Genomic DNA, 56,297 nt, shown 5'->3' with positions numbered 1-56,297 from the left:
AACAAAATTTAAAGTTTAACGATCCAATTTCAATGTTCACTTAAAAGAGTTGCATTTATATCATTTATTCCATAAAACAAGATTCCATTGATTCAAAACATATTTAAGAGGTGATTGTGTGGTTCGGTTTGGTGCCGCCACATAGAATTAAACTAAGCAAGCACACCAAAATCATATCATTCAAAGCCACCCCATATGTTTCAACTACGTATGGTAGTACCCAGGTCCACTAAGTTAAGAACATGTTAGGAAATAATTCCCAGCTATATATAAACTAATTTGTCGAAATTTATCGACGACAATTCAACGCACGGTCAAAGTTTTCTTGCTAATTTTCTCACCGGGGGGAAAGTCAAAAAAGAGAGAACTAATTTTCATGGCTTACCACCCACCTTATAATGTGCCCGCCCAGAAGTACGACTGGGTAAATTTGTCAACGTTTGAGCATTTCCAGATCCATATATTTATTACAAAAACATACAAAAAATTAGTGCCCACAAAGTGCTCCCATCCATACGCGCATCCCATAGACCACATACAATATTTGAGATTGAAAGAATACGGATACGTGATAAAAATACTTGATGAATGTAGTACATGAAATTTTAAATTCGAAGTTTAATTACTTTATATTTTTTGCTAAAGTTTATTCTATAAATTCTAATAGCATTGTTTGATTTATAAGAAATTAGTGCATAAAAGTTGGTATATTTAACATTTTTCAATTTTAATATAGTAATAAATGTTTAGGAGTACGGTGTGTAGTGCACGGTGCACCGGGTGCATGAAATAATTATTGCTAATTAATAGCAATATTTGTTTCCTTGCCAAGAAGGACATGTACATGATCAACGTAGACTTTTTCATGTTTGATTCTCTCCATTCACTTCTCCCACCATATCCCCTCTCCATGAAAAAGCTTATTACTCCTCCAACTTCCACCAGCTTCTTTATCTTCTCATCTCTATTCCACAACTTTTTTTCCTCAACCAAGAGCATCAAACATTATTGACCACTAGAATATGCATATAGGGCCATAAGCGTTTTTTATATCTTCGAATCCAAGAGTTTGTAGATCAAACTCTTCCTGGGTCTCCTTGGATAATAAACCCTACTTCTTGATCATCTTAATTGGTTTCAACTTTTTCTCAAAAGTTTTATCGAGTTCTATTCATCTCTTCAAACTAGTTTTATCAAGATATATATAATAACTAGATAGTAATTACTAATAAATACCATTAATGGCCGAAGTAGAAGTTCCACCATATTTCCTCTGTCCAATATCACTACAAATCATGAGAGACCCAGTAACGCTTTCGACGGGGATCACCTACGATCGCGAGAGCATCGAGCGGTGGATATTCAGCGAGAAGCACGACGTGTGTCCGGTCACCAAGCAACCGTTGTGCCCGGTCGACCTCGAGCTCACACCGAACCACACTCTCCGCAGGCTTACCCAATCATGGTGCGCCGCCAACGCCTCGTCAGGCATCGAGCGGTTCCCCACCCCCCGCCAACCGGTCAACCGAGCCCAGGTTGTGCGGCTTCTCGAGGAAGCCAAGCTCCCTCACTCCCAAATAAGTACTTTTCGCAAGCTTAAATCTATAGTTGCAGAGAGTGATCGCAACAAAAGGTGTGTTGAAGCTGCTGGTGCAGTAGATTTCTTAGTATCCGTGATTATGAATGCTACCAACTACTTAATAAGAGAACAACAAGAAGGAGGAGGAGGAGAAGAGTTATGGGAAAGGTTGGAGCCCTCCACAAGAGCTTGTGACGAAGCACTTTTGATTCTACACTCTCTCCAAATCTCCGAACAAAGCCGTGCCACGGTTATCCAAAAGAATGCGGGATTCATCGACACGTTAGCGGCTATCATGTCGCGATCAAACTATCGATCGCGAGCTCACGCCGTACAAATTCTCAAGTCCTTACTCTCTGTAATGACTCCGACCCAAAAGATCAACACGAGCAAGCAACTGATCGAAGAGGTCGTCGACGTTGTAGAGGACCGCGTCTCGTACCCCGCCGTGAAGGCCGCGCTTCAAATCCTTGCGATGATTTGTACGTCGGATCGAAGGAATAAGGTTACGGCCGTCGAAGCCGGAGCTGTGCCGGCCATGATCGAGTTACTTTTGGATGAAACGGAGAAGAGGGTTTGCGAGATGGCGCTGATGGCATTGGATCAGCTGTGCGGCTGCGCGGAGGGGAGGGCGGCGCTGGCGGACCACGCGGCAGGGATGGCGGTGGTGTCGAAGAAGATACTTAGGGTTTCGGAGGTGGCGAGCGAGATGGCGGTGAGGGTGTTGCATTCGTTGGCCAAGTATTCGGCGACGAAGGCCGTGGCGGATGAGATGTTGCAGGTGGGAGTGGTTTCTAAGATGTTTCTGGTGCTAAGCCAGGTGAGCTGTGGGTTGAAGACCAAGGAGAAGGCGAGGGAGATTGTTAAGTTGCATGCTAGGGTTTGGAGGGAATCCCCTTGCTTAGGGCACTTCAAGCATTACTATTCTAGCTCATGAGTAAAGGTATAATAATTAAGTAGTGCATGCATGACAAATTTTAAACAAAATAGTAGATATGGACTATCGATAGCATTTATGTGAATTTCGTATAAAATATGAGTGTTGTCTCCATTGTCATACAAGACGCGTGCATCTTACTAATTTTCTGTTTGGACAGCTGATTTTAATTGTTTTTTTTTTCTTTTCTTTTTTTGAGATTTTAGCTAACATCTATGCACTGATGTTGCTTGATAACTTGGCATGTAAATATGACAAAAATGATTCAATTTGTTGATTGATTTGTTTCCAAAGATTTCAGATGTTGTGTTCTGTGACTACATCAGTAGATACCATTATTTTTTTTTCTTTTAATTGAACTCTAGTTCTTATTGTAGAGACTTACTGTGTTTTTAATCGACAAGTTAACGCCAACTAATACTTCCAATGTTGCAGTTTACAGGCTAACAACTTTTGAATGAGTGAATACTATTTGAGTAGAACTGCTCGAAAAGTATTTTCGATAGAAATAAAAGTTCTAACTTCTTTTTTGAATCCAGAAACTAATTATGTGTAACTCTCACACCGAAAGCTTTTCGGGAAAACATCTTCCACAAGCTTTAAGGCAATAGAAGATGTGCTGTTGTAATAGCTCAATAAATCTCACAATGAAACTAGCAAGAATGTATTGATTGCAATTTCATATATATACCCGAGAGGGTAAAAGGAAAATTACATAATAATGAATCAATCAAATAGCAAAATTTTCATGAAAGCAAGAATTTTAGTTTCTATTTTGAGAGATCAGAAATTATGCGTACTGTTTTGGACAACCTGATTGCAATGCTTAACCCTTTTGTTTTTGAGAGAGAGAGATAGATATATAGCACGCTACCCGTTTCGTTTATTTTATTTAGAAATAAACTTAGCTGGAAATGTGAATCAACTAGAATTCGAACTTGGGGTCTCGGATACCAATCACCAACTCCTTTGCCACTTACTTTAGGGACAGTCGGTCAATGTTTAACCTTACGTTCCAAAATTATTTTCAAGGATGCAGATTCTCGACCCTTCTCGCAGAACCAAGTCATTTATTTTTTTTCATATATCATTTTTTTTTAAAAAAAATTTCTTATATGAATCTTCATAACGAATGTAATAATCGGTTAAAAGTGACCTTCGACTCTGATGGCTTTCCAACCAGGTATTATTAAATGCAAGAATATAATTCAATTTCTAGAAACGTTCAGATAAGGCCTTCACAGCTACTGCCAGTGTCAAAAAACTGCGGAAGAGATTGTCAAAAACACACGCCTTATTTGATCAACTGTTTATTTGCAATATACATCATCAAACTTCTAGATCACAAAAAAAAAAAAAAAGTTTTAGATGCCGTGGAGTTACATAAAATGACATGAGCAAAATTGAATAGGAAAGGACCAAGTTCTGACGCCGGCAGTTAGGAATCAGTCTGCTTAATCAAACTCATCCTTTTTTCCTCCCGACTGAAGGGCCGTCTCGATCATTTCAAGCTTTACCGAAAGTAGCCCTCAATCCTTAGTTTAAAGAGCAATAAATCACAGTTTTTTGCATAATAATGATTTGAAACTTTGAATATTATGTGCAAACCCTTCCACACTTGATATATGTAAAATCATCTCCGATGTTGTTACCCTCGTGCATATGAATCTGAATTTACGAGAATTCATTAGAAAGATAAGATAGCATAGAAAACACTGACATACTGCAGCAAAGTTTGGAGGAGGAATTAAGATACTCGGCCAATCTAAAAAAGTTGAAAAGCCAACAGTTGTTGTCGTTGCAGTTCAGTTGGGTTCATCAGGGTGTCAGTCTCCAGAAGGGTGTCAAAAATCGCCACCCATAGGTTTTACCAACTACCCAAGACATTTCAACATAATCAGACAACAATCAAATCTTTTTGTGAAAAGAAATATCAGCAATCAAAATACCCTGCAGCTAATGACATACCATTCAAACATCAAACAAGTTACGCGCCGGAGGCTGAATTGAGAATTCAGACGCAGAAGGGTCATCTCAAGTCGCAAACCCGAAAAGACATTCAGCCATTCGCTGATCTCATCGCAAGTCGCGAACCAGAAAAGACATTCAGCCATTCACTGATTTTACTTCTACATCAAGCTGTACAAGCACATAAAAGTTCAACTGGTGCTCTGCAAAGCATGAAAGGTGTTATATCACCTAAAAATCAGAGTTGTAGACAAGAGAAAAACAACGAATCACACTATTCCAAGCAAAACATCTGTCAAGAATCTGCAGATGCTTCATGACCAAGCCAATGAAGGATATTCCAACTGTTGGCTTTAACCATGATAAAATACTGAAAATGTGGTATAGTCCTGCCCTACCGATTAGATCACTGTGACCAACTAATGCAGCCTTCTAAGTAGTTTAATCTGCGTCATGAGATATAAGTTGGTCCACAACTCATGCTCCGATACAAAATCACAAAACCAATCACACACAAGACAAGAAGCAGAGGTGCATATATCTACTTTTGGCAATTCTGTAAAGCAGAGAGCAGGATTGTACCATCCAGAAGACCTAATTACATGAATGCACATAAGGCATAGCATATATCTTCAACAAAAAAAATAACGATAACTTCTTCAAATTAGTTTCCCACTGCTTTACAAATGTTTACAATGAACAGTATTGTAATGTTCTATTCACATGACACACTCAATGATATTATTCACAGAGGAAAGAAGAGGGGGGGAGATAAAACACCCTCGAAAGCTGAAAGCACAGCCAGCATGTGATGCACAAGAACATGTTCTTCAAACCACTCACACAAACAAATGTGATGAGAACAACCAATCAAAGGGAGATGATAAAAAGGTCGGTGCACATAATATGCTAAGATTTGTCTGAGCCCCAGGCTTCGTCACGCATTGTTTGCCGAGCAACTATTCGGTTCTTTCGCGCTTCCTCCTGCTTCTTCAGTTCAGCAGAGCCAAAATTTGAGGTAGGTCTTATTCCCATCACTTGGGCTATCAATCTCTGGGCAGTTCTTGCTGACGTCTTTGGTCTTGGATAAGGTGGTTCCAGATCTGCAACAACTCATCTTTAGAAGAAGAAGAAGGAAAGAAAAAAAAACAAACTAAACAAGGGAATGATCAAAATATACGCATGAAAATTTCTATGTTGGATGCACCAAAAAACATAAGGATTAAATTGCAGGAGATGCATGATAGGAGAAAACAACGAAATTAAAGAGAAGAAAGGGAAGAAAGGACCTTTGATGTCAAGCTTAGGGAAAAGATCATCGTCCTCATCTAGTAAGCGTAATTTGTATCGGGACGACACACTGTTTAGAGCCTCATATGCTAGAAAGGCAATAGTCGCCGCATTCAATACACAACAAAAAAAAGGAAATATTAAACTAAATAGTAAACACGAAAAGATATTGACAAACCAATCTCGTAAAAATGAAATATATTTAGTCACATTGTAGTGGCATGAAACATTTTTTTTGCAACATTATATATCAAGAGATTTAACATGTTCATATAGAAGTGTCAACCTAAATATTGAATGGAGAACAGAGGAAAGAAAATAGAGTTCTAACAAAATGTCAAAGATGAAGCTAGCTGATAAAACATAGCAGCAAGTTTGCCCATTATAACACATTTCAAAGACGAGAGAGAATACAGCAGTCACAGAGTAAAGGTGTCAACTTTTCAAAAGGCACCAACAATATACAAAGCCATCAAGATACCGCGTATGCGCTAGCTGGATGCATATGCACCCAATTCTACAATTCAATTGGAAGAATAAAGCTTCCATATGTACAAGCATAGTTATAAATTTGTGTGTAGATGCAGTACTTGAATCCTCGAATATATGTGCACCCATATGTGTGTGCATACATGTACTAAAGTATATATGCATGCATATATGTGTATACATATGCATATAAATTGCAATGTTGCCAATGTATTTTGACCTTATCAAGAAAATTTTATAAATCAAGGTATTGTCCACTTCTCCAGTCCAGTGGCTTGGCCTTTTCTTCAGTCTAGTCAGTACTTCACAAATACTGATGTAAATTCTACGGAGATAGATTGTGGAGACATTGCTATTAACTCAAATGGACTGCTTACACTTCAGAGCCAAATTTGAAAAGAAATGAATAAGATAGTCATATTTCCGTTAAAATTAAATGAAGTTAATCGATGCCTACCGAATTGTAACAACCTGAAGAATAAAGGAGTAGAGTAGTTAAAGGAGAAGCAGTAAAAAAATGGCAACTTTACAAAATATAGGAGAGATAAGCGGCATCAGCGAGTGGAGAAGGGCGAGCTCGGTGGAAAGGTTCGGCGAGAGAGAGTGCTTGGACGGGACTCCAGCAGGACGACGGGCTAGGGCATCTGGGAAGCTCGGAGAAGATGAAGAGTCGAGGAGGTAGAAGAAGGTCCGCCTTGAGGGCAGAAAAGAGGGAACTTGCGGATCGAAGCTCCAGAAAATCGGAGCGGATGCAAAAGGCGGACCCACGACCCGCCTTCCGCAGAGCGGACTAGAGGAGCGACCCGGGATCCACTACCGAACCGCAACAATACTTAATGGGTCGAAGCTGCAGTCTTTCGGATCGGGGACAAATGGCGGACCTAATACTCGCAGGGTAGGGGGTCTAGAGGAGGAGGCGCCCGCTAACCCGCATCCATTCACTAGAGTGCCTTGGACCTGCCAAGCCCAAACCGCGGCCCACATTACACCGTTGAGCCGACTGGCCCGAGGGCCCGGGGCTCCGGGCCAGTCCCTTATAAAGCCCGCCGACTACTTTCAATTAGAATTCGCTTTCCTTCATTTCAAAAAATGAAAACCACTCGTGCACCCCCTCCACCGCCAAGCAGCAGGAAAAATAGAAAGGTACCTCCGCCGCCCTCTCCCTCCACCGCTGCTCGGCGGGGCCCGAAAGAAAAACCCCCCCGTCTGTTCGAAAAAGAAATGTACCTCCGCCGCCGCCACCTCTGCCTCCACCGCCCCAGCCGCCGCCCCCCGCTCCGCCGGCGAGCAGCGGCGGCAGCAAGAGAAAAAGAGACGTAAGAAAGATAAAGATCGTACCTCAGCACCCGCCGCCTCTGCCGCCTCCTCCGCCACCGCCGCCGCCCCTACTATGGGGATCGCAACGACGACGGAGCAGCGGGACCCTACGTCGATCCTCTACCTCCGCCGCCCCCACTTCGCCGGCGAGCAGCGGAGGCAGAAAGAGGAAAACCCCTCCGCCGGTGAGCAGCGAGAGCGGGCGGAGGTACAATCTTTATCTTTCTTACGTCTCTTTTCCTCTTTCTGCAGCGGGACCCTACGTCGATCCTCTACGCCGCCCCCACTCCGCTGGGGGTAGCGGCAGCAGAAAGAGGAAAACCCCTCCGCTGCCGAGGGGTGGCGGCAGAAAGAGGAAAAGAGACGTAAGAAAGATAAAGATCGTACCTCCGCCCGCCCCCGCTGCTCGCCGGCGGAGGTGTTTTCCTCTTTCTACCACTCCTGCTCGCCAGCAGAGTAGGGGCGGCGGAGGTAGAGGATCGACGTAGGGTCCCGCTGCTCCGCCGTCGTTGCGATCCCGATAGTAGGGGCGGCGGCGGCGGCGGCGGAGGCGGCGGGTGCTGAGGTACGATCTTTATCTATTTTACGTCTCTTTTTCTCTTGCTGCCGCCGCTGCTCGCCGGCAGAGCGAGGGGCGGCGGAGGCAGTGGCGGAGGTACATTTCTTTTTCGAACAGACGGGGGGTTTTCTTTCGGGCCCCGCCGAGCAGCGGTGGAGGGGGGCGGCGGCGGCAACGGAGGTGGCGGCGGTATCTTTCTTTTTTTCCCGCTGCTCGGCGGCGGAGGGGGTGCGCGAGTGGTTTTCATTTTTTGAAATGAAGGAAAGCAAATTCTAATTGAAAGTAGTCGGTGGGCCTCGGGCCAGTCGGCTCAACGATGTAATGTGGGCCGCAGTTTGGGCTTGGCACTCTAGTGAATGGATATGGGTTAGTTGGCGCCTCCTCCTCTAGACCCTCTACCCTGCGGGTATTGGGTCTGCCATTTGTCCCCGATCCGAAAGACTGCAGCTTTGACCCGTTAAGTATTGTTGCGGTTCGGTAGTGGATCCCAGGTCGCTCCTCTAGTCCGCTCCGCGGAAGGTGGGTCGTGGGTCCGCCTTTTGCATCCGCTCCGATTTTCTGGAGCTTCAATCCGCAAGTTCCCTCTTTTCCGCCCTCGGACCTTCTCCTACCTCCTCGACTCTTCTTCATCTTCTCCGAGCTCCCCAGTCGCCCTTCCTCCACTCGCTAATGCCGCTTATCTCTCCTATATTTTGTAAAGTTGCCATTTTTTTACTGCTTCTCCCTTAACTACTCTACTCCTTTATTCTTCATGTTGTTACACGAATGTCCACCACATACTTCTTTGGTCAATTAATTATGCACATCTCATATATTCTTAACATTTGTTGAAACCTTTGGAACATCCCGACCTAGACCCAAGATTTACTTAAACCTTGTCGAATTCCATGACGAAATGTGTTTCCATTAGCATGTCATCCATCAAAATATTTGCTACTAGAAGTTTTTTGATGATCCTTCTAGCTTTTCCCTACGAGAAAACCATCCTTTCAGCCTTTATAATTTTACGGCGGTTATCAAAATTTAAAATTAGTATCAAATTCTGAACCAGGCATCAGAAATTGCATGGACCTAAAAATAAAAGTCTTTTTTGATAGTCTAAGCAGAGAACCAAGATAAGTAAACTCACCGACTGATGGTGTTCGAAACACTGCAAGTGCCACAGTATCATTAACCCATCGAATGGCCACTCCACGATCCCTAAAGTCTTCGAAGATCTTTTCTAACTCTGTTGTGCGAGTACTAGGTGGAAAATCGTACACAACAAGAACATGGCTAGTCCCAAATCTCACTGCAATGATGAAAGCCGCAATCTTTATAATTCACGATGAATTAAAGAAATGAAGAACAAAAGCCAAAACCTGAAACTCACCGCTTCTATTTCCGGAAGCTTTATCGGCATCCTGATATTCGTGAGCCTCTGGCTTGTCCTTGGCCTCTGCTTTGTCCTCCAGAGTCGTATGCTCACCATGATGATCACTATATAACACACTCTTGTCGTAAAGAAACGAACCCCTTCCCCTTCTCTTGGGAGTCGCAGACACCACCGGCTCTTCCACGACAGTGCTTTTTGAAGAAGCAGCATCAGTTTCCAGCTTCAAGGAGTCCTCTATCGCTCCGCGATCCACAATGGCCTCCCAATCTGCTCATTCTCAACCAGAAAACCTTTATTCAATCAAAAAATCGTTCAAATGTGCGTAATGTGTCGAGAAAGATACCATCCTCATCGTCCTGTTCCTCTTCCTGGTTTTTCTTAGTCTCTTCCGAAACCCTAACGTCCTCTTTCGCCGGAGTCTTCTTCTCCTCCGCCGGGTCAGAGCCCCTTCATCCACGACAAAAACCGAATCAAGCACGCAATATCCCAAACCATAACCCTAATCCCGAGAGGCAGATCGAGACGTCGGTGGGGAACTAACCCTAGATTGGGGGAAGGGGTCCGATCGGCGCGGGCGCGGAGGGCGAGGGCGCGGGAGCGGAGCTCGTCGGCCTTGAGGGAGAAGCCGCGGGAGGCGTGGAGCTCGGCGAGGTCGCCGAGGGCGGCGGCGAGGCCGAGGTCGCCGGGACACGGCAGCGGCGGCGGCGGCGGCGGTGTTGCGGAGGAGGAGGAGGGCACCTCCTCGGCCTCGAGCCTCGCGACCACAGCTTCGAGGACGGATATGGCGCCATCGACGTCGCCGCGGTCCACGAGATCCTCTACCTCGTCGGTCCACGCAACGCCGCCGCCACCGTCCATGGCTACTCCTCCGGAGATATAAGAGAGAGAGAGAGAGAGAGAGAGAGAGGATGGACTAATCCGAGTAATAAATGCCCACCCTGTGGTTGTAGTAGTGGGAAGTGAAACGAACTTGATGGTCTGTTGCAAAAGGCCCATTTGGGGCGATACTTAGACTCCTAAATGGGCCAAACGGCACTACAGGGGCCTTTAAGCAAAGGTTAAATAGGATTTCACGAGGCCTAGTTGCATGAGCCTTTGCATTGAATGAAGTTCTAGTCAAGTATCTATTTGCGGATTCTTTGCGGGTCAAGTTACGCTCAATTGGATCATGTTAAATTGGTTCCAACTTAAGTTTAGTTATCCAACTAATTTGATCGAGTTGGATTTGCCTATTGTTACATCTTTCTTACGATTTAGTAGTCAACTTTCCAGCCTCAATTTTTCATTTATAAGACCCCAAGGCAAATAGGGTCCAAAAGCGTAGCATGATTTATTTCGTACTCTCATTTCTATTAAGGCTTCGTTTGAGATTGCAGTGAGATTACGCTATGTGCAGTGAGATAGTATGATCGAAAAATACTCTGTTTGTTTTCGTACATAATATTATATTCCGTATATTACGATGAATCGATCATGTTATTTTTTTGCGGCTTCATTGGAGAACGCAGAACCTATATACTTTTATCCCAACTTTATTTTATCTGCTAACGTCAAATAATAAATTTCAATACCAAACTAAGCCTAAGAAAAAAGCTAGAGTACCAAGTAAAAGAAAAGTTAGCATGCGTTTGACTATGCACGGACATGAAACAAATTCTCAGAATCCTTGGAACGTAGACACGATTACTCAATCCAATGTACCTGGATACATAAAATAATAGCAATAAACATCGTTCTCAAAAGATCGTTAGTAGCATTATCAAACAAGCTCACGAACGCATCCATCGCCGCATCGATCGTTTTCTACTTCTTTTACTTGCTGTTTATCACCACTTTTCAATTCTAGTCCAAAGAACCTGCCAAGGATCCCAAAGCTAATGACATTTAAAAGACAAATATTATTTAATTAGCAGGACCAATGTTTTTAATTTTAGCCTTTGACATTTAGGATTCAGAATCTCGTTAGTTTCAACCTCCTACTGTGTATAAGAGAAACTTCAAATTAAGTTTCTTTACGGAACATTTTAGTACTAAATAGTTCTATAAGCCCGTCCATTTGGCATCTAAACTATTGATCTTAGCGAACCAGACAAAATCCAACCTTCCACTATTTCAATCGAAAATTTTAGATAAAATTGGATTCTTAAAATTTATGCATTCCGATTCTGATTCAGCATACATATTCAACAAATATATTGCCTCAAATTGACCCAAAATTTGCACCCAAACCTGTGCGCAACATTCCGAGTTTATGGACAAAATTAGACTATTGAAATCTAACAAGTAATACCGATTATTCTAGGACAAGTGGTAAAAGGTTTTGGTGGTTAGTATTCTAGGTTTTAATCTCGAATCCTAATTGATTCACATTTTCAGTGAAGCAAGTAAACAAGCTATCTTACTCTCAAAAAAAGGAAAAAAGTAAAGAAAAAATTACAAGGAATTAAAACATCTAGATTGGATTAAGTACGCAAGTGAAAGTTCTAGCAAAAGCGTACATGGATATATATATATAGAGAGAGAGAGAGAGAAAGAGAGTTCCGTTACTGTACTCTTATGAGTATTGACTCTTTTGTATTCATAAATTTTCACCGTTAGATCTATTTCTTTGACCATTTTCACCCGTTGGATTATACTATTCAACTAACCATTCACTTAATTCTAGAGGATCACTATCATCCTAATCGCACATTGTTTCATCCAAGGACCAAAAACTTAATAGTACCAATGACTCCGTGCTATTAAATAGTATTCTAGCCTTATTTTATATATATATAGTATAATTTTTTTATTGAAGGCTATTTTGCATAAAAAATTTACAAGTTTTAAGCTTTTGCAAAACTGGGCCATCTTTTTTTTTCCTCTCCGAAAAGAGAGGCGGAGGCGAAGGCGTCTCGCCTTGTCTTTGTCAACCGTGCCCTCGCCCGCATTCGCACATGGCCCGCCCTCTTCGCCTCCGACCCCACCAAAACTGCGCTCGATACCGCCCTTTAGGATGCCCCTCCTCACCTCCACCCATGCGCTTTCGCCTGCACCCGCACCCACTCACCCTCGGCCCTCCTTGCCTCCAACCCCATCAAGGTTGCACCGTGATTTTTTTTTTTTTTTTTTCTCTTCGAACCTCCTCCATCGTCTTCGTGGCCCCTTGCCACCTACCTCCCCCTCCACTTTCACCGCAGCAAACTTTTCAACCATCAAACCCACTTCCATGCTGTGTGGTGGGCCGCCTCCGCTTCCGCCTCTCTCTTTGGAGAGGGAAAAAAAAAAAAGAACGAGAGAAAATGAGAGAGAGAGAGAGAGAGAGGGAAAAAAGTATTTCGGTCAGTTTGATAAAAATTCGATCCGAATCTGAAAAATAAAAAAAGATGATTCAATTTTACAAAAGCTCTACATTTATGAATTTTTTATGTAAATTGGTCTTTATTGAACCACATAGTAATTATATCTAAACTATTTGACTGAAGATTTAATGATTAGTATTCGAAAGTTTAAATTAAATTTAAAAAAAAAAATACTAGGCACAAGTTAGACATTTTGTACGACCTGGGGAAGAAAAATATCTCTCTGATGGAGATAACGTGGCGATTACGCTCCATGGAAGGTTGGCACCGCAAATAAATAAGTAAAGAAAAAATGGCAACATCTATAATGACGTAGCAAATGACGTTTCCCCACTAGCGAGTTAGTGTGATTGCGACGCTGATTTTTAGTCCAAAAAGTTCCAAGTACTTGGTTTGTTTAGGTAGCTTGTGAGGAACATTTTGGGGTACCCATTACAATAAGTTCAAGAGGAGTCTCAACTCTCAACTAAAGTGGCTCGTTATTTCGTGTTGCCTAATGCTTTGACATAAAGCTCTCTCGATTGCTTGTTGAGTGCAAGTGTAGGGAACTACGTATAATTGAGTTATTGAGGGACATGGTAATTTTATAATCCAGTTTTTGATTCAAATTCCACCAAAATTTAATTCAAATTATTTCATTCGGATCCTAAAGGATGAATTTACTAACTAGTTTAAAACATGTTGGATCCTCCCATAACTGCTCCAAATATCACGCACTTACGTCTGATTTTAAATTACGCTATCTGAAAAGAAGTTAGGATATTATATGTAAGGACTTAACTATAGCTAGTTTATTAATATTAGAAGCTTGTTCTGACCTACAATGAAAATGCTTAAATATAAAGTATTGGCGGCTAATGATATGTCAAATCTTATACACCAATCACTCTTTCAATGCAAGTCGTAGTTCTTCCGTTTTTTCGGTTGCAAGATATTTTTGAGTCTTATAAAAATGCTTATGCGAACTATTAATAGACCCAACGGGGCCATGGCACCCTTTACTTTATAGTCCTTTGATAGCTTATAAATTTTTAATTAATTTTTAAAATATAGAGCCTATCTTCTTTTTTTTTTTTGAGAGAGATAGGTAGCACGCTACCCGCTTTGTTTATTTCATTTAGAAATAAATTTAGCTGGAAACGTGAATCAACTAGGATTCGAACTTGGGTCTCGAGTACCAACCACTAAGTCTTTTGCCACTTGCTCTAGGAACGGTCGGTTTATAAAAAAATTTTAGTACTAGTATAGAGCTCTCTTTTCTTATATGTTTCATAGGTGAAAATACGCTAAGAACCTCTTAATTATAGTATATTTTAAAATAAGTTCTTTCAACTTTAAAATTTTTATTTATACATTTTTACCTTTCTAATTATTTTTGATAAGCTAATTTATTTAACTAAATAAAATATTATGCTAAATTTAATAATTCTATTAGATATTAATCATTGATTTTTATTATTTTATTTAACAAAAATTAAAAAAATAAATTCTAACTAAATTACTATTAGATTTAGTAAAATTCTTAAACTATTTGATTAGAATAATGTAAATAAAATAATTAGAAGTTAAGGGAGTGCAAATAATGAAATAAATTTAATATTTTTAACATTGATTATCTAATTACTAAATTTTTTTATTAAAAATTTGAGTAGTTAGAATCTTATCTATTTACTAAAATTTTTATTTATACATATTTTGCCTCCTCTCGTGATTGAATTCTGGCTTCGTCCCTGACTAAAATTGCCTGCTTCAGGCATTTTTCTCTCTAAAAAATTTACTATACCTACATTTACCTAATGCAGAACAATTGAAGCAAGAGGACATATATCTGAAGTGTTTCTTATACTATAGCGAGTATATCGATATCAGTAGCAGTATTAATTTAAAATGGTCTACATAGTTTTATCAACTCTGTGTCTTCTAATGTTAAAGCCAAGCTAATTAGACTAGCAAGTCAATTTTATATGTAAATTCAATTCCTTAACGTCTATTAATGTGACACCCTTAGAATGTGACTAACTCTTTTTTCCCATTATTATTATTATTATGTTCATAATAATAGACTCCTCTTGGTACACTCTTTGGCGTGCTACTGTACACTCCAAATGAATAGTAGTGGGTGATATCATTATCATTCACCAATTAGTCAACTAATATTAAAATAATTTGATTAAAAAAAACAAAAACCAACCAAACAAAATGACCCAAAATTCATAATTGCTTAGTACCTACTCATCGTAGCAATATAATCCGATAGAAAAATTATTTGGCCAACATATTTTGATATAAGATAATGAGCAAGTTGTGATGTTAATTACTCATTCAATATAAAACATGAAGCAAATTATCCATGCATTTGTTTTAAAATTCATAATATAATTATCGAAAATAATCAAGATAAGCGACGAAAAATGAAGCTAAATTGAATTCCATCCCGACATATATCAATCATTCAAACGATAAGGGAGTTAGCCAAATCAATAAAAACATATATAAAAGATAGTTGGTTAGTACATTATGCGGATACATAAATGAGAACAAAGGAAACAAGTAAAAAACTCTTTAAAAATTAAGGGCCCACATTACGTGTATAAAAATTAAATTTTTTTCTCTTTGTACTACACGAGTGATCAATGTTAATGTAGTTTTAACCAACTCTACTAAGCATAATATCTGAGGTCTTAAATTTAATATTTAATTATTTTATATTTGTAGTTAAATTTATTATAAAAAATAAAATTAAAATGAATAGCTTGCTATTTCTTTCTCTCTCTCTCTCTCTCTCTCCAAAAAAAAAAAAAAAAAAAAAAAAAAAAAAAAAAAACCTGTAGTTTCAGACTTTCAGGTCCATCACAGTCATAAGATCGATAACGTTTGCAAAGCGGTTCTTGTCCTTATTGTAATTAATTAATGATCGTACGTTTTGTCGTTTGTGTGGGGGGACATGTAGTTTAAAGTGAGTACTATCACCAATCAAAAATTACCATCCAAATAAATAAAATAAAAATATATTTGAATAATATCCGAAAGGAAGAAATATTGTATTATTGGATCTTGAATTTTTTTAGAAAAAGAAACTTTAATTTGCTTCGTGATCTTTAATTTGAAGTGGAGGAGAAGTATCATGAACTAATTGATCTTAATTTACAATAAATTTCCTGAGGTGTAATTATGCAGTTAAGGCTTTCTAACTAATTTAGACCTTCGAAGCCACGAGGACGACAAATTAATATTCACCAACACTATGCTAATTAACAATGTTTTGTTTCCTAATAGACTAAGAAACGATTAATTCAGTAATTTATTTTTTTTCTTTCTAATAAAAATTTTCAGATCATTATTTGTTTATAGACCGTAAACATGACTAGAATCCAATTGAGGTGGTCATCATAAAGCGTCTACTTACGTCCCCCCCTATTCGTTGAGGGCCCTACTAATTAAGTTCGCTTTCGTTTAATTAAAGTAAATGCATGCACATGCATTTATAGACTAGTTAGAAGATTTTCTTTAACACTAGCTTTTAAATATCTTTAGTTTTCAAGTGCAATTTTAGTTAAAAAATCACATTCAGCGTTAGATGTGTAATTCATTAGGGATCTTCTTCCATTCATTTTGGTGTCTGTTGCAGAAAGAGAGCGATCGATAAACAGAGAAATTAATAGACTTAAAATATTTGATCCGACTAAAATTGGTCGTAGTTCTAACTCTTTTTTTTTTTTTTCTCTTTTTGACGCTTTGCTAGCTCTAATAGACTTTAGTGTACAAATTTGCAGTGAAAATTTTCTCGCAGGAATTGAATTAAGATTGTTCCCCTTCTTGATCTGCCTAGCCCTTTGATCAATTGCATTTGGAACACTCAACCTAGCTCCTTCTTATCCCATGTCCTGCCACGGAGGATTCTATCCTAATGATAAATTAGAGATACCATTAAAATGATAAGATATTCTGCATGTTATCGATTAACATGTGATCGATATATAGATTTTAGAATAAAATAAATATGTTTATTTGTAATAATACTATCTTTAAATGATGGCACGTAATGATGGACAAAATCAAACAGTGAAGTTTTGTTTCTAGTTGACTAATTGTAAACATCATAAGATCATAAAGGATAGAGCAATACTAATTTTTGATGCGCTTTCTTGTGCTATATATATCCATTTGTTTAAAAAAATATAATAAAAAGTCGCACGAAAAAATCCTTCCCCTTAGGAAAAGGACATCACGTGCGCTCTATGGCCCCTCACGTGATGGAGTCCCTCTCCACTTCTAAACAGCAAAGGTCACAATATGGAACCTTATTAAAGTTTAAGGTTCATCTCATCATTGCTCTCACAAAATTGATAGGAATCACCTGTAACTCCGTGGGATAAATTATTTGTACTTAAAAACACACATTACCAACAAGAGTCATCTCATCACCATCAGCAGGAATAAACATACTCCATATTCCCCTGCCCCCATTCTATTCCAAGTAGTTATTCCTCTCGTATCAAGGATTTGGGATTTTTTTTTTTTCCCCTTAAGTCAGTGCCTCTTTATTAGGATGCCAACTAGCCGAACACGAACTGCCTCATTAAAGTATTGAGTCGAAAAATTCAGCTTGTGTTAAACGAGCCGAACACGAGCTGGCCAATAAACAATAAATTAAGGCCCCGTTTGGTTGGGGGTATAAGCGGGGATAACGAAAATTATCCCTGCTATTCTGCCAAACGGGATGAAATTTGGTCGAGATATTTTATCCCGGTCAAACCTTGCTATTCCCGATTATCCCGGAATAGCAAGAGATTTGCTATTCCACCATTTTGGTAGAATAGTGCTATTCCAATACTTAATTTCAAACTTAATTAAAATTATAAATTGAATTAAAACTAAAGTATATAAATATACTATGTTATAAATTATAATACATTATTTTTATTATAAAATTATTAATTGTACTATATTTATACATATTATTTATATTTAAATATTATAATAAAATTTATACTAAATTATATTTAAATATTATAATAATTTTTTTTGTTAAATTTAAGTTTAAGTAGAATTTTAAAAAAAAATTATAAATTTATTATAATAAATTATTTTTATTAATTGTTCCATCCTTATTCTTATTTTAAAATTTTAAAAATTAAAATTTAAATTTAAAATTTAAAATTTATAATTTATAATCTCAAATTAAAGTTTATAATTTTAAATTTCAAATTTTAAATTTGACATTTTAAATTTTTGAAATTTAAAATTTGATATTTATATTTTCAAATTTAATTTGATCTAAATTTAAAGTTTGAAATTTAAAATTTAAAATTTGAATTTAAAATTGAGATTTTAAAATTTCAAATTTTAAACTTTCAAAGTTAAAATTCTAAATTTAAAAATATAAATTTAAAAATTTAAATTCAAATATAAAGAGGATAAATCATTACTTTTTATTTATAAAACTCACTATCCTTCTTATTCCATCTTATCTAACCAAACACTATTGTTTTATTTCCAAGAATAACCAAATTTTCATCCAAACACAAAATTGATCTAATCCCCGCTTATATCTCAATTTATATCTATCCCTGGAATAGCCACTTTTACATATCCCCGAACCAAATGATACCTAAATGAATTAGATTGGATATATAAATTTATAAAATCTTACTCATTAAATTTGATCTAAATAGTTGAAATTTTATATATAATAAATCTTTTTATAATTGAGCTGGACTTTATATTTTTTTACTAAAAATCAAAATAAAAAAATATATATATATATATATATATATATATATATATATATATATATATATATATATATATATTAAATAAATTATATAAATATAAAATATATATTCAATCTGTTATCGAGCCGAACACAAATGAGCTGATCCCAGCTCGTGTTCGGCTCATTTATTAAACAAGATGAAAAATTCAGCTTGTGTTCGGCTTATTTACTAAACAAGCGATTCGATTTCGAGCTGAACGCAAACCAACTCGCGAATAGCGAATTAGATTGCCACCCCTACTCTTTATCTGAATTTTAGACCCCTCCCGAAATGATTAAGATTTGTAACAAACTAATTGTGTTCAGTGTCTCTTTACTTGGTAAAAGCTCAAACTAATTTGTACATTTCACTTAAAAGAAGATTTGTAACTACTAAATCGTGTAATGTGTTCAATTAAACGAAAAAAGAAAAAAGAAAATGCACGTCACACTAATGTTAGTTTTCATACTGTGCAAAGTCCTTGCAAAGCCATAGAGTTGCTGCCATTTTTAATATGGGTAAAAATGTACCAAACTTATTTAAACTATCAAATATTTTGTATAAACTATCCAATTTTTTATAATTTTAATTTTTGATATCCAATCTTTCAATTTATTTAATTTGAATCAATAATACTTTAATTTTAAAATTTTAATGCACTATTTACCTTTACAAGTTTAGTCCATATACTTTACGCAATTTTTATAACTAAATTAATTAAAATAAAAAGTTAATTTAAATTTTGAAGTGAAAATATTATTGAGTGATTGAAATCTAAAGGTTGAATTATAAAATTAAATTTTTAGAAGATAAAATAATAGATTCAAAATAGTTTATAGTTCAATTACATTTTATATATTTTTATTTTAATATATTACATATTACATTATTTTCTCCATCATTATAAAATAGTTAAAAATTATATAGAGCTAGGCTGCTATACGTACTATCGGTAGCACAGAGGTCTCTGTGCTACCAAGCTGTTTTAATGATGCGGCTTTTAATCAACGATCGGTTCCATTAAATTGGATCTATACTATTGAAAGTATTTGAAAACTATATTTCATAATTTTTTGACATTATTTGGCTAGCGATCAAAATGTTAAGAACCTATAAGATAGCGAAAGTGCAACTATTGTTTTTAGTCTCTATGACTAGAATGAGATTTATCATTTTTTTTAAAATATTTTTTAAACAATCTAAAACTAATGAAGTGTGACAATTTAAGTGTTTGTGTAGTGTAGTTGATAATTTTAACAGTTAAAATTCNTTTAAATTAAAAATTTTATCATTATCTTTTATAAAATTTTTATTTTTAACCATTTATTTTTAGATTATTTGTTTGATAAGTAAATAATGTCGAAAAATTATAAAATTTAATTTTCAAATACTTTCAATAATAATATAAATAATACATTTATATTACCGATAATATAGCATTCGGACTCTGAATTATATATAAATAATTGATACATTCTTTTGGTTGTATGCTATATATTTTATCTATTTTATAGATATATTATTTTATCGGTCACATCAATATGGTTAATAAAGAAATCTTATTTGTTACATTTGTCAGATATATAATTTATTTATTTTGAAATTATATGAATAGTATCGTCTCCAAAGAAAAGAAACGAAATAAATTTTTTGAGTAATTAATTAACTTTTAACGGGCAGAACGGGCAGAGGGGGGGTTGGGAGGAGGCGGGGCCTGTGGGGCCCGCCGCTTCCGTGCCGACAGCGACGGGGGCTCCAAGTTGCCTTCACCCGCTGCGCTCTCCTCTGATTGGCCGACGCTTTGACCTTTGCGCATCCACGTGGGCCCCACACGTGCGGATGGTGACGCCCCCGGGCCCACCCCGACACGACCACCCCCCGGTGGGCCCCGCTCCCACCGAATCCTCCCCGGCCCCACCTCCTCCCCGCCCCCGTCGCCTTTTCCGCTCTCGCTGAGGCGGGCGCGGGAGCGCTCTCCCCATCCCCTACAAACGCCGACGCACCAAACACCGATGCGACCGGGCACTCCAAGACCCCAATACACACGATCTTACACGCGTCGGACGACTAATGGCCTGCGTTTCCGGTGTACCGTGTGGGAGGACGACGTAAGGGGCCACAGAGAACGACACGTTGCGGGAGGGTGGACCACGGTGTCTGAGCAAAAAGTCCGAGGGGGCCCCTGCAAATGGCCCAAGTTCTCCGTAGTGAAAAAGGGCCGGGAGGGACCCACGAAGCTCCGGAATCAATCAGTGGGATCTGGTGGGCTACGTGTCGGCTCCTCAACCGCTCACTGTTTTTATGGACACACTTCGTTTCTTGTACTTCGCGCCCATACGTAACGTTCGGGCTCGATCGTCTATGATCGATTTCTTTCCTAAGCCACAATAACGATTGCATCAACACCGTTCACGCCACTTTAAGATTCGAATATGTAATATGTACGACTTGTTCTCTCAGTTCAATACATGTTAATCAATTTATTCGTAGATATCGCTCTGTTTTACTTATCATCGTCTCTACGAATTGTATCGACCGTTCAATGATGCAATTGAATACGTACGCATGTAATTTCCATGTTGTGCATAGAATCGGGCATGGGCAATACAAGTACTTAATACACAGAGAGAGACTTTTAAAGATAGGTACCATGCAACTACTGAACCAAATTTATTATCCTAGTACACCGACCGAAAATTGTCATACTACGGAGCTGTACGTATTCCTGCAGTAACAAAGAAACTATATATGTAATTAATTGCTCTGTACAATACGAAGTTACAGGTAGAAATTCATGGCAAACTCACCTTAGAAGAATTAATTAAGTACCTAACCTTGTTTTCTCCCATGCACGTACGCACATTTTAAGTGCAGTACGTACTTGTGTAAAAAAAATAATAATAATAATAAAAAAGAATGAGTGCACCAAAATAGAGGCCTAATTAATTAGATGATTAAAAGTCGTTGTTAAGTGGATGCTTAATTGTGTTGGGATTCATAAGCGACTTTTCCACAATGGAAGGTATCCGAAAGTAAGATTAGAGTCGAGAATTAATGGAGCCATCAACGAGGGCATCTATATTCAAGGCTACAACTTTTCAACTGTAAAAGGTAGGCCCTTTACAGTGAAGAGCTATTGAGTCATTGTTACACGCTTGTCATATTTTGATTAATTGTATTCCCTTCGTAAGTTCGGACGGTTCTTCAGCTTCACTTTTTTCTAGGATTTTTAGTTCGATGTTGACATTAATGGATCGCATATTTAATTTGTTCTCGGGAAGTATAGTTGAAACATGAGCGTGTTTATTTGATTTTCTAAAAGTAAAATCACCTAACTATCCTTTTCTATTTGCTCTGTCGGTAACAAAAATTACTTGGTTTCGTTGCCTGTCTTAAATTTCATTAGATTTCTAAATCAAATCTTCTATTTCTAATTCTAATGATTTAATAACATTTCAGTGGGGAAAAAAGAGAAGATTAATGTGCGATCCATTTAAATTACGCAACATGTATATCTTGTCTAGGGTTGTGGAATTTAATTGAGCATGCAGTTGATATTTCTTGAAAATATCTGCTACAAACTTACGTGTCACTAATATGTCGGTTGTTTGTACGTATCACTATCTATGCATCAGAAATTCACTTATGATTAGTTTCACATAAAATAATAGTTGAGATTCAAAGGAATTGATATAGATTATTGTGTTCAAATCAATATAAGCTTAATCGTTTGGGCTAATTGTGGTTTTTGATTGGATCTAAATTCTCCAAACATTATCGTGTCGATTGAGAAGCTTGGAGATAGTAGTGGCCATAATTATCAAAAAAGAGAAGATAAAAGATAAAGTACATACATGGTGGGTTGGGGAAGGGAGAGGGGCGAGGAGAAAAAACAAAAGAAAAGGAAAAAGAAAAAGAGAAAAAAGGTATCAATGTGGGGAATTCACCATATTGAAAGTGGGAAGCACAATTAGGATCACATATGTGGTTGCAACTCATCAGGAAGAAATAAATATCCAGAGATGACGATTGCGTCTATGCAAGGACTTCTTTAAAGAATCCGGATCATTTGTAGAAGTATTAGTTACTTTCATTGTATACTTTGGAGCTACTCATGCAATAGGTACTAATTCCACTGTATACATGGGACTTTACTTTTTTCCTTTTTTTGTTTTTTTTGTTTTTTTTTTTGTTTCCTTGTTCTAATTAATAATTACTAATAATCCTCTTTGTCTTCTATTGGCTCAGCCCGTCGATGACGTGGTACACAAGGAATATCTAACCTTCACATATGATTGACCCACATTTCTCTTGCTAAGGTGGAGAGGGCCCTCATTTGATTCCTTTCCCCCGCTAAATCCCAAAAACTTTGTTTCTAACCCTTCTTATGGGAAGAACAACAGTAGCTTCTCCCTTTCAGCTGAACAAGTCGACCGTCGACGTAAATTTCGAACTGTTTACTCCAAAACAATAACTTACAACAGCATGCAGTAATATATATCCTTGAAGAGAGGGGATATAAATCCATCATCAAATGAACCATAACAAAATAATAAGTAATTAATCTACACAAGTTCAATACAAGTTTTGTCATGATATATCTAATAGTTTTCTTTACAGTTCTCAAGTTCTGGTTAAAATAACAAGAACTAATATATCTTTTTGATAATTGTAGTTAAATGATATCATTTAGAAGATCTGATGAGAGTACTATATATCATGTGAACTAATCAACAAATTCCTATTCTAAATGTTCATAACCAATAATTCTGCGTAGGCCAGATGGGACTGCCTTATCCTCATAATAAATGCATCAATCAATTGACTTCCTTATCTAAAAATATTCTCTTCCAGAAAAACTTCACAGCTCAGAAAAAAGGCATGTTGAGAAATATTATGAAAGAAAATTACATTGCTGTTTTTCTTTTTCTTTTTCTTTTCTTTTTTTTTTTTGTTAACTTCATTTCTCACGAATTAATAATGGCGCCTGAATATTTGTAGTGTTCATTTTATTTGACTAACAGTTATAGTTGATTATGGAACTTAACTTGAGTCACTTTAACACTGAGTTTTTATTTTCTTTGTCATTGCAAAGATCATCGATAATATCGTACTGCTAAATTAGTAGTTATATGTAAATTATTCTCCTCAGAAAACATAATGTATTATCTGAAATAATTTGAGACACTAGTTAAGTTTTCTCAAAAGCAATATTATTGACGAGAGTATAGTGGTACCAGTTACCCTTCAAAGTAGATAAATCCAAGGTAGTATTATTAACCTACTAGCTAAAAACCAACTGAATGCATCATAGTCCTGAAGGAAAGTAAGATCTTCTAAGGCCAAAAAGCTCTCAATTATTGCTAGTTATTGTACTCCCTTTTTCTTCTAGCTGTGCCCAATTAAGAATCTACAACTGTTGGAGCCGCACAAGAGAAACAATAACACAAGAGAACAATGGAAAACATGCCACATCCTGACATATATAGTTATACAGATCCAAATTTCACTAGCCACCCCAATTAATTTTCTGTTACACTTCCTCATTGAAGGAATGATCCTTAATTTATGTCACATGATTATTCTACTACAACATTTTTTCTTTGGTTTTTTTTAAATTTTTTTTTTAATTTACTTGTTCATTTTGGGCAAGATGTGATGATTTTGAGATGAGGAAATAAGATCACATGCTGCTTCTGTTTCCCTCACTTCCCCTATATTTTATAGATTACATATATGGTTTCAACTTCAAGAATCAGGCATATATATATATATATTCAAGCTTTGGCTTGCTTTCTTAGGTCCCTTTCCTGAAAAAGAAGTGCAAACCATAACTAGGCATAGTGGGATGGCATAGAATGAATGATAGGACACAGAATAGCATATGTGCAATGACGAGATATTTAATTTTAACTAGCTAGTAAAAAAAATATTCGCTCGGATGCTGTGAAACAAGTGATTTTTCTAACGGGTTTCATGCGTGGAAATTTAATTTGCGCGCACGATTGCGTGTGTTTAAAGAAGTTTCAATCACTCAACAAATGATCTTCACCGGATGCAGTCAATCTATTCTCTTTTGAGCAGTGAATGGATGCTCCTTAATTACCTTGAGCACTATTAATTCCGCCACTTAAACACATAAGCAAGCTCCATTAATTGGGATGACTCACCAAGTATCAATTCTAATTCCTGGTTGTTTAATACTTTAACCTTTAATTTTGTTGCTTTGTCCTTATAGTATTCTCTCTCTCTCTCTCTCTCTCTCTCTCTCTCTCTCTCTCTCTCTCTCTCTCTATAATAGTAGGTGTAATGGTGGTGGTTGGTTGGGTTCTTTAGCTTTCAATTGCTTTATCTTCCAAACCCAGCATCCAACCACAAAAAATATTAAGATAAGGTAGCTACAAGGGGGGGAGGGGGAAAGAAAAAATAAAAAAAAAAGAAAGAAGGCTACATAATAAACAAAATAAGAAAGGACAAAGAAGATATCACAACACGCAAAGGAAAATAGATGTTTATTTTTCTGGACACAGAAGCTGATGAAAAGGGCTCTCAATAGGAGGAGAAGGAGAAGCAGAAGAAGAAGTATAATTAAGAAAGGAAACTCCGGCCTTTCTCTCTCTTTTATTTTAATTATTTTCCACCTTTAATCTTTTCCACACGCATACACACATATTAAATCAGACTCTTTGGAGGTGGACACTTCCTCGTTCCTCAGCTGTTTGTTCCCTCTGACACTTGTGTCAGTTCTTAAACAGTTTCTATTTCTCTCTCTCTATATATCTCTTTCTCTCTCACACACACACACCTCCTAAATATATGCATGTGCTTTTGTGTGGAATAATATATCTATATCTCTATCTATCTATGTGACCATGTCTCTCTTTCCATCTCTCACACACAACACAAACACATGAGATGGGCCTCTTCCCCCCCCACCCCCCACCCCTTCTCTCTCACTCTCTCTCTCTTCATCAAAGGCTTCTGCATCTAATGATAAGGAAAAGAGGGGTCAAATCATCTGGACCAATTGCCTTCTTTTGATCCACTCGCAGGTACCACACTATGCACCCTCCCCCCTCATGCTATCTAAGCTACACCCCTCGTACCCACAACACCAAAATAGTAGTCATTTTTTTATAAAGGGCAAAAAAAAAAAAAAGAGAGGGAGAAAAGAAGAAGAAAAAAACTAAAAAGAAGGAAAAAGAGAGAGGTGTTGTGTGGATAATGGAAGTGAAAGGTGGGTATCTCTCCTTTTGCTTCCTTTTTATTTCCTCCTAGTCTTTATTAAATGGGTCTCCTCATTTTCTTTTTTCCTTTTCATTTGGAGTGAAAAGAAAGAAACAAAGAAAGAAAGAGAGAGAGAGAGAGAGAGAGAGAGAGGGGGTTGCAGAATAAGACTCTGACATGAGTCTAAGATATCTTCCATAATTGCAATTCCCTTTGCTGTATTCTTACTTTATTTATTATTATTATTTTTGTAAGTGAGACCAATATATCTCTTAAGTCTCCTCTTCCTCTACTTGTTCTTTGAGAAAGATTTTTCTGATGGGCTTTGGTCACTGTAAGAGAGCCTGCTATACAAGTGTGAGGAGAAAAAGAGAGAGAGAAAGAGAGAGCGAGTGAGAGAGAGAGAGAATTCCTCATAAACCAATTCTTATATCACTCCCCACGTGCTTTTGGTTTCCATTCTCTCAGGTATTGCCAGTGATATGTATTACTTAATTATATCACTTGATGAAGATGTTTCCCTATCTTTTTTATTTTCCTCTCTCCTACGTACATCTCCTACTTAATCCTCTCCCCATCTCTCTCTCCCCTCCCCCCCCCCCCCCAAAACCTATAGAACTCATCCATGGCCTCTCCTTGTGAAGGATTATCCGCCGCCCAAATTCTAGTAGCAGATCAAGCTTCTGTAAAAACCCCCCATCCCTTCAGCTTCTCTCACAAGCTCTTCCATCGAAGTTTCAGTTTTATTACCACTACGAGCATGAGAGTTGTTATTATTATAAGGATTAGCCTATTAAGCTCTCACTTGGTACTTTAATTTTGTTTTCTATTAGTTTGTATTATTATTATTCTATCTCTACGCAAACCAATTTATTCGTCTCTCAATTTTTGTAGTAGTCTTAATTGTGATGCATCTTGGTTTTTTATTACATGCTCCTTATTTTTTTTTTTCTTTTTTTGTCTCTTTTTTGCAGGAATTTCTTGGATCTCTTCAAGGAGAAAAGAGAGATAAACTTCTCCACCTACCAGTATACGTACCTACAGAAACTCTCTCCCTTGCTCTCTAAATAAGAGAAGAGAAGAGAAGAGAAAGAGGATTATGTGAAAACAATTAATCGATCGACTCCAATATTAAAATAAATAAATAATAATAATAATAGTAATAGTTAGGGTAGTAATCTGATGGCGACGTACTTCCACGGCGGCCCCGACATCCAAACCGACAGCCTACAAACCCTCTACCTCATGAACCCGGCCTACGTCGGCTACTCCGACGCCTCCGCTGCCGCAGCTGCTCCTGCCAACATGGTCCTCTTCAACCCCGCCGTGAACCCGATGAACCCCATGAGCTTCGCCTACTCTCCCGCCGCTGCCGGCCAAGAACCGATCCGTTCTCCGCATCCACCGCCTCCGACAATTGGCGCCTCCCCCCACGACGTCTCGGCGGTCCACGGCCTCGTCCCCGGGCGCGTCCAGTATAACCTGTGGACGCAGCCCCCGCCGCCGACGCACCAGCAAGGGCTGTCGCTGAGCCTGTCCTCGCGGGAGATGTCGGTGTCTGCAGCGGAGGCGACGCCGAATTCGGGGGCTCCGAATGCGACGGCAGCGGCAGCGCAGAGCTTCCTGATGGGGTCCAAGTACCTGAAGGCGGCGCAGCAGCTGCTGGACGAGATGGTCAACGTCGGGAAGGGAGGGAGAGCAGCTCATGACGCAGCGGCGGGGAAGGGGAAGAGCGAGGATTCCGACGGAGGAGCGGAGGCGGGGGCGGTCAGCGGCGGCGGCGGGCAGGAGGAGGCGAGCGCGAAGAGAGCGGCGGCCGAGCTCTCGACCGCGGAGAAGCAGGAGCTTCAGATGAAGAAGGCCAAGCTTGTTAACATGCTCGACGAGGTAATTAAGCATGCAGCAGCATCTCTTCAATCCGTTTCAATTTAAATTATAACATAATTCAAAAATTTTCGTTTTATTACTTTTATTAGGATCTGAAAGTTTAGTTCTCTATGCTTCTATTGAATCCACGCTTTATTAGTGTGCCCTTTTCGTGAGCCGGACTCTCATAGAAATTAAGTGTTCTTTTTTTTTTTTTTTTTTGAGGGTGAAAAACTCGGTGGGAATTAACCAAGGCCGATGAATTATGGTAGTCAAAATTGAAGTTCTTCAAAATTTTGGGTTCTATACTTGATTAGTTTCTTCTTGTTTCTAAAGAGGCTTTATCATCATATATAACTCGTTTCATAATAAGGATTGTTAATCTGATCATGTTTACCTCCCAGTTTACATGATAATGATAACCACTTAATCATTCTCATACCCTTCTTTGTCCTCGGCGATCATATATTACAGGTAGAACAGAGGTACAGGCAATACCATCACCAAATGCAAATAGTGATCTCATCATTCGAAGCCGTGGCCGGTCGCGGTTCCGCGAGAACGTACACCGCACTCGCCCTCCAAACCATATCGAAGCAATTCCGGTGCCTCCGAGACGCCATCACCGGCCAAATAAGGGCCACTAGCAAAAGCCTCGGGGAGGAGAACGCCAAGACGGTGGGGTCGAGGCTCCGGTTCGTCGACCACCACCTCCGGCAGCAACGGGCCCTCCAGCAGCTCGGAATGATGCAGCACAACGCATGGCGGCCGCAGAGAGGGCTACCCGAGAGATCCGTCTCGATTCTTCGAGCGTGGCTCTTCGAGCACTTCCTTCACCCGTAAGTGCACGCAATTGTTCACGGACTTGACGCGACTGCACTTCACTATTTTGTGGTTACGATATTCTCGTTGCCTTTTAGGACATCTACTAAAATGCTATCAAAATTGAGCACGCGATAATCACTCAATTCACATCAACTCTATTTAATCAAAATATACGTAATTGTCGTGTGCTCAATTTTACATTTGACAAGAAATTTTAATAGGCAACAGGGCCACACTACAAGGGCCTATCTGTTTCGAAGATTAGAATAAAAGCAAATGAAATGATTGCTATAATGATAGCCATAGATCGGTGTACGTACCCCCAACATATTTAAGTAGTGCTACAGCAGTAGACGTTCTTCTGATCATTCGTGAGTGATTGATTGCTGCAGTTACCCAAAGGATTCGGACAAGCTCATGCTAGCGAAACAAACTGGTCTCACTCGGAGCCAGGTAAGTAAATTATTAAAAAAAATTTTTAAAAAAAAATTAAGGGATTTGCATTAATCTAAAATTGAGAATTAACATAAAAAGATGTCATTGAATGTAGGTTTCAAATTGGTTCATAAATGCGAGGGTGCGGCTCTGGAAGCCGATGGTGGAGGAGATGTATTTGGAAGAAACCAAAGACCACGAACAGATCAACAACAACAACAACAACAACAATAGCAACAACAGCAACAGCAACACTGAGACCGGCGTAGAGAACAACAGCGCCGAGAACGAACCCGACGCCGCACCGACGGCTCGGCAAGAGACGGACGCACCGAAATCTGCGCGGCGGGGGGGAGGCTTCAAGGAGAAGCAGAGCAGCGCCGTGCCGAGCTACTACGACGACGACCTGTCAATGCGGCAACAACCGAAGCTCAAGAAGCTGAGGAGCGATGAGCCTGTTCACGCGGCCATCGCGTCGTCCTCGCACTCGATCGCGGGCGTCGATACGAAGCCCAACGAGATGAACAACCGCGCGCTGCTGATGAAGTTCATCGAGAGCAGCGGGAGGAGCATCGGGGAGGAGCAAAGCTACCACTCGCTGATAGCAGGGGCTACGAGCAACGGAGGAGGAGGAGGAGGAGGAGGAGGAGGGTACGGTGCTTATTCGATGGGCGAGATGGGGAGGTTCGACTCGCAGAATTTCGCGCCGAGGTATTCGAACAATGGAGTGTCACTCACTCTGGGGCTGCCACACTGTGAGAACTTATCTCTATCAGGAGGAGCGCACTCATCGTTCCTGCCCAGTGAGGGGATGCCATTTGGGAGGAGGATTGAGATGAGCGGCAACGAGGCCGGTGAGTTTTGCAGCATCGGCAACAGTAGCCAAGCAGTGAACTCTCCCCAGCCTCCAAATGCTTACGATATCAATATTCAGAGCAGGAAGAGGTTTGCTGCTCAATTAATGCCAGATTTTGTGTCCTAGTTCAAGGTTGTGTGTTCCATTCCATGCATGGTTTTGGTTGTAGCAGTGTTATTTATAAATTAGGGGGCTTGTAAAATAGTGGTAGCTAGCTAGGTATTATTCTCTTTGGTGCTCCACCATTTGGGTGGTTTAATTTTAGGAATGGAACTCAAAGATGATGCAGTGTATAGAAGAAGAAGAAGAAGAAGAAGAAGAAGAAGAAGAGGAAGAAGAAGGACATATAGCTCCACACAATAGGATTTTTATATTTTGACAGGACAAATTTGGGGATGGAGTTTGAGAAGAAAAGGAAATTGAGTCCATAGAACTTGAGAATATTGTATATTTGTAGCTAGAGCACTGTTTGGACATACGTAATAATTCTAAATGTTGCAGGATTTTTATACAATCTTAATAACATGCAGGACTTGTTCGGTAGTGATTACATGATTGCGTTCATTATTAATACTGGATCTGAATGTTGTTGTATTATTTTTTTTTTATTTTTTATGTTTTATATAACTCATTTCATTGTGCATCGACAAAAACTTAATGATACGGATTCGGGCGTGCATATGACAAGGCAAAATTTAGCTGAAAGAGAAAGGGGGCGGTACGGGTGGGTAATGTATTCATCGGATGGCAGAGTGTGTGTAATTGGTCCTTCAAAAAGTGCACACGTTTTTAAGCAGTAACATGTGGGGAACGAACGAACGAACGAGCCCATCAATCCACCGAGCGATTCGCATTTAAAATTGGTTGGCTGGGCCAAAAGAAAGGAGCAGTAATTGGAGACAACAAAAAAAAAAAAAAAAGAGGACGGGGGGTCTTTTTTGAAAATTTTGATTGATGCGTGGGACTATTCTCTATTCCAACTCTCGAATGGAGCAACAGTTACAACAGGGGGTCTACAAGAACATGCTCACGTGGCTACTCAATTATATAACTTTGTAGAGAAATGATTCGGTACTTTTTTTCTTTTTTTTTTTTTTAATAAAAAAAAATTTAACCGTTGATTAATAGAGGATAAAAATATAACTTTAATACTTAATATATAAAAAATTTATTTTATTTAAGATTAATTTGGTAATTAAATAATACAATATTTAAAGAAACTTTTAATTGAGGTCCTAAATTTATACATAAATTAGTACTAATTTAGAAAATTAATTGATTAACCAAATTTATGAAATTATTAGGCATTAATTAGGAATCTACTTTAAATGTTTTAGTGTTTCTCAAATTATGCATTAATTTAAATTATAGAAATTTTAGAAATAGTTTTATTTCTAAATACGATGAATTTAAATTTTAAAAATTAAATACTTAAAATTTAAAAGTGAAATTTAAATTAGAGGAATTTCATATTACTATTTAAAAACTAAATTTCTACCAAGATTTAAAATACAGTTTATTCGCATCAGTTTAAAACGTAATGCATAAAAAACTTAGAGAGTAAGATTTCTACAATTAGATTTCTCTAGAGAATTTTATATTACTATTTAAATTTTAAATTCAATAATTTAAAAACTAGATTGAATTGATTGATTTGACTGATCAGACTTTGACCTATTCTATCAAGAATCTGATTTTAACCTATTGAATCGAATAACATTAAGAACAATTTGGAACCAACCAGTAAAGATAATAAATATTTTAAACAGAATAATAATTTAACTGTTAGAGCTAATAAATATTTTAAATATAATTTTAAACATATAAATTAAAAAGATTAGAATTATTGGTGAGAAAAAAAATAGTTAGGAATTTGAATTCGAATCTGACTAACAATCACAAAACTTATTTCCGAACTCGACGGATTTCAAAAGTCCATATCCAAATTCAAAACTGACCACTTTTTCGAAACCCAAAATCAAACCTAAACCAGAATATTAGAATTCAAACAATTATTTCTGTTTACCATATTTCAAAGTATTTATATGAAACTTAAATTTTTAAAATATAAATTTGAATATAATATTAAATTTTAAATTTAAAAGTGAAATTTAAATTAGAGAAGTTTTATATTACTATTTAAAGTTTAAATTCAATGATCATATTGTCAACTCATTTGGAATTTTCCTTATATGAAATGCCAAATTTTGAAAGGAAAGATAGAGAGAGCAAAAGGAAACAAAAAAAAAATAAAAATTTTGAAAATATAGTAGATGTAAAATGACTAAATTGCCCATGTATTAAAAGACAAAAATATCCTTTTTTGAGGTACCTGGTAACCGGTACCTCTCCCAAAATAATCTGTTATTGCAGGTCACAATTTTAAAAAAACTAAATCTGAGTTGTTGAATACGCGTGAATGAATGGTAACAAAAAAAAAAAAAAAGAGTATAGAAGCATTACTCAACTTTGTAGGGTTGAGAAATATGCGCTCCTACTGTTTTTGGCAATTCGAGTGGCTTTTTTTTTTTTTTTTTTTTTTTTGATTCAGAGAATACGAATTTGTTAGACACAATTGGTTAACCGATGTTAGTTGTACATTTAATTAATTGTTACCCTTCATCTCTGTCGAAGTGAAAAAAAAAAGTAAAAAAAAAATCATTTGTTGGAAACGTACAATTAAGTTTGTGATATTACAAACTAATTATTGTTCCCCACCAACAGTTTTTAAGTTCTTTTTTCTTTTTTGAGTAAATACAAGAGTTCGCAATCCACCCAACAAAGAAAAAAGGGTAAAAAAAGAAAAAATGGGGTGAAAGAGCAACTCGAGGGACTGATCAGATCAGATCAGCGGTTTAGGCTTAAATTAGCATTGAAATGATAGTTCTACACATTAGCCAGAAACATTAGCCCCACCATACAAGAAAGATAAAAAAAAAGTAAAAATACAACAAAATTAATCTACTATTATCCAACAATAAATAGTACATGGAAAAGGAGTGACATAAAGATTACAACGAGAAATGTTACAAAACGAAGCTCTCGTGCCAACCCGAGCATTCGAATGTTCAAGCAAGTAGGGCTCCCAGAATTAGTCAGAAGAGTGCAAAAAGCCGCAAAATGGGAAACCTTAATGGCCACTGAAACACTAGTCATGGCAGGGCGAAGTCGATCCCACTCTTAGCATCTCTAAAGTGGCTGAATAAAGCGCCGATCTCCTCATTGATGGCAATCTCACAAGCCGGTTGCGGGAATACTACTAGGTTGGCACAACAATGTGTGAGTCGCGTCGACATTATTGACGTTCATTGGTATTATACCGCCTCCGGCTGTTTGTTCCAACAGGCGAACAAGTGATAGAAATATCTCCATTCTTGTAACGTCCCTATTTGCCTGCGTACGGAATGGTCGTGTGAATTTAGCCAATGGGGGAGACTTGTCTTTTCATCTTACTCTTACAAGTTAAAGGTCAGGGCTTCTCCCTCCAAGAAGGGGCAACCAGATGTTCGGCAAACAAAAATTCTTAAAACTTTTTCTGTGACAGGAAAAGCTTCTGCAACCTGATTAGAGGTTTTTCCTCTGCTATAGAAGGAAACTGATGGGCAAGCTTTCACTGAAAAAGTTTTTAATGCTTCTTCTGAATTGTTTACTCGCACAACATTCTTACAAAAGCTTCAGTGGGACCCAACAGGCGCCAAGCCAAAAAAGTGAGGACATGAATTATTAAATAAACATACCTCCACAACAAATCGAGCCCAGACTTTACTCTTACGTGCTTCCATCACCCCCTTCAAGATGGTCAATCCGAGACCCTTGACGAAGTCAGCTATTTCCAGAAAGAAACCTCGCTCCTCACAAAGCATCTGCAAAAAGACCATATATTCTGGGCAATTAATGGTTGTAAATCATACTTAAAAAAAATAGGGCAACAACTCGTAGAATAAGGAGGAAAAAATAAGAAAATACAGAGAGAACATCTTTTACCTCCACGAGCATCTGGCGAGGTTGGTTGAGATCCTCCACTATTATCGGGCAGATCATAGATTGAGAACCAACATCAAATGCCCAAGTTGCACCACCTTCATAACAGTCTTTCAAGAGCAGACCACCATCCTTATCAACTATCTGCACTTAAGAATGAAGACATTTCCTTCTAAAAATTCACTTATTTAACATAATACCATTTCTTACTTAGTGAGCTTTCATAACACTGAAGTTTTGCATGCTTCTCCAGTTCTTCACATGAATTAGCCTTGAAAGTAACAGTAGTACAAAGCCAAGTTTTATGCCTAATACTAGTGATTGCATTAAAATCTGTGAATTATGCAATTATACTCTGCAGAATATGAAATGCTTTTTAGGCGATAAAATTATAGGTACGGTCAGCACAATGTTCTCCATTGAAACATAACTATGAGCCATTAGTAGCCATTGAAATGCTTTACATGGTGAAGAAGACACCATCTAGAAGCATCAAGAATCACACTTTGCAAATAGGTAATGGATAATATAGCCTTATATTTAGCTCTCTTAGTAGTGAGAGAAGGTTGATGCAGCAAGATAGTTGCGTAAGCTGTATATGCCCCTGAACCAAAGCCTTAACATATTGAGAACTGGATTCAAATCAGGAAATGTGTTTAGAGAAAGGGAATTTAAAGCATACAAACCTTACACTCCCCCTTTTCCTTGAGTTTATCAGCATACTTTGTCACACTTTGCAAGAAAAGCATGTGTTTAATGGTCTTCTCCAGTAAGGCATCAATGCTACACTGTTAACACAAAAAAGGCAACAATTAAATAGAAATAATGGAACAAACCATATATAGAAGTATGCAATACTACATTGCGACCATGATCATTGATCAGAAACCGAATAGTAGTTTTTAAGTGCAATCGAGTATGGCTATCTGCCTAACTTCATAACCAATATTTTATTGTAATTTTACATGAATAGATGAAGGTCAAAAGCAGCACACACATTACCTTCGCACCATTTGGTACTATTTCCCTCAATTCCTTAATACGGTCTTGTATCATTTGGCGATCTTTTGGCCGTGGCCTCGGACTTTCTCCTGGTCTAGATCTCTTCCTATTTGCCTTACCAGTTATGTCCAGTTTTTTACTATTTGAAGCCGGCATACTATCACATTTCATGTTCTGGCCACTTTCAAGCCAAAGATGGATCTGAGATTTGTGAACTCCAGTACTCTGAGGATGAGAGCATTGTGGTTTAACATAACTTGATATTGCTGTCTCATTCTTGATAGGCACAGGCGGAAGGTAGGATAACTCATCTTGTTTCACCTCTGATGAAGGCGCATATCCACCGTAACAAGCAGAATTATGAATATCTGTCTGTGAAGTTTTACAGGATATACTGTCGTCTGAATTCTGTTTTGCAGTTGGATTGATGCTTGAGACTATTGCATCCAATAGTTGGTCAGTGTCAGCTACAGAAAAAATTCCTGATTGAGAGAAATCATCATTTGCTGAATCAAATGCAGGAGAAGCGTCAGACTTAATCGAGTGGATAAATGCATTTATACCCAAGCTATTATCCGAACCATCATGAAACTGACGAAACTTGGGACCCAACATATCAAACAGATCACTTTCCATGGAACGATCAAGAGGCAAAAGTGAAGTTTTCTCTGTTCTTATATGTGAAAGCTTGCAGTCATTCTCATCCTTCACGCCATTCCCATTTTCAGTAGCATAAATCTTGTTTGATTCATTTGCAATAGAATTTGCAATAGAACGGGTTTGTCGATCATTTTGAATTGAACGCCTTAGTCCTGCAGCCTCAACCAAATCATTTTCATGTCTCCCCTCATTCCCCTCAATCGGAACAGCTTGAGTAACTCTGTAGGGCGAAGAAGGCTGATTTTGCTGTGAACTCTCTGCATTATTGTATCTTTGGTCTATCATTTGACTTGTCCCTGTGCCAGATGAATTAGCACATAAGACCCTGGTGATTTCATTACTGCCATGTAGAAGTGATCCAAACTTTCCAAGACTGTCTACAGTATTCAGTAACTTGTTTTGCAAATGTGGTGAGACAATGTTGGAATCTTCAAGCAAATTAGGGTTATCACGTCCATTCAATATTAACCGAACAGCTCCAGTGCCCTGTACTGCTGATCCTGCATTATTTCCAGGTTCTAATAATCCATCATGAGACATGAATAAGAGCTGCTCTTCGAGTGATGTTAAGCGAGAAGTAAAATCTGAGTCCATTACTGAAGGCTGAGTCTGAATTTTAGATCCATTATCATTAGTCACTCCCTGCTTGCCAAGACTCAGATTGGCCTTCGTGTATACACGTGCTCCAACTGTTTCACCTTCCAGCTGTCTACTGCAGTGAAGGATAGGCTCAACAAAGGAGGGATTGGTATCTAAACTTAGTCTTGAAAATGAAGACCCTGATCGATTATTTAATTGTGAAAGTAAATTCTTCGTGTGTATTAAAAAACCAACATTTTCCATAAGCTGCAGAGAGGATAAGCCAATATTAACAACTATGACACAGAGGCATATAGTACAGCAAAGCAAAGCACAATAATTTGAAACTTCTTTAACAGAAGAAATGTAATGTACATTTCAAACTCATCCATCATTCTTCTCCCAATATTTTGATGCCTCATAAAATCTTTAGCTCAAACATGAAGCTAGCTCATAAAGAATTACTTACCATCTGAGTGGAGCCAAGTTGCAAAACACCACGTGGTAGTATGGGAATGATAACGATCGTCTGCATAACATACAAAACAAACAACTTATCAGAGTTAAGTTGATATATAAATAATTACAAGAAGAGGGTAAAAAATAAGGAAGAACTTTGCTGACCTGAATGCCAGCTGCAAACTGCTGATTCATCTCATCAGCATCCTATTGAAGCAAAAAAAAAATGCTACTCAATTCTCTTTGCGATCTAAATCAAACATTATAGCTCCATCCACAACCAAAAGGCAGAATAAACAAGGAATTCTTGAAATTCTACACCCTAAACCCTCAAAAGCAAAAGCCTCAAGTAAAGAAGTACTGCACATGAATATTGGTGTGCATATAAATAAGGCGTGCAATGTTCTAATAGCTTAAACTTTGGCAACATAAATAGCATATGGCGAACTTCTAACAGAGTTAATAAAAAATTATACCTTTGATAGAGATCCATAATCCTTTAAAGAATCTCGAACAATCCAACGATGATTTCCAGTAAAAGCAGCTTCCCCTACTATCCTGAAAAACAACTATCCGATAAGTTTACACCGAACAGGCTATGAAGCACAAACCTAGCTAAAACATGTAAAACAAAACCTAAAGGTGAGGATGAAATATAGAAGTTAGCATGAAACGTATGCACTCACCCATCTCCTATAACATGAACCTGCGTCATCATCGTCTTCCTTACCAGCGCATTTACACTTTCCTCTGTTTGACTTCCATATTTAGCAGCTTGTTGGTTGTGCAACTTCTGAACCAATCCATGCTCCTCAAGTAGTAAATCAGAAGCTTCAGACCCCAAAATGCCTGATGTATGTCCACAGCACCCATCCTCCCAAACCAAAAGCCTGCCACAGTACATACTGCATTAAGAACAACTCAACTGTAACAGTTCAAACATCTTACCAGGCCAAAGCGATTTTTTTTTTTGAGAGAGAGAAAGGTAGCATACTTTCTGCTTCATTCAATTTTCTGAAAAATGAATTTAACTGAAAATGTGAAGCAACCAGGCTTCATACTTGAAACCTCTGATAACAACCATCAAGTTTCATCAAGCTTGCCGCTTGCGCTAAAGCAGTCGGTGCCCAAGCGAAAAATTAATTTCAACTAAATTAGAGCTTAGACTCATTTAACAAGTTCATTCCTCACTTTTCAAAGGAATAAAAACTCATTAGGCAGTTTTTTATTATTATTGAAATTTCGGTTAACTAAATTGCAATTTCTTCTATTGTGTTTCTTTTAACCGTTACAAAATCAAGAGGTTTTCTCATGTTGAGATCAGTTACTTATTTCCTTCTCTATTATTCCCTTATAGGTTACTACAAGAACCTTACGATTCATAACCCACCCACCTCAACCCACCAAAAAAAAATGAAAAAAAAGAAAAAAAAAATCTAAACCTTTAAAGTTAATGATAGCAATAATAGAGAATAAAACCGTAGAAAAGTACGTCTTTTCTGGCAAAAGCAACTAAAAAGTACACATTATTACTCACTGGTTAGTAATTAACACCACAAGTGTATCCACAACCCCATCTGTTAGCTCCAAAATTAGTTTAAAAACCAAAAACAAAAAAAAGGCGAGTCTTTTCGGATTCAATGAAAGCTCACCAAAGCAAACTAACTGTTCAAGACAATCAATAAAAAGCAAACAAATCAAACCATCTCACTAACTAAAAGAGAAGAAGGTAAACCCTACCTCATCAATCTGAAAAAATCGGAGATACAAGAAGAAAAATGGGAAAAATCAGAGCTTACATGCGGTGAGAGGGCCCAATCGCCCTCCAAAAAACTGCATACGACCACCCGATCTCAGCACAGAGGCGCCGAAGCACTTCTCTCAGAGAGAACATCTCAAAACCGCTCATACGAACCGCGGCGCTATCGAAACCCTAATTCGCGAAGGGAGACACTTGAGGAGAGCTCAGAGGAAGCAAGGAGAGAAACCTAGAGAGAGGAAAAGGAAATCCAGACACGTCGGCGCCGCCGTTCTCCGGCGATCTCTGCCGCCGCCGCCTCCCTAGCTCCCGCGGCACGATCCGCGCCCGGCNTCCGGCCACCCATGGACGAGCCAAAGAGCGCTCGGAAGAGAGAGAGAGAGAGAGAGAGAGAGAGAGCGAAAGAGAGAGAGAAAGCGCTCGGTGGCTTTTTAGAGAGAGAGGAATTATAACACCCGAGCCCTTTCTCGGAACGGTCTTAAACCCCTCGCGCCCCCCGAGACCACCACCATCATTCCCTCCATCGCGGGCAAAACCGGAAACCGATAAATTAAATTTAAAAACAAACCAGCCAAAAAAAAAAAAAAAAAAAAAAAAAAAAAAAAAATAGAGAAAGACGGGTTCTCCGTACGGGTGCCCCCATAATTTATTTACGCGGATCGTAAAACCTGTCATGGTATCGACGGACGCAGTTCATTTGGCGGTTGACGAACGGTCGAACCAACGCTCCGCATAGAAAACCCTTATGAGGCGGTTCGGAAATTAAAAGCGTCGGTCGGGTCCGCACCTTATTACGGGTCGGCTTTTGTCTCGGGGTTAACTTTTGAATATTTTAAGAAAAAGAAATGGTGAAATTTCGCGCTTGGCTTTCGGGGGGGCTCAGGGATATCGTGGACCAAACCAAAAGGATCTAGATTTGCCCTTAGCATTCAATTTCGCCTCGGCTTTGGGGGTTTATTACGGAGGTGCCACTGAGGCTGGGTGTGTATACTTTTGATGGTGGGGGAGGGGGTAGGGATGTAATTTTCTATGGGAAGGGTAGTGTCGTTACTTTTTTTTTTTTATTAAATAAATAGGATTGGCTGAAATGTAGGGGTGGGATTATTTTAATTTTAATTTAATGGTCCCTCCCTAAGAAGTATATATTATTTATACACCTGCCACTCTCTCCTCCTCCTTTTGATGCAAGAGGTGGTGATGCCACTTTTGTGTCATTATTATTATCAGGATTAATTAATTTTAATTTTCTCTTAACAGAGAAAATTTGGTGATTAGCTATTTTATTGATCTTGATTTTGTACAAGTTTTGTGCAAGTTTTTAGAATGACCAGTCTACTGTAAACTATTCTCTTTTAATATGTATTAGTAAAATTATCCCCGCATTGCGGCGGGCTAATACTATATAAGATAGAAAATTGACAAAATTAAAATTTTAAAATATTTTTACTTGTAATGAAACAAATCCAAATAGAAAAATATAAAATAAATATATAAAATATAACAAAACTTACAATAGTAAATAAATTACATATAACAATAATAAAAAAAAATAATAGAGTTATTACTCCATACGCATCTCAATCGTGCTACCGAGATCAGAGAGGCGATTACTGTTCTTCATGTCGCTTCCACTGTCATTGTCGGTGTCTAATTTACGGCCACGTCGATGTTATACGGGGCTCCCTCCATACTCACCGCTTTTTTTCCTTTATCGCCTCCAAATCTACGTCACTTTTACCTAGCTACACCACTGCGATTCTCGAAATTCTAATTTCCATTCCCACACAATTTTTAGAAAAAAAATAATAATAAAATAAAATTGCAAAAAATGAACCTTTTTTATGTACAAAAAAAATAAAAAATATGATAAAAAAGAGTATAAAGCAATTTTATTTTATACTTTTTTTTTGTGAAAGTAATTTGTTTAGATGAAAATAAATTATGTGAATATATTAGTTAGAAGTGGGCAGGTGGGAAGACAAAATATCGGATAAAGATAGGATGAGAAAGCGAAGTATAAGAGAGTGGAAAGGGGATAGAAGAAAGAATTATCACGTAACAAACTCTATAAAAAATAATATATAGGTATAGATTAATCATTTTATCATTGCTTCTGTGCGGCAGTAATTAAATGGCCAAATAGATCATGATCCGTAAAGCATAAATTATAGAGTCTAATAAACAGAGAAAAGGGCAGCACTTTTCACTTTGTTTACTAATGTTGAGAATATGTTTCTCTTTTTGCTTTCTAAAGCAAAAAATTGAGCATATTCTTTTTAAGTATTCTTCGCTTGAACCAATGCAAATATTAAACTTGATCTGCTTAAAGTAGATCCTATTTCGAAATGGATTTATAGCTTGAATTATCATTTGGATCCCAGTAGCTCAAATCGATCCGGTCCTAATCCAATCATATCTCGGTTTGATTGAGATTAGGGGAACATGTAGAATAAATGTGGGTCCAATTTAAAACCCCTCTGGCCGGAGATTGAGTTCTAGGTGGAATCAAACTGATGTAGACTCAATCTAGCTCGAAACTGACCAACACTTTTAATTTACCATAAATTTAAATTAATAAAATACAAAAAAGTATATACATTTTTCTATTTCGATAAGATTCGTACATGTAAAATGTTCTTCTGATTCATTCTTATATCTCCTCATCTTGATAATAAGTTAATCGATGTTGATATGCATATATATGACCTAAGCCTTTTCCATTTAGCATAAAACTACTGCAATTTTCCAACATCACAAAATTGTCACTAGTTCTAGTACATCATAAAATTGTTAAATTAATAGTCCCAATTGGATCTTGGTTCGAATATTTGGTGCACGGAGCACCCGATCCGGTCCAATAAACCTGATGGAGATTATAAAGACCATTAAGTCCCAATTAAGGATTATGCGACCCACCACTACTAGTGGAGGCTGTAGGAAAAAAACCATTATGCTTCATGATGGGGATTGTAAGGTGGTGGCCGGATTAATTACCTGAGTGCCTCATCAAAGGTACAAGGGGCGAAAAGGATTTAAAAAATTATAGAAAAACGATAAATTACACTTTTAATTCTCAAACTATGAGGCAGACGTCTGAGTGTATGACATTTTGCTATTCAAATTTTAATTTATTGTAAACTTTTATTTGAATTTTTTGAATTATTACAAATAAAGTTTCACAACTCGATTTAATTAACTAAATATTAACAAGTTATTAATATATAAATAATATAGTATCTTAATTATTGTCACGGTATCAATCACAAAACTTGTTTATTACTTCTGCATCAATAAATTTGTCAATATTTAATTAATCATATTAGATTGTGAGAATTCAAAATATTTGTATTAAAAATTACCATAGTTTATCCAAAGGAAAAAAAAAAAAAAGAAAGAAAAAAAAGGTGAAAAAAAAAAAAAAAACCACTAAAAGACATATCTGTGTGAGAATCTTGACCCTGGCCTCTTCAAAATGATACAACCCCTTAAAAGCAAAAGTTTTCTAGTTATTTTTCCCCACCAATTTGGGATAGTGATGATATTAGCCATGGAGAGGCGTACACATGGATCACAGTCACACCAATAAGTTCGAGGGCCCCATTTTGGCCATCTTTTTTCTTGGATGATCTTGATAGGCCCACCAAAAGTGGCTTGTGCTTGATGATGGTGATCATGATGTGCCTCCTTGTTTTTGTTTGCTACCGATTTAATTTAGATTTTGTTGTCATTAAGCTGAAGGGTGGGGATGGCACAACAGGAACTTGGTAGGTGAAACTTGTTTGAGAGTTGCATTTTTTTTCCTTTTTTTTTTTTTTTTTTTCTATTCTGATCCGTAAATAGAAATCGAATGTTTCTTAATTTCTCCATAAAAAGTAGAACTTTTCAATGTAAAAAATTAGCTCTGTGTCGCTCTTTAGTACGTAACTACCTTAATTATTTTATTTTGAAAACGTTAAATTTTTCTAGCACTGGTTACTGAAACATATAGCTTTTGAATTCTAGTTATCTACAAGCAATATATATGTACTAGTACTAGTTATTTGACACCTACGGGAAAGTTGATGGCCATTCACCAATGGACTATGATATTTGTCACTGCAATTGCATTCGTTCGATCCCGTACGTCTATCAAAATAATTTCTTCTTCACAGCAGTTCGGTTCCTTGAATCATTGCTCTCTTGAACAATTGAGGGACAACATGTACGATAAGTAATTCTAGGAGATCACGTAGCGATTAAGGATGACCAGGATCGGCTCAAGCTACCGAGAACACGCTCGTCGATTTCCATTGCAGATCCTGGACCTATACATTGTATGTACGAGAATCAAAAACAAACAGAAGAAGATGCTTGTCCGTTTCTCTCTAGCTACTTGTGTGTACAGATGAAAAAGCTTTTCTTGCTTAATCATTCGAACGTTACGTATCTCCGACAAGGGGGAGGAAGACAAAACAAAAGGAAACGTGCGACGAAGGGAAGTATAGTGCACGCATGTGATCGGTGGATATAAAGATTTTTCGCTACTGAATTCAAAAATTTTTTTGGATCTTATTAAGATACGACGTATCTATGTTTCCATGGAAATTTTTGCGATGGATGTTATTGTAGACATTTGATTAGTCCAATGGTCGGTCACCGTAAATAATAAATTAACTAATCTCTGCGCACTTGCTAAGCTAGCTTAGGAGATAACAGTGAACGTGGTGGTTGAGTTGCCGCTACTTTACTGGTGTCAAGTGCCACTTTACCTCTAGCTTTTGGCACGTTAAATATTTCTAAAAAATAATAGTAATTGTAGTCACAATTTATTTTATTTTTTTTTTTTTTTTTTTTGAGAAAAAGGTAGAAAGCTACCTGCTTCATTCATTAAGTAAAATAAACTGAGCATACATGATGGAAGCAGCTAAGGCTTTCGAAGGCAAGGCGAGGAAAAAAATAAAAAACAGAGCAAGAATGAATGAAAAAACAAAAAACAAGAGGGGAGTAGGGGGACAAGAAAGCTAGCGACCCGTTAGCACAGCGTGGCCCAGCTGTTCGTCGGGAGGTTGACCCGTTCTAGTGACCGGCTCGCATTGGCCGGTAAAGCCTGGAACACAGAGTTTTTTCTATCCCTCCAAACCACCCACCAGATTGCTGCTAGTAGCGTAAGTCCTTTTGCTCTCGTTATATTGACACAAGTGGTGGCAGTAGTTGTCCAGAGCCTGCGAACGTCACCTGAAGTGCCGTCGGGTATAGCGCCAGGTGTATTCCACCCACCTGTAGTGAGGAGGAGGTATCTAACAAAGACGCAGTTGCAGAAAATATGGTCTCAGCTCTCCGTTAGCACAGCACAGAAGACACAGTGTTGATCAACAGCTATACCCCGTTTGGACAGTCTGTCGGCTGTGGGTAGTCTTTTCCGAAGCAGCAGCCAGGTAAGGACTTTGACTTTGAGTGGAATTTTCAGCTTCCAGATGTCGCCGTTTATCGGGTTTATTTGTCCCGCAGTTGTGACAAATCGGTAGAGGGATTTGACAGAAAATAGCTGGTTGGATGTCCACCGCCATTTGTAGGAGTCCGTTTTGTTGCATGGGGCGCGGTGTTGAAGTAAGTCTTTAAGCATCGTCAGTTGTGCGCGCCTCTCAGCAGATTGGGACACCGCGAAACCACGACAAATGTACCACCATCGCCACCCTTTTGCATTCCAGCACTGGGACAGCCTTGCCTCCTTATTTGCGATGTTCACAAAAATATTCGGGAAGAGGGTGCGAAGAGGGAGTTCACCAATCCAGATGTAAGACCACATCCTGATATTAAGGCCGTCGCCTAACTCATAGGTTACGCCGCACGTGAAAACCTTACGGCAACTGAGCACGCCTTTCTACCATTGCGAGTGTGGGGCAAAGGCTGAACCCTCATGAAGCGGTCTTCTTCTGTTGTAGTAGATTGATCTAATTAGTTTGCACCAAGGTAGATTAGGCTCGTTAAAGAAGCGCCACCACCATTTGGTTAGAAGGGCCAAATTCATTGATTCCATGTCTTTAATTCCTAAACCCCCTTCTTTGTTACTTTTGCAAATAGAATTCCAGCTGACGAGACATGCACCTCTGGTAATTTTGGAGCAACCTTTCCAAAAGAAGGCTCGTCGCAAAGCTTCTATCCGTTGTAAAACCCATTTCGGCGCTTTGAAGATGGAGAAGTAGAAGAGCGGCAGGTTGGAGAGAACCGAGTTGACGAGGGTAAGTCTTCCCACAAAAGATAGGAGCTTAACTTTCCACCCGTCAATTCTCTTCTCAATACAGTTGATGACCCATCTCCAATCCTCCTTACGTAGTCGCTTGTTGTGGAGTGGTAGCCCCAAGTAGTGAAACGGTAGGTTTCCGATTCGACATCCTATGATACTAGCGAGTTTGTTGGCTTGGCGTGGATTGTGTCCGATGTAGTAAAAATCCGATTTGCTCTTGTTAACCCTAAGGCTAGATGCCCATTCAAAGATATTCCAAGCGAATAAAAGGTTGCGTAGGAAGCGCTTTCTTGACTCACGGAAAAAGATTGTATCGTCGGCATATTGAATAAGCGTCGTCCGGCATTCATCAGAAGGGCCAATGCCACGAATCAGGTTATTCTCCCTTGCTGCTTCAATCGTCCTGGCCAGGCTGTCGGCTACCAAAAGGAACAGGTAGGGGGATAGGGAGTCTCCCTGTTTAAGTCCCTTTCTTGTTTTCAACCATCCGGACGGAAGGTCATTCACAAGGATGGCGACTTTGGCGTTACACACGCATTGCTCGATTCATGCCCACCATTTGTCAGAAAATCCTAACCAGTGCATAATACTTTTTAGGAAGGACCATCTTACGTTGTCAAAAGCTTTTTCAAAGTCCGCCTTGTTAGTCGCATATATATTTTATATTTTATAAAAAAGGTATCTTGTGAATTGGTTCGATCGAGCTGATCCAGCTCGCTAATCACGACTCAGATCCAAACACACAAGTTGGCCTAATTTTGTATGGGCGATGATTTATTGGCCCGCTTAGAGACCGGGTGTTGTATTTACATTTTATACTGTAGTACTACAGTGTGAGGACCACGTTACGAACCAGGTGGAATGGGGCCTACTGACTGGGCAGTATTGGGCCGTTCCAGGGGCCCAAAAGTAATGTGTTTCGACACAAAATGTGGAAAGTTATATAACCTCGAGCAATTATCTGTAAATTTTTGGAAAAAATTAATTTGGTTTATTTGATTGTTTTGCCCTCATCATAGTTGAAAAGTTAATACATTTTATCAGTTAATTTTTCTGATGATTTATAGGCTGTAGTTTTGCAGGAAAATAACAAATATAATAATTTGCACACGTTCATCTCATTGGATTTAATAGAGGTTTGGTTTTTCTGATGACTTATAGGCTATAGTTTTGCAGGAAAATAACAAATATAATAATTTGTACACGTTTATCTCATTGGATTTAATGGAGGTTTGGTTGTTATGCAATTCCACACTATCAAGAGATATGGGCCCCACTTGGTGCTTCAAATCGTTTAACGCCAAAAAGAGTGAAAGAAATATCATATATTGATATATTTTTCTTTTTTCAGAAAAAAAAATAAAATTTATATTTTAGTTTTATCATACTTTTTCATTATACGTAATGCAATTCGGTCGTAATCTCAAATGGAACCCTTGGTTGTCTTCAACTTGGCTACTTGCATGCACCTTTTTTCATCTAACTCTGTACATCATTCCTATACTATTAACTAGATTCATTGGCTCGCTATTAAGGTAAACATTTTATAAGGAGCTATTCTAAATTAATGCATTTAACAAATCTAAATTATCAAGCAAATTACAACTATTTTTGTCAAGTAAAACTAGTTTTAAAGTAATAGTTTGATGGCCAGAACTAAGAAGTGTTGAGAGAACAATTTCAATTTTTTTTTTTTTTTAATAATAAGAAGGTGGCAAGGGGCCCCACAGTACCCACAAGTGAATAAGTGATTCAAACCCCAAACCTAAAACCTAAAACCTCAAACCTACGCACACCGCCCACCGACGCATCCAATTCATACACAACTATGACCAACGTGTGGTCCACAAGAAATAAACAAATGCACAACCATCAAACCATTATAAATAATTAAAATTAAAAGATCGGGATTTAAGTCAAAGTGGAAGATCAGCAGGGACTAGATTTTTTCTTGAAGAAAATTTGGGCACACCACTATACTTATAATAAGACTAATTGAAGTGGAGCATTTTGATGGATCGATTGATGTAGTTGATGCGATATAGACTCGCAAACACGACCTGCGTGGACGCTGTATATTTTGCGAGAGATGGTTCGCAGCAAGCATTTTGTGTAATTGTCGAACATCCTCGGGAGAACATGTAGCTAGCTAGCGCTCTGTATTCTTCGTACTAGTGATCCAGAAGTGGATGAAAATTTTGATCAAGATTCTGGAGGAATCTTTGTGACTAAGATGCCATTACAAACTTATGATTCCACTAAGTTTCGGAATGTTTTAGGATGATAGTGATCACATGGTTCATATTTTCTCCATTTGAGAATGCCGGGTAGGTACTGGAAAATTTGGTGAAGAAGTGTTGAGTTATTGGAGATTTATTAATGACTTTTTCATCAAAGTCACCAAAATTTTTCAAATTCAAAGATTTAGCCGAATGGGCATGATATCGATCACCTTGTATGTTCTTATATTTGCCAGAAAATTAGGATTTGTATAATTTGATCCTAGAAAGACGTAACGTAGGAGAACTCGGTGTTTTAGATGGCTTTTTTTTAGAGGCTTCTTTCTAAATTTTTTTTCAAAATAAATTTAGTTGAAAATGTAAAATAATTAGGTCTCAAATTTAAAATGTCGGATATTAACCACTAAATTCTTTACTACTTGTATTAGACACCGGTGGTTTTGCTTTGACTTTTATTACTCTTGACTCTTGAGAACCATATATAACCAGTTTTTTTTTTTTTTTTTCCTTTTTTTTTTTTGAGAAAAAAGTAGCACGCTACCCGCTTTATTTATTCAGGATATGAACTTAGCTACATGGGTGAGGCAACAAGGCCTCTAAAGAGATGAAAAGCCGGACAAAGACAAACAAAATAATAATAATAATAATAATAATAATAATAAAATTAAAAAAAAAATCAGTGTCTCTCCATAGGGCGAAGTTTCTCCCATAAGGACGTCAGCTGTTTAACCTTATAGCAACCACGGATTGGATCAGTCTGATTCCTCCTAAAGATCACACCATTTCTCGTCTCCCAAATAACCCATCAGCAGACAATTAGTCTAAACCATCGCTCATGGACTGAGACCCCATCCTTTCGCTCCGTCTGTCCCAAACCATATGCACATCTTCGGCCAAATCTCCTGCTTGGACATTCTCCAATGACATCACTATAAGAAATTTGAAGAATACACATTGAGAAAAAAGGTTGTTTACTGTTTCCATATCAGACCCACACAGCACACAATTCGTGTTGCCTATCCATCATCTTTTTAATAAATTATCTACAGTAAGAGGTAGAGATGTCAACGGGTCGGATTCGGGGTGGATTTTTAAAAACCCGAACACGAATCCGAACCCGACTCCAAACCCGAAACCCGAACCCGAACCCGAACCCGATGGATTTTAAAAATCCATATCCAAACCCGAACCCGACCAAAAATCCGAAACCCGAACCCAAACCCGAACCCGAAAATTTGAACCCGAAACAATTATTTCTTTTTTCAATATTTCAAAAAATATTATATTAAATCTAAATTTTTAAAATACAAATTCAAATATAACATCAAATATATATATATATATATATATATATATATATATATATATATATATATATATATATATATATATATATATATAATACAAAATAAATACGGGTTCGGGTCGGGTACAATCAAAATCCATATCTGAATCCATATCCGTCGGGTTTCTATTTTTTATATCTAAATCCAAATCCATATCCATATCCATCGGATATATCTGTTTCATTCGGGTTCGGGTTCGGATAAAATTTCGGATATCTATACNCAATTCGAGTTGCCTATCCATCATCTTTTTAATAAATTATCTGCAGTAAGAGGTCTCTTTTTTAGAACGAGCCAACAAAACACTTTAACTTTTAATGGTATGCAGAGCTTCCAAATTTTGCAGGTTCGTCCGTCCCTCGTCCTCCCGTCACATATTGCTGAATACGTTGACTTCACACTAAAACGCTCGTTAGGGCTCCACCGCCAATGCACACTGTCCGGTCCCAGCCCAGGTTTGAAGGAGAAGAGCCGTGCCTTGAGGGCCAAAATGCATGCAGTCATTCTGTGGTCACTAGTGCTGGTGCTACTTAGAATCTTGTCCCAGCACCAGCCGTTACTATTTGAGCATTCACTAGTGCTGGTGCTACTTAGAATCTTGTCCCAGTCCAGATTTTTTTTTTTTTTTTTTTTTTTTTTTTTTTTTTTTTTTTTTCCAAGGGCAAGGAATCCTCCCCCCTATGCTTAAAAGCAAAAACTAAGGGGGTGTAAAGTAGTGAGAAAAAAAATTTTCGGCTATGTTTGGTTATCTGTAAAAATTTTTTTTGAAAAACCATTTTTACATATTGTTGGGAAAAAATGAGTTTTCGTTTTCCTCTCGGCATTCGCGGAAAACGAAAACTCTCCCTCCCAAAATCGCACGTGGACATTCTCACCTCGTGGACCGCATGAGAGAGTCCACGGTGGACCCCTCTTTTATATTCATTATGTAAAAAATTCATGCATCATAAAAGCATATAGAATCACGAAAGCATATTAAACATCAAATACACCCCCCTTTTATATATATANTGGAAAATAAAAAATTTTTAAAACTCGCTCTTTTATAAGTAGTATAGATGATAATTATTATATATCAATAATATGTAATACATACAATAAGAGAAAATATATATAATAATTTTTATTTATAAATTTTTTTTTTTTCAACCAGACAATCGTAACGGAAAACTATTTTTTTCCCTATAAACGTTAGAGACCATAAAATTTGTTGTTCTCCGAAAAAAAATTTTCAATTAAAATTTTTTTTTCCACAGTTTTACATCAGATCAAACACACCCTAAAAGAAATGAACCTAGAGGTACGACAAAGTTCAAATTTAGAAAAAAGTGCGTGAACCACTAACCAAAGAGGTCCTATTCAACCTAAAAGTCAAAAACAAACACGTTCCTAATTAATTAGTCAAACTTGGTCTAATGGTTCGGTCACTGGAGAAACCCACCAAGGAGAAAATCTCACGTTCGTGGTACTTTCTTTCTCTATAATTTGGTTTTAATTAACTCGAAAATGGTCATATTATCCGATTCGTTTATTTTATTTAAAAATAAACTTAGCGGGAAATATAAATCAATTAGGATTTAAACTTGAAACCTCTTGATACCAACAATCAAATTTTTTGTCACTTGTTTTAGAGACGGTCGGTGAAAATGATCATTTTCGTCCTTCGTTACAGCTCATTTTACCACATGTACGTACGACAATGTAAATGGGTCACTTTTACTTAGTGACAACGCTAGAGGATCATCACTTTTTAATCCCAAATTAATTAAGATGCCTTCTTTTAGGTCGAGTTTAAACTATTTGCAAAGTTAGTCAAGTTAGGTACTTATTTTTATGGTCGATTAGTTTGTATATTTTTAATCAAGCTTAGGGCTAACATGTATAATTTGGTCTTGTTTGACGTCATGCAGTGCAGTAGTGCGGAGTGCTATGAAGTCGGAACATTTGTAAAATGGACTGCGCATGTGATCTCCACTTTCACTCTAACTAGATTACGGTCTATCTCACAAATTAATCACCTAGTTAATTTCTATTATGTCGTAAGTAGCTGCATTACTCGTCTCACGAGTTATGTAGAGTTTACGTTACTTACCAGAGTTTTGAGCTATGATATATTGCTTAAACAACAAAACAAATAAGGGAAAAGCGACAAGGTTGGCACGCCTTCTTAATTGTAGAGTTGGCAGTCTACCTACTAGATACTTAGGCTTACTTCTCTGTCTATCAGGCCTCCTACTAAGGAGAATTGGAGAGGAGTCATCCACAAAATACAAAGCAAAATTGAAGGGTGGCAAGCGAAACTACTGTCAAGAAGAAAAAAACTCATACTAATGAAAGCTGTTCTTACTAATCTTCCCATTTACTATCTATCAGTGTTCAAGGCACCAAGATGGGCAATCAATAGTATTGAGGCATTACGAAGGGACTTCTTTTGGAACAGAGGGCACAACTCACCTGGCAAGGAATGTCTAGTTTCGTGGAAAAACGTTTGCAGGAGCAAGAAAAAGAGAGGATTAGGCATTCTGGATATAGCCATGATGAAACAAGCTCTTCTTGTCAAATGGTGGTGGAAATTTCATACCTCGCCCCAGTTGGAGTGGAACAAGTTAATACACGACTTATACTATCTTAGAGGAAGACCATTAAAGGAGGGCCTGTCTTTTAAACCTCCCTTTTTCTGGTGGAAAGAAATTCTAAGTCAAAAAGAAATCTTCAAACGGGGCGTTGCTTATAAATTGGGCAATGGTTGTAGTATCGACTTCTGGGCAGATCCAGATTGCTGGTGTGGGGACACCACGTTACAATCGTCATTCCCAGAGGTGTACCTCCTATCAAATCGCAAAAAACTAAATATCAGTGAGTGCTTTAGAAGCGACGGATGGAATTGGCGCAAGATCTTGGGATGCGATACAACTAACGATAATCGATTAAATTCTTGCATTACATCACTGAAGACGGAGATCTCTAATTTTAGAATCGAACAGGGACCAGACAGTGTGCATTAGAGATGGAATTCGGACGGACGCTTTACAGTAAAGTCAACCTATTCTGGGCTGTGCGATGGTAGTACGAGGGACGCCCGTGCTAGTAAGATTTGGAGAATTCGCATACCATTAAAAGTGAAAATGTTTTGTTGGCTCGTCCTCAGGAAGAGGCACCTTACTGCAGACAACCTACTTAAGAGAGGATGGATGGGTAACACGTCCTGTGCTTTGTGTGGGATGAAGGAGGAAACAATAGACCGCCTATTCGCTCGGTGCGTATTTTTCAGATTTCTTATGATCATGGCATTGGAAAGTATACAGACAAGAGACTTGAGTGATGACGTGACTATCGTTTGGGATAGATGGATAAGTAGAAAGGACTCGCCATCCCCTCTTTCGGGACCAACCGGTTTAATAGCTTGTTGGTGGATCATCTGGGAAGCTAGGAACGGTACAATCTTCAGATCGGTCAATTCAGACCCATTGCTGGGTATAAATAAGATTAAACTGTTGACTGACCAATAGAAGCACTATCTGTTATTAAATTTGCACCACTGTAATCGCTAGGTTTTTTTTTTTTTTTTTCTGTTGCTTTCGAGGCCCATGTTGTCTCACCTCTGTAGCTTAGTTCACTCTTTTAATGAATGAAGAAGGTAGCGCGCTACCTATTCCTCAAAAAAAAAACCAAAACAAATAAATCCTTCACACTAGAGTGATAAAGTGATGCCACTAGAGTGATAAAGTGATGCAGATCAGATTGCAACTCTGGAGAAATAAGAAAGAGAGAGCGCAACTGTATGATAAGACAAGATGATATTTGATTATTCCGTAAATATTTTTTAAAAAATTATAATAATATAGGTAAAATATGGCAGTGAGATAGTATTAAATTAAACCAGTGTATAAACTAAGAACTAAGGTCCTCACGAAAAATAAAAAAAGATTGAGTTGATCATGATCATCATACTAAGTTTTTTTCTTTTTTTTTTTGGATAATTGCCTATATTTTCTTCTTACGTTTGAAAATATCCGATTTATCCTTTTTTTTTTCTTTCTAAAATACCTCTCATATGTTCCACCATATTGCAAAATATCCTTGTAGTTATCTTCTGTTAAGTTAACTTGGGTTAAATGTGAGTTAAATATCTACCACAGTTAAAAAAAATTAAAATGTCAATTTTACCCTTAATGTTGGTGACGGTAGAGGAGAATATTGGAAAAGACTAAAAGTCAAAATACTTTTTGTGCCCCTGACTTTAAGGACAAATAAGAAAGTCATTGATGGTGGAAGGGGATATTTGAAAGGGCAAAATAGTAATTTTATAGAGATAACAGAGTTAATTAACAGATTTTAACTCTTGGGATATATTAGAAATAGGTTGGAATATAGAAAGGTATTTTTAATACTAGCCAAGAGGGATAAATCGGAAAGTCGAAAACTTTTCAGTAATATATAAGCAATTGCCTTTTTTTTTTTTTTTTAATGACTTATATTTGCAATACTTACTAGTTTAAACAGATCTAAACGAAATTAAGTCCATATCATGCAGATGCCTTGTTCAATTTGGCTTTCTAGTTAGATGCCCTGTGTTCAAGTTGGCATCGCTTTTGACGTATATATATATAGAGTTGTACTCGTGCGCGAGCATTAAAAAAGAATTAAAATAATAAACAAAGAAGCGCGCGGCGGCTAGAAGCAACTTTGGAAGTATAGGGTGGTGGGTAGGCATGATGATCTCTGAAGCACCTTCTCTTAAAATTAAAGGAATCTTGGACGATGTACGGATTGGCAACAAAGCTGCTCATTGTGCTATATATATATCCTCTTTAATTTATCGAATATTTTATGTTGCAATGCAAATGGAGAGCCACATGCCTACTTAATTAGTTAACTAAAGATGTAAATGCAACGATAGAAACTGCAAAGAGGACAAATTAAGAATATTCTCCAAAAATGTGTGCATGCTTTGGTACTTGATGCCGAAATGATTTGAGTATTAAAAATTCGTGCCAATTAATGTCACAGTTTCGAGAAAAGTTACGACCGAACAAGGACAGTAAAGATCCTAAATTTATTCTTTAGGATATTATTCCCCTACAAGAATAACAGTTATCCAGGATGAGTGATTGCATGCATCACATCAGCATCTATTCCTATATTCTTCTCTGCACGAAAGTAACATATATCCTCATGTTCCGAAATAAGTTATAGAAGCAACCGAGACCATCATTAACATTCTAAGGTTGGATAAGCTTAGTTCATTTTATTTAATAAATGAAGCAAATAGCTAGCTATCTCGTTCAAAAAAAAAAAAAAAAAACATTCTAAGGTTGGGTGATAGGCACTGATCGAAAGAGATAATGTATGGTTATATATACGAATCAATGGATAAAGCATGGTTGGATGGGATAGTAAAGGGAATATAAGCTAAAGCATATAGAATAATTAGAAGAAGAAATTATTACATGCACCATGGATTAGAACTTTACCCTAGAAGGCCTCAACGTCCTCAGAATTTAACTTATTAATTATAAATATGTGTCTTAAAACATTCGTAATAAGGCTTTTATAGATCATAAATTATGAACACCTAGTTTTCTATAAGGGCGTGTTTTGTTTGCTTCTTTTCCATCCTGAAATCGGAATCGGAATGGGTGAATCCATTTGTGAGTGTTTGGTACGCGGGAGTCCCAGTCCGATTCCGATTCTCGAGTGGAATGGGAATCTCCCAATCACCTCTTTTTTTAATCCGGCCTAGGAGGCGGATTGGCAGTTGAATCCAGACGGAATGAATATTTATTCGGATTAAATTTATTTTTTTAACTTTTTTAATTAAAATATGAATTAAAATTTAAAAATTAAATATATAATTTTAAATTTTAATTTGAACTTAAATTAAAAATTAAAATTTAATCAAGAATTTCGAATCTAACTTATGAATTTGAATTTAAATTAAATTTTAATTTATATAAAGTTTTATTCAAATTTTATTTCAAACTTAAATTAAATTTATGGATTCAAATTAAAACTAAAATTGTAATTTTAAGTTTGAATTTGAATAAATCAAAATTTGGTTTCATATTTTGAATTATCCACTCAACTTCAAAGTTTAATTTTTTTTTAAAAAAAAAGATTTAAAATTTTGATATTATTTCAAAATTTTGATGTAAATTTTTAATATTTAATTTTTAATTTGAATTTAAATTAATATATTATAAAGATAATGTTAGTATATTAATTTGATTACATTTTTTATATCCACCTGAACCAAACACTGACAATGGGAATGGTTTATTCCGATTTCGATTCAGATGATGAACCAAACAGAATTAGGTAATGAGTCATTCCGATTCCGATTCCAGCTTATTTTGATTCCAATTTCGATTCCAACTCCGACTTCGAACCAAACACGCCCTAAGTTAAATAATGTCTCTTTACATACAACTATTTTTTTAGATTAATTAATTATTTGATGCCGACGAAGAGACTTTAAAACTTAAATAAGCTCTACGCTTTTTCTAGGAGAACTTATGAATGTTGATAGAAAGATTCTTATTTTGAGAAATTTATTATTGAATATTAATTGCTCAAATTAATATTGTTACGATCAGCGCATAAATAAAAACAAAAAAGGGCAATTGCAAAATAGATAAACCACAAAATAGTAAACTAAAATAGAATACAAAGATTTTTACATAAAAAATTTTTTGTAGAAAAAAAATCATGAAAGGAGGAGAGAACTTTACTATAAAAAAAAGATACAATATTATAGAAATACAATATGATGTATTGTCTCTATAGTAAAAAGAAGAAAGAAAGTTTCTAAGACCCTGGTTCGGGGGATAAGCGGGGATAATGAAAGTTATTCCCGCTTATCCGCCAAACGGGGTCATTTTTTATCAGGATATTTTATTCCGGTCAAAGCTTGTTATTCCCGGTTATCCCGGAATAGCAAGCTTTTTACTTTTCTTTTTTTTTTTTATTTGAGAGAGATAGGTAGCACGCTACCCGCTTCGTTTATTTCATTCAAAAATAAACTTAGCTAGAAATATGAATCAACTAGGATTCGAACTTGGATCTCGGATACCAACCTCCAAGCCTTTTGCCACTTGCTCTAGGGACGGTCGGTTAGCAAGCTTTTTACTATTCCACCATTTTGGTGGAATAGTGCTATTCCAATGCTTAATTTTAAAATTAATTAAAATTATAAAATGAATTAAAACTAAATTATATAAATATAATATATTATATATTATAATACATTAGTTTTATTATAAAATTATTAATTGTACTATATTAATACATATTATTTATATTTAAATATTATAATAAAATTTATAATAAATTATATTTAAATATTATAATAAATTCTTTTTATTAAATTTAAATTTAAGCAGAATTTTAAAAAAATTTATAAATTTATTATAATAAATTATTTTTATTAATTGTTCCCACCACTATTCTTATTTTAAAANAATATAAAGAAAAGGATAATATTGTCTGTTTTGTGGGCTCGGAGATGTGTATAAGTGTCCGACTTTAATTCTTATTTCATCTTACCTAACTAAACGTTATTTTTCTTATTTCCAGATATAACTTAATTTTCATCCAAACGCAAAATTGATCTAATCCCCGCTTATACCTTAATTTATATCTATTCCTGAAATACCCACTTTTTGCTTATCCCCGAACCAAACGATACCTAAATGGATTTCTTTAGAATCGGGTCCGATGCGGACTCGGGCCAATCCGCCCGAGACCTCTGCTATGAACCACGTACATTCATTTTTTTTCTTTACAAATTATTTTTAAAAGTTTGTTGCACCGCAAAATTGTTGGCTAATTAGAGGCACAAAATCGAACTCAATAATTAAATTCCGAGACAAATCTAACAAACACATGCACGGGGAGCAAGCATTAATTTTCGTTGTTAGGAGAGGTGGAAGCTCTGCTGTTTCCCTCAAAGGCCAACACCTCAACTTGTGTAGTATAGTTGTTTGTGCTCTGTCAAAAGTTACTGAAGGTGTGCTATAAACTGAAGTGGGAGGGTCAGGTTCCCTTGAAGAGCTTCTAATTTAAGAACCCAATAGGGAGCAGTGAGTAGCGTAAGTGACAAAGGGCTTGGTGGTTGGTACCTGAGATCCCAAATTCGAATCCTAATTTATTTATATATTCAGTTAAGTTTATTTCTAAATAAAACAAACGAAGCGGATAGCATACTACCTATCTCTCAAAAAAAAAAA

General features: G+C 37.3%; 4 protein-coding genes across 9 annotated transcripts; 2 read left to right on the top strand and 2 right to left on the bottom strand.

Annotated features, from left to right (window-relative positions):
- On the top strand, positions 860 to 2,811 carry LOC109723471 (E3 ubiquitin-protein ligase PUB22-like). The gene has a single exon (XM_020251846.1). The coding sequence runs from the start codon at positions 1,242 to 1,244 to the stop codon at positions 2,514 to 2,516; it is 1,275 nt and encodes a 424-aa protein (XP_020107435.1). The 5' UTR covers positions 860 to 1,241; the 3' UTR covers positions 2,517 to 2,811.
- LOC109723470 (coiled-coil domain-containing protein R3HCC1L) lies at positions 5,112 to 10,443 on the bottom strand. 2 transcript variants are annotated; one of them, XM_020251844.1, is made up of 6 exons: positions 10,056 to 10,438; positions 9,858 to 9,961; positions 9,512 to 9,781; positions 9,269 to 9,430; positions 5,774 to 5,863; positions 5,112 to 5,587 (listed from the first exon to the last, which is right to left on the bottom strand). In XM_020251844.1, the coding sequence occupies exons 1-6, from the start codon at positions 10,370 to 10,372 to the stop codon at positions 5,394 to 5,396; spliced, it is 1,137 nt and encodes a 378-aa protein (XP_020107433.1). In that variant the 5' UTR covers positions 10,373 to 10,438; the 3' UTR covers positions 5,112 to 5,393. The 2 variants fall into 2 exon arrangements, with proteins under 2 accessions (XP_020107433.1, XP_020107434.1); XM_020251845.1 differs by lacking the exon at positions 5,774 to 5,863 and having other exon boundaries at positions 10,056 to 10,443.
- Positions 25,029 to 30,370, top strand: LOC109722816 (BEL1-like homeodomain protein 1). Of its 5 annotated transcripts, none has more exons than XM_020250963.1 (5): positions 25,029 to 25,663; positions 26,813 to 27,725; positions 28,179 to 28,543; positions 28,922 to 28,982; positions 29,080 to 30,370. In XM_020250963.1, the coding sequence occupies exons 2-5, from the start codon at positions 27,021 to 27,023 to the stop codon at positions 29,944 to 29,946; spliced, it is 1,998 nt and encodes a 665-aa protein (XP_020106552.1). In that variant the 5' UTR covers positions 25,029 to 25,663; positions 26,813 to 27,020; the 3' UTR covers positions 29,947 to 30,370. The 5 variants fall into 5 exon arrangements, with proteins under 5 accessions (XP_020106552.1, XP_020106554.1, XP_020106551.1 ...); XM_020250965.1 differs by lacking the exon at positions 25,029 to 25,663 and adding an exon at positions 25,694 to 25,848; XM_020250962.1 differs by lacking the exon at positions 25,029 to 25,663 and adding an exon at positions 25,920 to 26,306.
- Positions 32,646 to 38,590, bottom strand: LOC109723142 (transcription factor LHW-like). Its single transcript, XM_020251374.1, has 10 exons — positions 38,301 to 38,590; positions 37,188 to 37,391; positions 36,978 to 37,059; positions 36,667 to 36,708; positions 36,512 to 36,571; positions 34,804 to 36,309; positions 34,488 to 34,589; positions 33,805 to 33,945; positions 33,558 to 33,683; positions 32,646 to 33,213 (listed from the first exon to the last, which is right to left on the bottom strand). Exons 1-10 carry the CDS (start codon positions 38,408 to 38,410, stop codon positions 33,055 to 33,057), a joined length of 2,532 nt encoding a protein of 843 aa, XP_020106963.1. The 5' UTR covers positions 38,411 to 38,590; the 3' UTR covers positions 32,646 to 33,054.

This window comes from Ananas comosus, linkage group 17 (assembly GCF_001540865.1).
Source record: "Ananas comosus cultivar F153 linkage group 17, ASM154086v1, whole genome shotgun sequence".
Lineage (NCBI taxonomy): Eukaryota > Viridiplantae > Streptophyta > Magnoliopsida > Poales > Bromeliaceae > Ananas > Ananas comosus.
This window is presented reverse-complemented; position numbering and strand designations above follow the sequence as displayed.

Coding starts and splice junctions, on each gene's coding strand:
- LOC109723142 (XM_020251374.1), bottom strand. CDS start 38,410: ATGAGCGGTTTTGAGATGTTCTCTCTGAGAGAAGTGCTTCGGCGCCTC. Junction 36,572..36,666: donor AGTTTGCAGCTGGCATTCAG/GTCAGCAAAGTT, acceptor TATGTTATGCAG/ACGATCGTTATCATTCCCAT. Junction 33,214..33,557: donor GGGCTCGATTTGTTGTGGAG/GTATGTTTATTT, acceptor TTCCGTACGCAG/GCAAATAGGGACGTTACAAG.
- LOC109723471 (XM_020251846.1), top strand. CDS start 1,242: ATGGCCGAAGTAGAAGTTCCACCATATTTCCTCTGTCCAATATCACTA.
- LOC109722816 (XM_020250963.1), top strand. CDS start 27,021: ATGGCGACGTACTTCCACGGCGGCCCCGACATCCAAACCGACAGCCTA. Junction 27,726..28,178: donor TTGTTAACATGCTCGACGAG/GTAATTAAGCAT, acceptor CATATATTACAG/GTAGAACAGAGGTACAGGCA. Junction 28,983..29,079: donor CTGGTCTCACTCGGAGCCAG/GTAAGTAAATTA, acceptor CATTGAATGTAG/GTTTCAAATTGGTTCATAAA.
- LOC109723470 (XM_020251844.1), bottom strand. CDS start 10,372: ATGGACGGTGGCGGCGGCGTTGCGTGGACCGACGAGGTAGAGGATCTC. Junction 9,782..9,857: donor GGAACAGGACGATGAGGATG/GTATCTTTCTCG, acceptor GAGAATGAGCAG/ATTGGGAGGCCATTGTGGAT. Junction 5,588..5,773: donor CCCTAAGCTTGACATCAAAG/GTCCTTTCTTCC, acceptor GAGTTGTTGCAG/ATCTGGAACCACCTTATCCA.